Source organism: Cervus elaphus, chromosome X (genome assembly GCF_910594005.1).
Source record: "Cervus elaphus chromosome X, mCerEla1.1, whole genome shotgun sequence".
Lineage (NCBI taxonomy): Eukaryota > Metazoa > Chordata > Mammalia > Artiodactyla > Cervidae > Cervus > Cervus elaphus.
In genome coordinates, this window is record NC_057848.1 from 52,442,522 (window position 1) to 52,508,628 (window position 66,107).

Sequence of the window (66,107 nt, forward strand, 5' to 3'; positions counted from 1 at the left end):
TCATGCACCGCAGTGATGAGTAGCCCCTGCTAGCCACAACTAGAGAAATCTCACAGGCAGCAACAAAGACCCAAAGCAGCCAAAAATAAATTTAAAAAAAGTTTTTTAAAGAGTGTGATGACACAGTAACAAACAGATCAATGGAACAAAGCAGAGAGTCTAGTACAGTCCCAAGTATGTATGAGAATACAATACACACTAAAAAGGCGTTGCACATCAGTGAGGAAAGGTATACTAGTCAATGGGCTTCCCTGGTGGCTCAGACGGTAAAGAATCTGCCTGCCATTTGGGAGACCCAGGTTCGATCCCTGGGTCAGGAAGATCCTAGAGGAGGGCATGGCAACCCACTCCAGTATTCTTGCCTGGAGAATCCCATGGACAGAGGAACCTGTCAGGCTACAGTCTGTGGGGTCGCAAAGAGTCAGACATGACCGAAGTGACTGAGCACGCACACACATATACTAGTCAATAAATGATGTTGTGACAATTAGTTCTCAAACTGGGGGGAGGGGAAAGCCACAGTACTATTGGATTTGTACCTCTTACTGTTGCAGGAAGGGGGACCCCTTCCAGGGCCCGAAACTGGGCTCTTGTCTAACACTCGGAAATGAACTGTCCGAGGAGACATATGCTGACAAAGCAAGAGATTTTATTGGGAAAGGGCGCCCAGGTGGAGAGCAGGAGGGCATGGGAACCCAGGAGAACAGTTCTGTCACATGGCTGGCAGTCTCGGGTTTTACGGTGATGGGATTAGTTTCCAGGTTGTCCTTAGCCAATCATTCTGACTCAGAGTCCTTCTTGGTGGTGCACCCTTGTTCAGCCAAGATGGATGCCAGAGAAGGATTTTGGGAGGTGGTCAGACAGGTGGTGTCTCCTTTTGACCTTTCCCGAACTCTTCTGGTTGGTGGAGGCTTATTAATTCTCTGTTCCTTACCAGGACCTCCTGTCGTAAAACAACTCATGCAAATAGTTACTACGGTGCCTGACCAGGGTGGGTGGTTTCAATCAGTGTGCTTCCCCTAACAACTCCCCCCTGAGAGACTTCATACTCAAGATACTTCTTGGGAATTGGGACGGAGGTCTCTTTCTTCTGTAACTTCTTCCTGCTGTGCATGGGTGTAGGTCTGCCTAGCCGAGCAGAAGTCTCTCTCTACCTGATCTAAGTCAAGGTATTTTTTTTTTTTTTTTTTTTGCCTGAAACCAGAATTCACCCTTGTAATAATAGCAATTTAGTTTGAAACTGTTCGCTTCTCTCAGAGATGAAATAGAAAGGGGCCAAACGGGAGACCTAACAGGATGGTCATCACTGGTCCCCAGAAACAGGAAGCAACATTTGGGGTGAGGGCTACAGGGTTTGTGACTTTTTTTTTTTTATTGGTTGGTGGTGAAGCAACAGAGCTATGCTCCAGGAATCTTGTGTTTAGTCTGAAGTTACCATCCTCCACCTGGGAGGGGGCTCCAGTTCTGTAGAACTCAAAGACATTGTTATGCATATTTCTTTGAGTAGGAACCAGGACCCTGTCTCAGGGCTGTACCACCATTTGATTCTTCTGTTTCTGTATCCCCTCCCTTCCCTGATTAGCAATTGTTTGAATCCACGCTTTGAAACTCACGGAAGGTCAAGGAGGCTGAATGAAGCCTATATCCTACAGATAAGAAATGGAGAACACACAACAGATCTGTACTCCAGAGCCCCACAGAGTCCTGGTCAGTTTTAATTTAGGGAACAGGGCAGCTATGACTGTGATAACTTCCTGCCAAAATGGGGCATAGGACTGCCTCAGCTTGGAGAATAGACACTGAATTGGAAGTATTTCTGAGTTCCAAGTCCTAGATCTGAGCCTTGTATGATTAAAATATCAATCCCTTGGTCTGCCATTTTGTTGTAACAGGCCCAATTAGAAGTAGCTGGATGAGGGATAACTGGAATTTTAATAGACAAAATAAATCTCATTTCTTTTTAGAAGAATAGGCCTGAAACCCAGTCTGGACCTGGCACTTCGGGGAGACTTGTAGCCAGGTAGCCAGTTGCCTAGTTTTATAAAAAGTAAGGTTGCAGTTACTAACTTCCAGCAGACATTGTTTTGAGAATGGTGGCATCTAAGCCTGACACGACTCAGAAAACTCAAGTGTTTAGCAATACAACATCTAATCTGAAATTACAGCCATAGTATCACCTAGTTATTTCCCAGGATATCTGAACCATAGCTACTCTATTTTGACTTTTAATTGTAAAATTTTCCTTAATAGCCAAAGCAGATGTCACCATTAATGATGTCAGTGTTTTTCTAGGTATGAGAAGATGCAAGAATTGGAACTTGTCTTACTAGCCTCTTGGTCCAGGAAAATATTTCCTTTTGTTGATTCTTCCCATATCTAGAGTTACACTGTTACCATCATCGATCTCATATGGGACTATATATTATTCTATTAGAGGCCTCAGACACACATTTGGCTCAGACACACATTTGGCAGTGTAAGAAACAGCAATTTTGTAAAACAGGTGAAATACAAATAAGCATATTCACTGGTTCATTCAGTCCTTTGTTAACTTTTGTGAAGTCATCAGGTTTTTCATTAGAATACCAAGACATATCAAAATGTTAAGAACTCCATATAATTTCTAGGATATCTGTATTAGTAATTTTACCATACTTTATAACATGAGCGGATTTATTACTCATTTGATAATCTTTTTCATGTAATTTAACCAACCAAATAAACATAGTTGAATATCTCTCTTTGGGATGTATCAGGGGCCCTCTGAAGCACCCCAAAGTTAGCTAGAGGTCAAAGGAACTTCAAAAGAATTTGATTTAGGAAGTTTTATCAAAAAGATCAATTAAAAGCATTTAGAACATTTGGTCAGATTTAGTCAATGTTGATGGGTGTATTGAGCGACTGAACTGAACTGAACTGAACTGAACTGAACTGATGGGTGTATCATTTAGCTTGTTGATATGTCACAATGGGTGTAAATACCAAGGTTCAAGGTCTAGTGAAAGTCAGCTCCACCATCTTGGACCTAGTTGGCTCTAACCAGTTTCAGTTTTCTTATGGCTGTCATTCCTAACAAAATCCATTTATCTAACTAATTGTAATCCAATTTTAGAAAATCCTGATCAGCATAACTCTTTTTAGTACTTTTTCATACTCCCCCTTTTTTTTTTTTACTGAAAACACACTTCCTACTTTCCTTTAGCAACCAAGAACTAACTTTTATATTAGCATTTTATAGATTGGTGAGCATAAATACCAGTGATAATTTCTAAAACCTTTGCTTTCTTAGAACATTTTAGGATGGCACCAAACATTATTCATTTATAGTCCCAAATGTCTTCAGTTTCTCTGTAGAAGAAAATTAGTGTTTAGTAGTAAATGTTTCAAAATCTTGTTTTATTTGGAAATGACCTAACTATTCAATAGACTTCCAACACTTAGCACACTTAGCACAACCCTTAGAAATTCAAGTTACACCAATCTGGAGAGACTATTTTAGACAGATATTCCTAAAGAATAATTATTCTTAATAGAGTTTATATAAAAGCCCATATCTGATTTACAATTTTTTAGAAGTTTCTTCACTTGAGGTAATTTCCTTGTTGACAAACTTGTAACAGATATAATATTTAACTTATATTAAACCTAGGTACAATGAAAATATTTTACTTAATGTTAATTATTCTAAGACATGTCTATATTAGATAGGTCAGCAAACAAACATTAATATCAGATATTTAATACTGAATATTTCCCAGTTCACATGAACCTGGAATTTATTGTTTAATTTAGAATTATTTGATTTGTAAGCACTTACCTTTCTTAAAGCCAATTAAACATAGCTCATTTACAAATTAACCTCAAAAATATTACCCAGAGACAAAAACATACCAAGACATATTTAGACAGACACAGTGCAAGATCTAGCTTCATTTTGTAAGTTTAGTCATGAATTAGATATTACAATATAAAATTTACTAGTTTATTTAAAAAGTTGAAATAAATACAAAATTTAAAGGCTTTTCCCCCTTTTCCCTCAGTCTCAGGAGTTAGAGATGGTCTAGATAAGTGTTCCTGAGAGCCCTGGTCTCAAGGCACAGGGAAAGAAAATCAAGTTTTAACAAAACGGCGGCAGGTCTAAACCAAATGGTGGCCAAACAAAGCAAAATGGCCATGAAAAATCACAACACAGAACACAAAGTTAAAACACACACATATAAACCTGGCAGTCCTCATCAGACACTCCCTTAAATACAAGAATACAGTCTCTCAGAAAACCTCGTATAGAGACACAGAACTTCAGATTCAAGAACTAACAGAGCAAAGGAAAATATCTCAGGTCTTCAAAGATTTCAAAGGGAGGAAAGGAAGCCAGGTTGAAAGAAGGGGGAGGAGGCGGGAGAGAGGGGCAAAGGGGTGGCCTTACAGACTTCTCCTGCCACCTGTAGATACCCAGGCATTACGGAACTTTACCCTGGGCCTCCAGAGAAGGGAGGACTGGAAGTCAGTCCTACCAGAAATCAGACCAGAATTCGAGTTCTCTGCCAAGAGGAGGTGGTCAGTCTCCAATCCTCCTCTCACCAGAGTCGCCATTTGTTGCAGGAAGGGGGACCCCTTCCAGGGCCCGAAACCGGGCTCTTGTGTAACACTTGGAAATGAACTGTCCGAGGAGACATATGCTGACAAAGCAAGAGATTTTATTGGGAAAGGGCACCCGGGTGGAGAACAGTAGGGTAAGGGAACCCAGGAGAACAGTTCTGTCACATGGCTGGCAGTCTCGGGTTTTACGGTGATGGGATTCGTTTCCAGGTTGTCCTTAGTCAATTATTCTGACTCAGAGTCCTTCTTGGTGGTGCACCCTTGTTCAGCCAAGATGGATGCCAGAGAGAAGGATTTTGGGAGGTGGTCAGACAGGTGGTGTCTCCTTTTGACCTTTCCCGAACTCTTCTGGTTGGTGGAGGCTTATTAGTTCCCTGTTCCTTACCAGGACCTCCTGTCGTAAAACAACTCATGCAAATGGTTACTATGGCGCCTGGCCAGGGTGGGTGGTTTCAATCAGTGTGCTTCCCCTAACATTACCATATCCAAACATAAATTCCAGATGAAATAATGAGCTATAAGCACACATGCACTCATAAAAAATAATCTAAAACTCTGAAGAAAATATGAGATAACATTTCCTTTTCAAGTAAGTCACAAATTCTAGAAATTATAAAATAATCTCTTGATAGATTTTTTTGATTACATAAAAAATCTAAGTCTTTTAAATAAAAAACAGACAAAGCTAAAAGGAAGAAAATATTTGTGGTTTATAAATATTTGTCATATGTCAAACCGATAATGGAAAAATATGCAAAGTATATAAAGATCTCTTTTTTAGCCATGTCATGCAGCATGTGAGATCTTAGTTCCCTCACCAGACACTGAACCTATGCCCCCTGCAGTGGAAGCTTGGAGTCTTAACCACTGAACCACCAGGTAAGTCTCAAAGATTTTTTTTTTTAATCAATAAGAAAAAGACAAACCACCCAATAGGAAAATGAGCCAAGGCTTTCCTTGGTACTCAGAATGAAAAAAGTAAAGGGCAAATAAAAGCATATAAAGCATATAAAATATAATTAACCTTTACTAGCAATCAGGTAAGCATAAACAAAAGAATGTGAGGCCAATTTTCACCCATCAAACTGACAAAATTTTAAAACATTGATGAGGGACTTCCCTGGCAGCGTAACTGTAAGGGTTAATTTTGAATTCACCCTGGATCTGCTTCTGTAACTGTAAGTAACCCTTATTTTGCCACTTTTGTTATTATAGGCATACATAATGACCTGCCTCAGGGAGATAAGCTAAACCCACCCACCTGTGAAGGGCTGTGACATTCTTGAATTCTTTGTGTGACAAATGGCACTGCGCCCCTCTTCTGCTGTTTACTGGCATGGCCCAGAAATTCACATTTGGGGAGGCCTGAATCGCAGATAGATGTGGCATCTTTGTTTGTTGATATGATAGAAGATACTCCATTCACACCACCCGTGAAATGGCTGTAAGGAAGTGAAAGTAACACATCCTCCTGCCTGAGGCTTGCCATTCTAGATTTTATTTGAAGGATATCTCCTAGAGGATTAAATGGTCTTTTTACTTTGTTTCCTCACCTCCCCCCATCTCTGATTCATAAAAGAACTTGGCATCCAGGCCCCAACAAGATGGTTCTTTTGAGACGGTGGCTTTCCAAATAAAGTTGTATTCCTTGCCTCAAGCCCTGGTCTCTCAGATTTATTGGCCTATCCTGCAGTGAGCAGAGAGTGTGGATTCTGGTAACGGCAGCCCAATGGTTAAGACTTCACTTTCCAATGCAGGGGGTGTGGGTTTGATCCCTGGTTGGGAAGCTAAGATTCTGCATGACTTGGTGCCAAAAAAACCAAAATATAAAACAGAAGCAATATTGTAACAAATTCAAAAAAGTCTTTAAAAATGGTTCACATCAAAATAAAAAATAAAACATTGGTGAGATCCAGTGTTGATGAGATTGTAGAAACAGTTATTTTCATACCCTGTTGGTAGGAGTGTGAACTGGTACAGCTGTTCTTGGAAGGCAATTTGGCAGAATCTATTAAAGTGAAAAATGTACACTTTTCTACTTCTAGATATGGGAACAAGAAAGGGAGCTAAGGCAGGACAAGTAAAAGGATTGCCAGGAAGCATCGAGAGACCTGCTGAGGTTGGACACCATGCGTTTGGAGTGGCTCCAACCAATAGAGTTGTGATATTTTTTCCTGTGGAGAAGACACATGGTTCAAAAGCCCTGGGGTTCACTCAGTCATTAAATATTTGAGTGCCCACTAAGTGCTAGGCAGTGTTCTGGGCTCTGGGATACAGCAGTGAACAAAATAAGCAGGGTCCCTGCTCTCCTGGAGCTTGCATACTAGTGAGAGAGATGAACAAAAATAAACAGATACAAAGTACAATGTCAGGTAAACGCTCTGAAGATAAAGCAGAATAAGGGAATACAGAATGACAGAGGTACTGTTTAGATAATGAGATTAGGGAAAGCCTCTCTGCAGAGATGACATGTGAACGGAAGTTTGAATGAAGTAGAGTGAGCCATGTTGATATTTGAAAAAAGAGCATGCCTATTAGTGGAACAGTGTATGCAAAGGCCCTGCAATAGAAGCACACTTTGCTTGAGCATGGAGATTGGCAGGATGGATGTGGTGGAAGGAGGAAGGGACAGGAAAGTTAAATGTGCTGGTAAAAAGGTTGGAGTGATGGGTTACATCATTTGAACCTAAGGAGGGAAGAGAGACCAGGGGATGCTGGTAAATGGAGAGGAAGAGCATAGGGTAAGTGACAGGAAGTTTTGGTGAAGTTGAAAAGCAGGTGTAATAGAAGTGAGGGAGGGAGGACTATTGCCAGAAGGGTAAGAGGATGTGGTCACAAAATGGGAGGTCAGAGTTCATATCAGAGGATGGCGATCCCAAGAAATGATGACGCCAGATGGGGGTCTTGGATGCCAGATGCCTTGGATGGGGGGTGGGGGTTGAAGAGGAATGGAGGAGAAAGAGCTCTGAACTTTAAAAACTAGGACATGAAGTGGATCATGGACAGGAACCTTGATGTCACCCATAGTAAAGGCAGACATGTGGGGGAAAGGCAGCCAGGAGCTGGTTGCCATGGTTTTGAGCCCACTCTTTGCTGGGCTCTGTCTTGGATGACTTGGTGCATACAGTGGTTTATAAAAGCAAGATTTTGCCCTCAGGGATGGTGACCTAGGAAGACAGAGTCGAGAAAGCAAAGGGTCAATGCAAGCTTTTAATATAGAAGCTCAAATGAAATGCTTTGGGAGCCTCCACAATGGAGGGATCAATTTGAGATAGGGGTCAGGACTGCTGGGCAAGGTGACCTTTGAACTAGACTCTGATGGTTGGAGAGAATGTGGGCAAAAAGAGATGGGTGATGGGACATATCAGGGAGGAAGGCCTTGACTGCTCAGCTGGAGAGACTGACTTCTATCCTGAGGACAGCGGGAGCCATAGAGGAATTTCAGATGGGGGTGACAGTAAGGTCTAATGGAGGAAGCAGGGGCTTTGAAGCCCCCAAATCCAGATTTGAGTCCCAGTTCTGCCACTGATCTGCTTGGACCTGGGCCACACCACTATTTTTCTCCAGCCTGCCTCCTCTTCTGCAGGTAAGGACCACCCTGTCTCACAAGATGGTGGACTCACATGATGGAAGAGTGGAAAAGGGCTGGGAAGCAGCAGACATGGGCTCCACTCACATGGCAAGGGGGGCTGGTCTCTCACCTCAGAGGTGACATCAGCAGTTAGATCCGAAGTCCCCTCCCACCTGCAGAACCGCAGGAACACAGGTCCCCTTTCAGGCTTCATCCTCAATATCTTGGGACATCCCCAGCATGCTGTTTCACAATGCTCCAAGTGCGCACCCTTGGGTCTCTGACTTTCTGGCTGCCACAGGCTGCTCCAGGCCATGGTGCCACCTGTCTGTAATCTCTTGGGCTGTTGTTTATGTCAGCACCACCAATCTGCCCCTGACCCCCATGACCACTGCCTGCGGGGCTGTTTCCACACCTCTCCTGCCAAAGCTCACCCCACTGGTACTGTGAGAGGCTGCCAGGGTGCTCTCCGCAGCTCTGGCTCTCCTTTGCTCTCGGGCCATCCTTGGATTCCACTCTTCCAGAGAGTCCCACAGCAGGACTGCTTGCCACCCTGGTGCTAGACCTCCTGGCATGCTAGTCACTTTACATGCATTTTTCTGTCTCACACATGAGATGGGCTGTGGTAGTGATCAGGACAGTGACTCAGGGCATCTATTTTCACCCAGTGGGAGAAGATGCAATTTATGAAGGTACATTCTGATGATGTCAGGCCATCCTGGGTGCCCAGATCAGGCGGATCCAGGTCAAAAGGCAGAGTGGCAAGCCTAAGGTGGGATCAGGGTGCCAAAAAAGAGATATGGACAGGAAGGACCCTGAAGAACACCTTCTCCCATTTCAGAATTTGGCCTTTCAGCTGGACTCGGACGACTTGGCTGCCTGCGCTGTCACGGCCAGACTCCAGTGAGCAACGGATCATCTGAACAGCACTGATACAGTCTTGGCCATTCACCCTCTCCACCCTGAATCACTCTTTTCCACATCAGGTCTATTGCCAATGTGGGTTCAAGTCCCCAAACTGATGAGTAAAGACATTGCTTTTGAGATAAGGGAGGAGCTGAGGGTGAAGGTAGATGAGGTCATCTTTACCACCAGGGCCAAGACAGGGACCGTGGGGACAAAATCAGAGGGCTGAGTCCTGTGTGCAGCCCTGGGACCATCCCAGGGCAGAGTCCAGAAGATGGGGGAAGGATGTCTGGTCAGGTTATTTTTTTCCAGCTGATCTTTGCTAAAACATTAACTGCCATTTCAGCAGTACTAGACGCCAGGGGCAGAGAGCACCAGGTACAGATGAGAATGGTTTGAGTTCTAGTTATGCATTTGGTTTAACAAACACTTAGACAGCATTTACTCCTTGTGGCAATGCACATTCTGAGAGCTTCACAGTCATGAATGCATGTTGTCCACATCATATCCCTAGGAAGATACTACAATTATTACCCATTTCACAGGTGATGAAACTGTGGGCTCAGAGAAGTGGCATCATTTGCCCAAGACCATGAGGCTAGTGGTAAAGCCTTCCCTGGTGGGGAAGAATTCACTTGTGGTGCAAGAGACACAGGTTTGATCCCTGGGTTGGGAAGATCACCTAGAGAAGGAAATGGCAAACCACTCTAGTTTTCTTGACTTGGAAATCCCAAGGACAGAGGAGCCAGGTGGGCTACAGTCCTCGGGGTCACAAGAGTCAGGCACGACTTAGTGACTAAACCTCTATGAGGCTAGTAGGTGACAGAGCTGGGATGGAAGCCCTGGCAGTCTGGCTCCTAGGCCATTGATCCAGGCAGGGCTGTTTGTCCTAGAAGACTGTCTTTAGGGCCCCTCCCCTGCGTGACCCATGAAGTCTACCTGCTTGCAGTGAGGATGGCAAATACAGTGCACAGGAGAGGGAAAGGCCTCTGAGGGGGCATTTCCCCAGTCCTTTGGTCTTCGGCATAACCTCAGCGCCAGTCCTGGTCTGTCCTCTGAGGCCCTGGGCTCTGCCTCTACTTTTATTCCTGGAGATGGACTTTCCTGAACTCCCTCACTCATTTAGACTCCCTTCCTTCAACGAGTCCCAAACTCCTCTTTCTGGGTGTTCCCTCTTCAATGTCATCCCCTGATCCCTCCAAACAGGACTTCGTTCCCTCAGGTGCAGATGGCACTAGCAGCTGAATGGATGCCACCATCCCGGTCATCCCAAGAGAAGGGAATCTTCCCCTTGGCCAGTGGCTGCTGCCACTTCTGCAGAAGGGGCTTTCCTGAGGTGATTCAGCCCTCAGTTCAGGAAAGTCAATCTCCGGCCATAACTAACTTTCCTGAGGGTGCTGTGGTGCTTTGCAGGCACTAGGGAGAGAGGACACTGGCTTTTTCTGAGTCAGGCCAGCTCAGAAGAGGCGGAAGGATAAACATGCATCTCCATCTCGAAGCAAAAGTGGGGCCGTAGCCAGAGCCCGGGTGGGGGAGCTAATGGGAAACAGCTTGCAGGAGGGAGGGGGACAGAATTCGGGAATGGCCGGGGCTGGCTGCTGAAGAGGGGGTTGGGAGAAGCAGGCTGATTGAGACCAGCTGCTGCTCCTCTGTCTCAGATCTTTGGACTCTGCCCGGGGCGGGCTCATACCCTATTCTGGATGACTGGGAGCCAGCAGAGGCTGCCTGGGGCAGTTGAGTCTTCTTGATCCAGCCCGACTCCTGGAATCCTCAGAAACGAAAGACCAGAGGAAGACTCTCCATCTACCAGCTGGACACCTCCTCCCCATTGCCAGCCCCCACCCTCTGGCTGCTGCTGCCCCGGAAAGGCCTAGAGGAAGAGGCCAAGGAAACAGCCTTGTCCACTCTCCCTTGACCCTGCATTCACCCAGCACCAGCATCTGAAGACCCCATGGCCCGGGCTCGCTGGGGTGGCCACCCCTGGCTTGTCCTCCTCTGTGGTATGTGCATCCTGGCCTCCCCACTCTGGGCTCAGAAAGGGTTGGCATGAAGGCTGGGCCCAGGTTGTCTCTCTTTTCTTGATTCCTCTCTCTGTCGAGCAAGAGGAACCCCAGGACAGTCCTGGGGACCCTCAAGACCCATCTCAAGTCTGGTTTGGCCCCTTTTCCATTCCCACCTGTTAAAGAAAAAATGATTCTGGCACTTGTTAAAAGAGTAAGGAAGATTTTATTCAAAACTATTGCAATAATACTATCGGACTTATAGTCCAACTACTGGGCTTCCCTGGTGGCTCAGACAGTAAAGCATCTGCCTACAATGTGGGAGACCTGGGTTCAATCCCTGGATCGGGAAGATCTCCTGGAGAAAGAAATGGTAACCAACTCCAGTATTCTTGCCTGGAAAATCCCATGGACAGAGGAACCTGGTAGGTTACAGTCCATGGGGTCGCAAAGAGTAGGACACGACTGAGCAACTTCACTTTCACTTTATTGCAATAAGCTAAGATTTAGTCACTCAGCCATGTCCAGCTCTTTGCGACCCTAGCAAGAATACTCGAGTGGGTAGCCGTTTCCTTCTCCAGGGCGTCTTCCCAACCAAGGGGTGGAACCTGGGTCTCCTGCATTGCAGGCGGATTCTTTACTGTCTGAGCTACCAGGGAAGCCCTAAATTGTTAATCACTCAGTCCTATCTGACTCTTTGCGACCCCATGGACTGTAGCCCGCCAGGCTCCTCTGTCCGTGGAATTCTCCCAGCAAGAATACTGCAGTGGGTTGCCATTTTCTTCTCCAGGGGATCTCCCTGACCCAGGGATCAAACCCAAGTCTCCTGAATCGCAGGCAGTTTCTTTACCCACCGAGCTAGCAAGGAAACCCTCTACTGCAATAGGGGCACTGCAATAGGGGAGAAAGGGCTCAACTCTGAAAACAGTAAAGATGGATGAGAACTTCTTGAGCAGAGTGAGGGGTTCAGATGGATGAGAACTTCTTGAGTAGAGTGAGGGGGGTCAGTGGATGATGTAAAACTACCAAGAGGAGACATCAAGGGTGAAGCGATTTTTACTAAATTGACTTCATAGGATTCTTGCTGAAGGCGGGGTGATCAGATATCAGGGGTGGGAGATGAGGAATTTGATCAGATTTCAAAGCTGATAAGATACAAAAGGTGAGTGATTCTCTCTAAAGTGACTTACCAGGACTCTTGCTAAGGCTGGGCATGCAGGCTCAGTAAGGACAGGATGGAGGTGGAACTCCAGGCCTAATGGAGAAGAGGGCTTGGAGGAGCCTGACTACAGTTTGTTCTTTGTCACCATTATGGTGTCCTGTTTGTTCTCTTTGTTCATAGCCAAGTGCCCACCTCAACATCCTCCACACCCACTCCACACTGACCTTAGGGAGGCCCCCTTCCCTTTGCTCTGTGGCAGCAGGTCCCTGCTCATTCATTCAGTACCCAGCTCCTGACACCTCCCCAGTGCCAGGCCCTGTGCCAGGGACCACAGGCGGCAGAGCTGGCCCTTGTGAGCCACAGCCCAGGCCTCAGAGAACAGTAATTGGGGTATCTGGAGGGACACGGGTTGGCTGTGTCTTGCTTCTTATGTAGGTGTTTTAGCCCCACCATTTTGCCAGATCTGTTCCTGTGGAAACAAGTATTCACTTTCGAAATCAACAGGGTGGGTCTCATCTCCCCCTTGAGTTTATGTGACTGAGAGAGACAGCCAGGCGTGGCATTGACAGTGTTAGAACCCAGCTGTGCTCCTTCCATCTGTGGCTCAACCCCCTCAGAAAGGATTCCCCCAAAACATGGGCTGGAGGGAAGGCCTATCAGAGACCACACCAAATTTGTGGCAGAGTCTCAAGTAAGTAAGTAAGGAAGTGTCAGTCGCTCAGTCATGCCCGACTCTTTGCAACCCGTGGACTACAGCCCACCAGGCTCCTCTGGCCATGAACTTTTCCACGCAAGGATACTGGAGTGGGTTGCTATTTCCTTCTCCAGGGGAATCTTCCCAACCCAGGGATCGAAACTGGGTCTCCTGCACTGCCGGCAGATTCTTTACCAGCTAAGCTACAAGGGAAGCCCGTGGCAGAGCCTCAAATGGAAACTAAGTCTCCATACGTTCTGTCCCTTGTGGGACACCAGCCTTCCATGGTTGGCTCTTTTGTACTCAGATGGCCCAGGTTCAACTCCCTGCTCTGCCACAGACTCACTGTGGCAAAACTTGGGTGAGTAACTAAATGTATCTGGGCTTTGACTTCCTCCTCTGTAGAAAGCAGACAATAATACCCAACTCACAGGGTTGTTGCAAGTATCAGATGATATATAGAGCTGGCCAAAAAGTTCGTTCAGATTTCTCTGTTACTGCAGATGAGGCCATAATCTAATACTATATAGGTAAGTAGCAGAGTTCAGGGTCTAGCACACAGTAGGAGCTCTTTAAATGCTAACCCACCTTACCCCACCAGGGGACGATGTCAGCCTGGGATTGCTTGTCTTCTGTGGCCTGGAATGAGCCACAGTGATTTGGAGTGTAAGAAATGGTATAAGTGGGCCTTGAATTTAAGTAAACCCAATATATATATAATTAGATTTATAGAAGGGTAAAACGAAGGTGGGGTGATTATTTAGCGAGATCCTCTAGAGCATTTAAGGGAAAATCTGATTACAAAAATTTAATTTACACACAACTTTTCCAGTTCGGTAGACCCTGAAAAGACCCAATTAGATTAGAAGGGAAAAATTGATTTAATGAGCACTAAAACCCATCCAAAAGTGGCAATCACTTGTCGATGAAACAGGTTTCTTTGATTGTGACCCAGGGTGCCATGCAATTCAGCCTGATTTCCTATGAAATGTGATTATTTTTATCCTCAAGTAGAGTTGGACAGCATCTCAGTGCTACCAAGGATGGCGGCTCTGCCGGGGTTCGGAGGGGGTTGGGGGAACATGTCCCCGTGCTGTTTAGGACCTATCTGGTCTCCGAGTGACCCTGGATTTTTCTCCGGTTTCTAGCTTATGCCTGGGGCCACCCAAAGTCACTGGACCAGAGAGACGATGTGAGAAACTGTTCCATCAGCCCTCCGGTGAGGCCCTCCCTTCGCCCCGCCCCACCGCTCCCACCTTCCTGCCCATCCCCCACGGGCCCAGCTGCTAGCCTCGCCCTCTGCCAGCCTTCCTGGCGATTTCCGGACCCGGGGGCCACAGTTTCTGATTAACCTCCCGCGGGGCGGGCTGCACATTCTCAGGTGTCTGACATCCGCCCCCATCCCGCCCTCTCAGCCATTCCCACGGCAGGTTATCTCCTTCCCTCCAGGCCCGGGCCTGGGCAGCCCCTGGGAGCGGGAGGGCGGTGGGAGGAGGGGCGGTAAGGAGGCGGGAGGCCCCTAGCTAGCCATTAGCTGAGGCTAGGCAGAGGCCAGGAGGAGGATGGGAGGAAAGAAAACAACAGTTCTGGAGGAACCGGGAGGAGGGCGGAAGACTGAGGGCTAGAAGAGCCAGCGGAAGGTCAAGAAAGGGAGGCCTCGGGTGTGAAGACTGGCCCAGCACATTGGAGCTGAAGGGTCGTCAGCTCCTACCTGGAGACCAGAGCGATTCTTTCCACAGCTAGTTGAGATTGTGAAAGAGCGGCCCAGGCAGGAGCAGCCCAGTCGGCGAGGGCTTGCGGGCCTGCCAACAGGTCACTACAGTCTCAAGACACATGAGACACATGTGCGTGCCGTGCCCACTGTATGTGACCCCTGGGGCAGGCAGGTCGGTGGGCACTTTTATATTACAACCAACACAGATGTGTCCTTGAGTAGAAGGCAAAACCAAACAAAAAACCCACACTTTTTATTTTTAAGATCAAATAACCTTTAACAAGGTAGGGCTGCCAGCTGAAATACAGGACAGCCCAATTACATCTGATTTGCTGATAGTGAATCATGTTTTTAATATAAATATGCCCAAATAGTACATGGGACTTCCTTATACTAAAACATGATTCATTGTTGACCTGAAATTCAAATGTGACTTGGTGAACATCCTGTATGTTTATTTGCTAAACTGGTATCCAAAGAGGGGCCATTCCCTGGCCTGGCCCAATGCCAGGGCTCAGACCCCTACAGTTCTTACCCGCCCCTCCCCACCTCAGGTCTCATTACTGTCACAGAAAGTCCCTCTCCAAACTCGTAAACACCTCCATCTACACTTGACCCAGGCACTTTAATCTAGAATAATCCATAACATCCGCTGCTGCCCCTTCTCTGTCCAGGCTGGCCCAGCCTATGCACCCCCAACCCCTACCTAAAGGGAGGCTGGAGGCCCCTGCATTTTCTCAAAGCAATGTGTGTGTGTCTGTGTGTCTGTGTGTCTGTGTGTGTGTGTCTTGGTGTCTTCCTGTCACCTGTCAGTACCTTCCAGTTACTGCGGTCAATACCACAGCGCGGCTCACAGCCCTCCGCCAGCAGATGTACACCCAGAATCTCTCTGCCTACATCGTCCCCGACACGGATGCCCACATGGTGAGGGATGGCTCTTCCCCCCAACCCCCACCCTCTCTGCTACCCAGGCCACAAACAGGACTGTTGAGACTCAGAAGATGGAAGACAGAGAAAGGGTTTGACAGGCAAAGGAAAGGAAGTGGGGAACCTGGACACGGGTGTTTTAGGGCAACTGAAAGAATGTATTCCTTTACATAGAACAGAAGACATTGCCCAATTTCCTTGACCTCAGGCCATGAAACTATAAACAACTTCAGAACAATTTTGATCAGTTCCTAGATGGTGGATCCAGAATGAATGTTTAGGATACCCCTGCCTTAGGAGGTTAGAATATAGCCTGGAAATTGAATTAGAGGAACCCTGAGCTGCCTTCTGGCTCAGCCCTTCCCATCAGCTGGTGGATGGAGTGCTGAAATGATCTCACGTCCAAGACTATGTGGTACAGGCTGGAAGAGGGGGAGTAGTCAGGGAAGATGCTGGTCTGAACCAGAGCTGCCCACCCATCCCACTCTTGCCCACCCTGGCTCAGCCTCCACCTCATTCACCCTGCCAGCACCTACCCAGTTGGAAGAGAAGGCATTTTTAGTGTCAATACCATTACTTGAATTAGTTTCCCCACCTGCTGAAAAGGGCTAAGAAGCTTGGGTAAGGATCTGAACTTCTCAGAGCCTCAGTTTTCTCTACTGCAAAACGGGAATAATGAGATCTGTCTCCAAGAATTATGGGGACCAAAATACAATAATGTGTAAAGCTCTCTGCAGAAGTTATTTATGATATACCCATTCTACTGTGCTAGACTGGGGAGGGGGACGACTGGAGGGGAGAACCCAGTAAAACAAAAAGGCATGATCCCAGCTGTAGAGAATTTGCATCCTGGCTGGGGAGACAAAACTTCTTGGCAAAACAATCCAGTGCAGGACTGTGGGGTTTCAATGCCAAGAAATATAGTTGTTCAAAGGAAGGAAAGATCCTGAGAGCTGGGGGAGTTCCAGAGGGCTTCCTGGAAGAGGTGTCCAGTGTGCTCAGGCTTGTAGGACTGATTGATTCTGACTAGACAGAAACAACTGGGATGTGGTTGGGGGCCTTCCAGGTGGGGTGTGACTCCATGAAGGAGACTAATGACAGTGTTGTTGATTTCCTAGAGCGAGTACATTGGTGAATATGACCAGAGGCGTGTGTGGATTACAGGCTTTACAGGGTCTGCAGGTAACAGTTATTACCTGCCCCTCATTGCTTCTGTTGGGAGACCAAGAGTGGTCAGAGAGGCCCTAAAGTGACTAATTCTTAGCAGCCAGGACCCCAGGACTTAGTGTCCAGAGGCCCCTGCTACTCTCTCTGTCTCCCCTCGATTACTCCTAAAAGGGTCACCAGAGCACATCTTAAAGCCGACCAGCCACACTTCTGCATGAGGCAAATGGTCCTCTTGACTTCTTTCCTGTGCTCACAGCCTCGGCCACAGCCAGGCCCAGCCTCACACTCCCTGGGCTCCATTTCTGGGTCAGTTGCTACCTCTATATCTAGCCACTGACTTCTTTCACCCTATGGCTCATTTGGGGACAAGGTTTTACTTTGCTGGGCCCTTTATGGACAGCATCACCTCACGTGGTCCAATGAGATACAAACATAGAGACCCTTTCTGGGGTACCGGTTTTGGAATGGGCCTCTAACCCTGATCCTGACTCCTTGAGTGAAACCTAAGCTTCCCTTGCTGATGCTTAAACATCCCTCCCCCGGGCTTCTAACTGCCTGGCTTGCCTATCACTGGCCCTTCTTCTGTTTGCCAAAGTCACCAGGTTTGGCTTCTCTGCCTGTCCTCAGCAAAGCCCGTGGGTTAGTGTCCACATCAGCCTTCCCCCCCAACACTCTCTTTAACATATCCTGCCTCACTTCCTTCCAGGGGAGGAGAGAGACTCTTTCCAGAGGCCCCTTGTGACACTGCACCACATCACGCATGAGCTAACTAAAGCCATGCTCTGCACTGTCACCCTCCCCTCCAAGAGTCTCTGTTCTGCCCCAGGAGTCGCAGTGGTGACCATGGGGAAAGCCTCTCTCTGGACCGACAGCCGCTATTGGACGCAGGCTGAGCGGCAAATGGACTGCAACTGGGAGCTTCATAAGGAAGGTAAGAGACTCCGCTGGGGAAGGTACAGGTGAGGGGGTGCCTGCAAGGCCATTCTGGGCTGCTGTGAGGAGCTCAGGAAATTTGGAGCCATCCCTAACCTTTGAGATGGATATCATGGAGGACAGACCTGACAGGACTGTCACAGACAGAAGCCCGGCTGCAGGGCTGTGGTAACCTCAATGTCCCTTCTTGTCTTTCAGTTGGCACCACTCCCGTTGTTACCTGGCTCCTCACCGAGATTCCTGTCGGAGCACGTGTGGGCGTTGACCCCTTCCTCTTCTCCATCGGTAGGTTCTTCCCTCAGTTCCCGTGTGTGTCCACACCAGTGAGGGAGTCTCAGGCCCTCGGGATGTAAAGAAACACATCCTGGCAGAAGGAGGTGCAGGGGGACTCTAAAAATAGAGTGTTTGAACTTGTGGTTGCAGAGTATTTTGCAACAAGGCTGTATTCCAGGATTGTGTAATGAAAATACATTTAAAAGAATAAATAGAGTTTTTTAAAAGTCAGGAGGGCAGAGACCCAAACTAGAAGACTCAGGGAATTGTTAAGACCTAATCAACAAGTAGGCTAAGATGGTCTTCAACCTAGAACCATCCTCTGTACCCTGGAACTCTACTGATCAGAGCATTAGAATCACTTGAGAGCCCTCTTCTGGAAGGCAGCTTGGAAGGGTTGGAGGAGATGGAAGGGTTTCTGAGTAAAGAAGCACAGTCCTTGGGACTTCTCTGGTAATTCAGTGGTTAAGACTCTGCACTTCCACTGCAAGGGGCATGGGTTCAATCCCTGGTCTGGGAACTAAGATCCCGCGTGCTGTGTGGCATGGCCAAAAAATAAATAAAAAGAAGCAGCAACACAGTCCCCTCTTCTCCCCTCTAGGAACATGGCTCCTTGAGCCCTGGTGCCCCCACCACTGGCCAGCCTGCCCCCAGCGGTGGCATCCTCATGTATATGTACTGGAAGGCTCCCACTTCAGACCTGGCTTCTCTGCCAGCCTTTCCAGTGGCCTGAACCTCACCATTCCTTTGGGCTGTGGCATGCAGACAGGACCGAAAAGAGGGCCCCACAGCCATTGACACTTAAAAAGATGAGCTTAATAAATAAATTTAAAAAAAAAAAGATGAGCTTAGCCAGCTGACTGTGGGCAGCATTGTGGTGGGCTCAGGGCAACTGAGCTTTGAAAAGTGAAGGAAGAAGGTGAGAGGGCAGAGCTCAGAAGGTTCAGACTTCTTGGACAGGCTCTGGCAGCCAGGCTGCAGGAGTGGAATGAGAGACAGAGGGGACAAGAGCTAACTTTGCCCTAGTCACAATTTTTCCTCAAGTCTGAACTCCTTCCTGTCTCTGTAGACTCCTGGGAGAGTTATGACGTGGCCCTACAAGACTATGACAGAGAGCTGGTGTCCATCACTGTCAACCTTGTGGACCTGGTGTGGGGGTCAGAGAGGCCTCCAGTGCCAAATGAGCCCATTTATGCCCTGCAGGAGGCATTCACAGGTAATTTCCTACGCTGGTCCTCTTTCCCAGCTTGAAGCAGCCCCAACCCGCAGTGCTGCTCGTTTGGCTGAAAAATTCATCCTAAGAGGTTCCAAAGCAGTGGTTTCATGTGCACCTTTAATGCAGGTTTCTAGGCCCCCTCTCCTCAGAGAATCTGAATCAGAGGGTCCTCAGACCATACTTAGAAAATGCTGGAATAAAGCAAGAGGGAACAGGAAGGGAGGAAACAAGGGAGTCAGAGAATGATGAAAAAATCCCTACCCCTTTATAGAGAGAAAAAACATGAGTTGCTTCTCTGGTACTGAAGACTGCTTTGTATTGAATCATTCAGAGCTTGACTTCTGGCCCTCCTGTGATGAGGATTTCAGATGTAAGATGGCTGGGGTCAGATGGGCTGGTATGGACAAAGGAAGCATAAACTAAACTCAAGGTCAGTCTGTGGCACAGATTAAGATTCAAGTTTTGGCCAAACCACAAAGGAAAGTTAACTGATCCCCTAAAGTTCTAACATCAAAAATCTTGACCCCACTGACACTATCTAAATATGTCATAAGAGAACAGTATGCTGTATGATTCTTGTAAGTAGTAACTAAGCTCCTGACCGGACCCAGGCTACTGATTATGAATCAGTATCTTGACCGCCACCACTCCCTACCTTCTTAGGAATTCTGATACAAGCCCTTGACTTGGATTCCTGGGAACATTGGGCAATCTGAGAGGCCCATTTCCATACACAGGTCTACGTACACTTCTTGTTTGGAAAGGAATCTGGAAAACAGGAGAGAAATTTCAAAATAGTGGGTCTGATGAAACAAGTCACAATTGGGTCCAATTTTCTTTATCCATTCTGATGTAACTTGCAGAATCTTTCTGCTGCTTGACACAGTTTTTAAAGAAACTTGCTATCCAAGACGGTTCCATCATAAATAAAACTCATCCTATTCAAATAAAGAAGGCTGCAGTTCCATCAGAAAGAGGAGGGGATAAAGAGGGAAAACCTTCCAGGGGCTGGGAAAGAATTCACATGGGTTTTATCACTTCCCACAAGTGAAAGGAAACCGAGCCATTGCAGGCTGCTAGTCTTCAAGGAAAGGCCATGTGGAGCCAGAATTGGGCCTGGAAGCCCAAGAACAGAGTCGTTCTAAGCTTATAAGAGAGACTTTCTCTCCAGTCACTCACAGGTTTTAAAGGGGATGAAGTAAAGAACATGAAAAGTAGTTACTCAAAGATACCTCTGTGTATTGAGCCATTGAAGTTGGCTTTCATTTGTCCTCTCAAAAATGTATCACATCCATGAACCTTGAAAACGTCATTCTAAGTGAAAGAAGCCAGCGAAGGCCCCATGTTGTATGATTGCATCTGTGTAAAATATCCAGCATAGGCAAGTCCATGGAGACAGAAAGCAGATCAGTGGTTGCTGGAGCTGGGGGGAGAAATGAATGAGGGGGACAGCTGGAGGGCAGGGTTTCCTTTTGGGATGATAAGAATGTCCTGGAATTAGTGGTGGTGGTTGCACAATCTCGTGAATGTTCTTAAAGGCACTGAGTTGTGCACTTTAAAATGGTTAAAATGATACATTTTATGGTATGTGTATTTCACCACAGTAAAATAGAATCAACCTTAAAAAAAAAGTATTAAACCCAAAGCTTTGGTTCTTGTTGAATAGTTTTACCTGTTTGCATAAAGATTTTTTAAATTGAATTATGTTATTTATGCTAATCTCCAAGCCCAGCTAGAACCCTTCATGCTTATGATCTTCCGCCAGCAAATTCCTGGCCCTACAGAGGGGCAGACTCTTTAGAGGGATTGCAGGGAGTAAGAAAAGAAGATGAAAATCGAAGTCCTAGAACCAGTATACAAGCATCTCCAAAAGGACAGCTCTGTGACACAAAGTTTAAGGACAAGGTCATCCAATGTCTGTACCAGTAAGAGTGCAGGCCATGTAGTCAGACAGACCTGGGGTCAAGTCTCAGTTCCACCCCTTGCCAGCTATGAAAACCATAGATAAATCACTTTACCTCTCTAAAGCCTCAATTTCCTTATCTGTAAAATGGGCCAAGTAAGGATTAAAACAATGTACACAGAATGTTTAGCTCAGACCCAAGTGGCTCTAGTAAGTGCTGGGGTTACTGCAGAGAAGAGGACTAAACATAGCCGAGCCCTATCCATTTGCCCTTCACCTCAGGCTGCTCTGCTGATCTCTCTTCTGCATGCCTATTTATTACTCAGAAAGTTATACCAGACTTTCTATACAGCAAGACACCATTCTACATACATTACAGATCTTAGTTAATTCGACTCTCACAACAACTCTATTGAGGTAGACACTATTATTATAATCCACCTCCACTTTACAGATGTGCAAAATAGGGCACAGAGCAGTTAAGTAATTTCCCCAAGGTCACCCAGCAAGTAATCACAGAGCTGGAATTTGAACCCAAACAGTCTGGATCAAGAGCCCCATGTCCTTACTGACTACACAAGTAAGAGTCTGGTTAAAGAAAGGGTTCTATTGCTTTTTAAAGGAATGGAAAACTATTGCCCTAAGGGAGCCCTCTCAGGAACAGAATGGCAAAGAGAAGGTAGGTCACTCATGCTTTCTTTGGGCTCTTTCATTTCCAGGGAGCACCTGGCAAGAGAAAGTAGCTGGCATCCGTAGCCAGATGCAGAAGCATCCTGAGGCCCCAACTGCCGTCCTTCTGTCCGCACTGGATGAGACAGCCTGTGAGTATAGATCTGTGGGTGCAGGGAGGGCCTGGCTTCCCCTGGAACCCCCAAGCTTTCTGGGCCCTGCAGCAATGACCGTGTACCTGTGGATTCTGAGAGCTCCTTGGCCTCGGCCCACAGGAACTGAGGTGAGGGCAGTAGCTCATGCCTACCCAGTAAGGAAACCAGGAAGCCCCATGTGATCTGGGGCCAGCCTGCGGGCCATTGGAGGACCAGGCGACCAAAGCAATAGAGGTTTCTGTCTCATGAAGGGGAGGAGGCCCAGCAAACACCTCTTACCGCCTGGCCATGAGTCCAGGGCGCTCACACGCCCAGCTTTAGCACCCCGTGCAGCCCTACTCTGTCCCAGCATGGCTCACCCGACCCCAGCTCTGGGCTGGAAGCCCACTGACACCCGGCGCAGACTACTGGCTGGGTATCTGCTTTTCCTGGGAGAAAGAGTCCCTAGAGCTCATTAGTGCTTCAAAGACCTGCCCCTCTCCAGAAAGACTGAGAAACATTCAGGGGTAGGGGATGCGGGTAGGCATGCTGCTGGGGATCTTTGGGGGCCAAAGCAAGCAAGAGGGCAAAAGGCGCCATTTGTAATTGCCTCAGGCAGGTCAGCTTCAAGTAGGCCCCATCCATTCTCTTCCCCAGGGCTCTTCAACCTGCGTGGCAGTGACATCCCTTATAATCCCTTCTTCTATTCCTACACACTGCTCACCGACTCCTCCATCAGGTAGGACTTGTCTTTGGCTTGTGGTCATTGACTTCCTCCAACTCCTCACAGCCCCGACCTGCAGCCTTCCCAGAAGTGGGGTGCCTGCCCCCGCAGGACCCTCTAGGAAGCCTCTGATCACCTTTTCCTGACCCCCTTGATCTCTGTTCCCACATACTCCAAATCCACTCTGCACAGTTGCCTGGTGCGGGCCACCTGTGACCTCCAGGAACACAGGGCCTCTGGTCTTTTGCATTGTCCTTAGAGAATTCTGGACCCTCCTGGTCTTCCCTATCCACCCAGGTTATTTGCAAACAAGAGTCGCTTTAGCTCTGAGACCTTGCAGTACCTGAACTCTGGCTGCACGGGTCCCCTATGTGTGCAAGTCGAAGACTACGGCCAAGTCCGTGACAGTGTCCAGGCTTACACCTCAGGAGACGTGAAGGTCTGGATCGGGACCAGCTATACCTCATATGGGCTCTATGAAGTGATACCCAAGGTGGGTTTGCCAGGCCCCGGCTCATGCCAGGCACCATCCCCCCACCCCCACCAAGAGCCCCGATAAGTCTCAATCTAACAGGGAAGGGGGGACAGCCCCTTGGCCATTCTGGCAGTTGGTCAGTCAGGAGTGGTGCAGTGAGTCCCCTTGTAGGTCACCCTGGAAAGAGACAGGAGAGGCAGCAGCAGGACATTGTCCACAGAGAGCCCAGACATTGTCACAGAGGCTGGGGGAGCAGAGGCTCTGAGGTCACCAAACGAGAGGCGGAGAACCAACTGTGCCAGGACCTTGGATGAGTGACTTCGTCAGTCTAGGCCTCTGCTTCCTCATCTGTAAAGTGGCACTAAGAGTCACAACCTCAAAAGAGTTGCTCTGAGGAGCTTAAAAGGAGACTGTGCATATAAAGCCCAGTGCCTGCAGCAGCGCAGGCTCTCAGTAAGTGGCAGCTGTCAGGATATGAGATGTGCAGGAAATAGACTGTCCGAACAGCCCACAACTGGCAAGGGCCAGGCTCGCATCCATCTCAGAGCACTGTGGGGATCCAAGACCAGGGAGGGAGGAGGAAGCAAGGGAGGGAGGGAGAGAGGGAAGGTTAGGCTGGCCAGAGAAGACTAGGAAAGCCCTGCATGGTCAGAAAGCACACACAGGAAGGGCACTGCCACTCCAGGAAACGGCAACTCTCATCTCAGCCAGGATTTCCTGCCAATCCTTTTCAAACCCCACCGTGCCCTAGACTGGGCTCCCAGACCATCTCCTCTCTGCTCCTCACAGGAGAAGCTTCTAGCAGACACCTACTCTACAGTGATGGTGACCAAGGCGGTGAAAAACAGCAAGGAGCAAACCCTCCTCAGGGCCAGTCATGTAAGTCCGTGGGCAGGCAGACACACAGGCCTCTGGGGAGCTCCCAGTCTGATGGGTTAGAAAGGAGACCATGCGGGAGAAGCCTCAAGAAGGCCCTTGGTGAAACACAGAAGTGGACACCAAACTCCTGGACACCCATTTATGCTCCACCCCCTCACTCACAGCTTGATTCAGTGGTTTAGAACCTGAGCCCCGGACTACAGTGTCTGAGTTCAAATCCTAGTTCCTCTAGCCACCTCCTAGCTGTGTGACCTTAGGTAAGTCACTTCACCTCTCTGGGCCTCAGTTACCTCCTCTGTAAAATGAGGATCATAGCTGTAACCTGCAGCAGAGGATTGTTATGATAATTAAAGATATATATATCTACATTATATAGTATAAATAATAGATAATATGTTTAAATATATTAATTGTAATACATAATATAAATATATACAATATGTACATGCTTAATCACTCAGTTGTGTCTGACTGTTTGTGACCCCTTGAACTGTAGCCCACTAGGCAAGAATACTGGAATAGGTTGTCATTTCCTCCTCCAGGGGATCTTCCCAACCCAGAGATTGAACCTGCATCTCTTGCATCTCCTGCATTGGCAGGCAGGTTCTTTACCACTGCACCACCTCAGAAACCCTAAATATATACAGTATACATATATGCATTTATATACAGTTATGTATATGTGCAAAATATACCTATAAATATATAATAATTATGTAAATATATGATACTTATAATTATAGAGTTCTATGTGTATAAATACAGTTATGTACTTATATATATTAAATATGTAGATAGCTTTTAGTACCGCCACGTGGCACATCCCAAGTCTTAAATGTGTTAGCTATTATAATTTCTTCACCCTGGGGAGAGGATGGCTTGCCCCTTTGGATATTCCTGTTAAAATTGGGATATGCTGCCTCATTTTTTAAAACTTTTCTTGTGGAAAATGTTAAGCATGTACAAAAGTAGAGGAAATAGCTTAGTGATCCCGTCACTATCATCCAGCTTCAATAATCATCAACTCAAGGCCAATCTCATTTCCTCTACAACCCCACAGTCATTACCTCCACTCCCCATCCTCTGCTGCTGGATGATTTTAAAGCAAGTGCCATCTATCACAGTGTTTCTTCTAGCAACATTTCAGTATCTCTGACAAGACAAGAACTCTTTTCAAAACATGACCATACTCTGATCATGTATATAGACGTGAATAAGAATCCCATAATAGTATCACATAGCCAGTTAGACCCTCACATTTTTAAAGCTCAGCTCCCAGAGCAGTCACCCCATCATCTCCTGCATCCTGGAGCCCCAGCTGAGACCGTTCCTCGGTCTGCCTTTCTGCTTGCCCTGCTCCAGGTGCGGGATGCTGTGGCTGTGATCCGCTACTTGGTCTGGCTGGAGAAGAATGTGCCCCAAGGCACCGTGGATGAGTTCTCAGGGGCAGAACAACTGGAGAAGTTCCGAGGGTGAATGACCACAGCCATCCTTTTCAGCTGACTGTCTAAGTGTGGGAGTGGGGGCAGGGAGGGGAGCCTGGTCTCCTTACTTACTGGGGAAGGAAGACCCTCCTTGTATTTGAGGGCTCTCTGGAATAAGAAGTGACAGGTTCTTGAGTGGTCAGGAAGCTGGGCAGGGGTATTGGATGACATTCCCCAACTCTGCTGAGAGCTGGACACCTAGAAGGGCCACAACCCAACAGCGCCCCCTAGTGTCTGCTTCAGGCACGGGCCTTTCTGAGGGGAGGCCAGCTCAGGCCTGTAGGACCTTGGATCACTTGAGAATATCAGACTGAGGAGGGAGGTTTCCTGAGGGCATACTTAGCCCAAAATGCTGCTCCTGGGCTGGGGGAGTTTTCAGATACAGGGAGTTAGGTTTCTTCACTCTTGCTTTACTAGGAACTCACTTTGGGACACAAAGCCTTGGTTTCCCCATCTGTAAAATGAAGGTGGAGGAGGAATAATTGGTGTCTGCAGTCTCTCCTTCTCTGACCTTGAGTGGTCTATAAGTGACAGGTCAGGGCTTAGAAAAGGACAGGAGGTGGGACTGGGAAAGCCAAATGGAGCCTTGCCAAGGTAGAGGCAAACATGACTTTTCACTTGCCTTTGCTAGCTCTCCTGGGCCCAGCCTAGTCCCTGAGCCCATTCATTGACCATTCCTGCCTTGTCCTTTCTAGAGAGGAAGATTTCTTCTCCGGATCCAGTTTTGAAACCATCTCTGCAAGTGGCCTGAATGCCGCCCTGGCCCACTACAGGTACTTCAGGAGGAAGAATTTTCTGGGGCCCTGTGGAGGACTTGAGTCCACATTTAAGCTTTGAGGTCTTTAGCACTGTGGGAGCTGGGGGTGGGGAATAGAGCCCAGTCAGGTGTGGGGAGTCTCCTTTGAATTAAAAGACTTGAGTAATTTCACTGCCCAGGAGGCTAGGACTTTATGAGCACTTAGGGCAGAAGGATCTGGAAGGCAGATGGTGGGACTGCTGCTGGATGTTTTTCCTTTGCTTCCTGTGAGTTATTTAATTCTTAAAGCTCACAAACACGTGGGGAAGAAGGGCCATTCACTCTCCCTGAACCAACCAAGGTGGGCCCCAGATATAGGCTGGGCAGATGTTTGGCTCCATTGAAGACAAACACCTGCAGCCAGCCTGGTGAGACTGGGCAAGGGGAGTGGTCAAGCTCACCAGATGCCTCAGGCTGGCAAGGGCAAAACTGGGAGAGGGCAAAGACCCTCCAGTGGTTGGCCTAGCGTATCCCAGACTTCCTTCTCCTGGTGGCCCCAAGCCTTCAGCTGCCTTGGTCCAGCCCCCTCTCCCTACTAAGAGGAGCAGGGTAGGAACTCCTCAGCTCTACCAACTGCTGCTCTCCAGCCGCACCCTTGAGTTCCCTCCCTTCCTGTGCCCTGGCTTCTTGGGGCCCTCTGCTCCCAGAGGCAGCAGGAAGTTAGAGAAAGCTCTAGACTGAGCATCTGGGTCCAGGCCCAGTTCCCTCATGGCTTTCCCGAGGGGCCTCCTGATGTAAAAGATGGCTGGACTGGGTGCTTGCTAAGGCCCTCTCATCTCCCACATTCAGGGCTCTTTCCTTTCTCCCTCCCTGGGGACCAGGACCTGGCCTGGGGAGATGTAGGATACACAGATGTGCACTGAAGACATTAGCAGCAGAAGCTCATTAGTCTTCCAGGGCCCTTTGGGAGATGATGACGTCCCCAAAGGAGTTAGTTAAAAAGCCGACCCACAGGGAGGAAGGGGTTCCTCTGCTTTCACTCAGGACCCCTCCCTACCTGGCTCAGTTGTTAGGCTGTTCCTTCCTCAGCATCTCTCCCCTTCCCAGCCCCACCAAAGAGCTGCACCGCAAGCTGTCCTCTGACGAGATGTACCTGCTGGATTCTGGGGGACAATACTGGTATGTATTCCACCTCATCCCCGCCCTGGCCCGGCTGTGTCAGCTCAGACAAGAACCAGCCAAAGGTTTCCCTTCTTGGGCGTGGATCCTGCATCTGAGAAAGGAGAGGCCTGGATTGAATTGCCTAAGTAGCCTGCCCATTTTCACACGTGGAAATCCCTGCCCAGTGGGCAACCAACAGAGGCCAGAGGTGGGGCTGCCCACAGATGCCACCCTGTAAGAATCAGGAAAAGACTCCCCTTGTGCAAGTAAAAGGTATTTTTAAGCCTGAACATTATTACACAGTCCGAACTGCCCTGCTTGACTGTGCAAACAGTATGCCCGTATTCTCACCCGAATACCCTGGACACAACCTGCATGCCGTGACAGCACAGTGCCTACCCCCACCCTGCCCCTCACTGCATGCTTGGTGAGGTGACTGCATCATGTGGAGTGGGAGCAGGATCGGACCTTCAGGAGAAGTAGGCAGGTGAGTGACGCAGCATCAGAGGACAACCAGCAGCACAGTTGGGACAAGGCACTCCCATCAGCATGGGATATGTTTGTGAGTAGACGTGTGTGTGTTCTGAGTATGTGCATGACCACAGATAGGGTTATGTGGGAGCGCACTGTCGCCTGCTCCAGGACTCCACAATCTGCGTGTCCATCTATGTGCTCTCACTGAAATTAGTATATACCCATTTGGTGAGTGGCATTTTTTTAAGATGTGTTACTTTTGTACAGTGCACAACCTGAACACCTAGACATGATAGCCATGCGTACTAAGTCGATGCAGTCATGTCTGACTCTTTGCGACCACATGGACTGTAGCCCACCAGGCTCCTCTGTCCATGGGATTCTGCAGGCAAGAATACTGGCATGGGCTGCCATATTCTCCTCCAGAGGATCTTCCTGACCCAGGGGTCGAACTCGCGTCTCTTATGTCTCCTGCATTGACAGATGGGTTCTCTAACACTAACACCACCTGGGAAGCCCCTTTACGGAATACTGGAGTGGGTTGCCATGCCCTCCTCCAGGGGATCTTCCCAACTCAGGAATCGAACCCAGGTCTCCTGCATGGCAGGCAGATTCTTTTCCAGCTGAGCTACCAGGGAAGCCCACGATAGCCATGAGAATAGGCTAAGCCCATTCCTTCCAAATGTATGACCAATCATTCACATGGGAGCTGAGTTGAAATAGGCTGGAAGATTTTCCCTTCTCATCTAGGAAGCAGTTGGACTCTGGGAAACTTGGGGGAAAGGAAGGGATGTGCTGAACTGATGCAGGAGCCAGGAATCGTTTCCCATCCTCTATCCTGTGGTGAAGGTGCTAATGACAAAGGCCCTTCACTGGGAGCCAGCCTGGCAGGCGCTCAGCCTAGCAGCCTTTGCAGTCACCAGTATGGCGCAGTGCAGACTTGAGATGGCTGATGTGCAAAGGGGAAGTGAATTCTCGGCGTGTTGCTGGATCTGGGCGTTCTCGAGCTGGGTGAGGCCAGGGAAACGGTCACCTCACTTCCTCTTCTCTCCTTCTGAAGAAGTCAGCCACATCCTGTGACCTGCTCCCGAGCTGGAGTCCCAAAGGCCCTGGGACCATTCCCCACTTCCCCGGGGGTGGGGGGTGGCCACAGGGGCCATTCTGGGGTAACGACTGCAGGTGGTGGTTGGCAGTCAGACTGTTTGCCTTCTGGCAGCTTCGGTTCACTGAGCAAATCCCTGGGGCAGATTAATGTTTACAATGGAGAGAACTGTATAAAGCCACTGCTTGAGCCAAGCCTGGCCTCCCCGAGGCCAGTGCGGGAGAGGGCCTCATGGCCTTAGTTGCCTCTCCTGTGAAATGGGGATAATGAGGTTTGTTCTGCATCCCTCATTCTGTAAATAGTAAATAAGTGTATGAATGTGTAAGAGTGTTATGATCTCTCAGTTTCCTCATCTGTAAGAGTGGGACAATCCCTTCCTGCCTCACAGGAAGCCTGGAGGGAGCCTTTCTTTTAGAGCCAGACTGGCCCAAGGAAACTTTTGGTCAAATTGGGTGGGATTGGAGTGGAGGGTGTATGTGGGGACTCAGGATTCCTGACAACTTTGCAGAGCTCCTTCAGGCGCACATGCTGAGGATGGGAACTGCATCATGGCTGCCATCTTCTTCCCTTGGCCTTCTTCCCCACCCCCATCCCAGTCCTGCCACTCAGACACCAGTGGTGAACACTCCAGAAGAACATGGCCACCATCCCTACCCCAAAGTGTTCACCCGAGCTGGACCTGATGATTGCCCTTCTCCACAGGGACGGGACAACAGACATCACCAGGACAGTCCACTGGGGTACCCCCTCAGCTTTCCAAAAGGTAGGCATCAGACCAGATTTCCCTGCCCACACTCACCTAAGGGACACCCAAGCAACTACTCCTGCAAGAGCTGTTTGATCATACAGAGGCTGAAACCGAAGCCCAGGGAGGTTAAGTAGTTCACCACAGGTCACACAGCAAATTAGTACCAGGAAACCCAGTGCCCCGGACTACTTCCCCAGAGATACTTCAGGTCCCCAGCAGGGCCTCAGTCCAAGCTTATCATCATCCCATTTCAGAAACTCAATGAATATTTATTTAGTGCAGTCTATGAGCCGAGCCCTGTGCTGAGCAGAAAGGAGGAAGACAGGCATTCCATTCCAGGGTGAAAAATCTGGCACCAGCACAGTCTCAGAGGTGGAAAGGGACTTCACTGTTCAGGAAGTGATGAGGGCTGGTCCCCTGGGGGTAGGTGTGGGGACACGGTCTGTGCACCTCTGGGACCACATTCGTGCATTCAGCAGGTAGACTGTGGCTCAGACATTGTACCTGAAACAGAGAGACAGAGAAAACAAACATTGGTCAGGCCTCCAGGAGCTCAGTTTAGTGGGTAGATCCACTGCCCCAGGCTGTCATGCTCAAGATGACAAGCCCTGTGTGTGTGGGAGTGTGTGTGTATGTGTGTGGTGAAGGGGACTCACCACATCACCACCGGGAGTGACTGGGAGAAGACGCCTCCCTCCCTCTTTCCACAAGGTAACAGCCCCAACAGAGCAAGACTGACCTGCCCATTATCAGGCCTCAACTTAACCATAAGGCTGTAAGAAAACTCAAGGGTGATCATGATAAGGGCAGTGAGGGCCGCTGACCTCTATTTGACCCATTTACTTTGTTGAGAGCACCCTACATGCACGAGTCTACCCGCTCCTCCCAATGACCTTCTGAGCTGGTACTATGATCATCCCGTTACAGACCACGAAACTGAGGCACGGAGAAGCTCAAAACACTTGATCAAGGTCAAGTTTGTGAGTGGCCATGTTAGGATTCTAGCCCAGGGAGTTTGCCTTCCAAACCCTTACTGTCGCAGCCTCAGCTCACCCCCCACCTAGACCAGCCAAAGGGAACCACGTGGACCAAGACCCAGCTTTGGGCAGGCACCCCTCAGCCTCCTCTGGCCATCTTCCAGAACCCGTGTTCCCACACACAAGCACACATGGGCCCCCCCCATATCCCCCCACCCTCACCTGGGCCCACATATGAGTTTCTAGCCACTTGGGCTTCGTGCACATTTTGTCGCCTTCTCTCCATCAGGAGGCATACACCCGTGTGTTGATAGGAAATATCGACCTGTCCAGACTCGTCTTCCCAGCTGCTACCTCAGGTGGGTTTTGGAAACCAGGCTTGACCCAGAGCCTCAGGCCCTGATTCCACTGCAGCCAGACCCTGGGAGGCCACTGGGGCAGGGGTTATGTCATACCCCCCTTCACTGTATAGATCCAATCCAGCCCAGAGAGAGAAAGCCACTTGCCCGAGGTCACACAGAGGGTTCGTGGGAGAGTCAGGCCTTGAGCTCAGAGGAAGGGGCGGTCACTGTGCTACAGCAGTCATGGGAAGATCCAGGAGGAAGCGGGTGTCTTGACACATGGGGAGGTCCAGGTAATGGGTACAATGTAGAATAGACTGGATACAGGGCATGCCTACCTGCCTCTCAGGCCCCTCTCCTAATGCACCATCCTGGTGGTTAGTCTGGGAAAAGTTAGCCAGAAGGGGCAAAGCCAATACTATGGCGTCAAGCCAATTGACTGGAGGTCGTCTCTCTTCCAGGGCGAATGGTGGAGGCCTTTGCCCGAAAAGCCTTGTGGGATGTTGGGCTCAATTATGGTCACGGGACAGGCCACGGCATTGGCAACTTCCTATGTGTGCACGAGTGTACGTATCTCTTTGGCACTCCCCTGCAGTCCCGCCTCTTATGAGAGAGGTGGAGTATTTCACAGGTATGGAAAGGACTAGGACCCATGGAGGGGCAGTGACCCAGGCCGGGGGACCCAGCTGGTGGGAAGTTGGTGCTCCACAGGGTAAATAAGAAATGCTGGCAGTTGGCCACTCCAACTGGCATCTAGGACAGCACCAGAAAGAAGAGAGGCAGGTCAAGACACAGTGGCTGACTGGCCTAGACCCCAGAGAAATAAAATCCAGAGCCAACCTGGTCCATACCAGTCACTGGTAGACGAGGATGTGGTGGATGCATGCTGCTGGGGGTACCCAGTTACCTGCTCTTCCCCAGAACCTGCTAGATGCCATGGAACCTGCTAGATGCCATGCTGGTGAGTGCAGGAGAGCTGACACTGGCCTTGCCTCTCCCTCTCTCCCTTCCCAGGGCCAGTCGGATTCCAGTCCAACAACATTGCCATGGCCAAGGGCATGTTCACTTCCATTGGTATGGTTCTTGGGCTCCTCCACGACTTCATTCTAGCAAATGCCAGCCTTCAGGGAGCACAACCCCGCACAGGCCCGCCCAGACTCCACTGCTGTACTCCCTCACCCACCTCCCCAGTCCCAAATAAGCTGTCCCACCATAACACCAAGCCCCTTCTAACATCTAACAAGTGGTGGGACTGCCACTCCTCATTCAGTTCAGGAAACCTGGGCTTGGGTCTTCCCCCTACTTAAAGTCACCAGCATCTCTTCTGTCTCCCAGAACCTGGCTACTATCTGGATGGAGAATTTGGGATCCGTCTGGAAGATGTGGCCCTTGTGGTAGAAGCAAAGACCAAGGTAAAGACAGGCTGGAGGGGTGGACAGCGTGGCAGGGACTTTGGGCTGCATCGGGGGTGAGGAAGGTCAAAGGAGAACTCAATGTATGGGCATGAATTTCTTTAGAGTCTTCCTTAGCACCAGAATAATTCCATAAATCAATTTTTCAAACCTGTTAGCACATTAGAATATTTGAATCATCTGGAGTTTTTTTTCAAGCCAATGCCCAGGTCTCATTCTGAGCCAAATGAATCAGTAGCCCTGCCCTAAATCATTGGTTCTTCATGCACATAATAAGTACCAGGGGAGCTTGTTAGGTATAAAGATTCTGTATAATAACAACCAAGAAGATAAAATACCTAGATATAAACTTTAAAAGACTTACGTGCAGAAAATCTCTACTGAGGGACATAAAAAAAGATTTAAGTAAATGGTGCTCTCTGGAAATAAGCCTCAATATTATGAAGATGTCATTTCCCCCTAAATTAATCTATAAATTCAAGACAACCGCAATTTCAACGTTAACTGGATGCTTTTGTAACTTCACAAAATGATAGTAAAGTTTATTTGTAAAGATAAACATACAAAGATAGCTCAGTAGCTAGGATAATTCTGGAAAAGAACAATAAGGGAAACTAGCTCTTGCAGATACTAGCCCACACTACAAAGCTGCCGTCACTAAAACAGTAAGACACTAGAGATGGGAAAGACAGATGGAACAGTGAGACTGAATAGTTAGTCCAGAAATAGACCCTCTAATTTCCACAAACAAGATGGGAATTTAGTTTACTATAAAGCTGTTGCCTCAAAACAGTCAAGAAGAGAGATCGTTTGATCACTGGGCAAGGGAGACAAATGGCTAATCATTTGGTTGGGGGAATTAAACTGAAGAACCTCCTTGTTACACTAAAAAAAAAATTGCAAGTGGATCAGGGTTTAAAGGTGAAACCATAAAAGATCTAGAAGAAAACCTATATGAATTCATTTATAATCCCAGGGCAGAAAGGGGCCTTTATAACCCCGACTCAGTTAAACAAAGAACGTCTATATGGGAACAATGCCAAAATGAAGTCAAAAGATGTATGACAAGTTTAGCACGTATATCTGAAAAAAGGGGGATGTCCTTCTTTTACAAGCTTTTAAAAATAAGACCAGGCTTCCCTTGTGGCTCAGCTGGTAAAGAATCCACCTGCAATGCAGGAGGATTGGGTTCAATCCCTGGATTGGGAAAATCCCCTGGAAAAGGGAAATGCTACCCACTCCAGTATTCTGTCCTGGAGAATTCCATGGACTATATAGTCCATATACAGGGACTATACCCACTGTATAGTCCATGGGGTCACAAAGAGTTGGACACGACTGAGTGACTTAAAAAAAATTAGTAAGACCAAAATAAGGAAGACAGAAAAAATGGTTAAAAGACATAAAGAGGCAATTAACTAAAATCAACACAAATGGTCCATAAATTCGAAAGGATGCTCACCTTTATTGTTAAAAAGATACAAATCAAAGTGACAATGGAATACCACCTGATTGACAAAAGCAAAAGACTTTGATGATACCCAGTGCTTGTGAGTTTGTGGTGAAAAGGACACTCTCATATGTGTCTTGGGTAGTTACAAATAGCTACAACCTTTCAGGAAGGCAGTTTGATAATATTTATCAAAATTTATACTAAAAATGCCTGTACTTTTTGTCTCAGCCTTCCCACTGCCAGATATGTACCTTCTGGGTATAGTCCCAAAATGTCACTTTTGTATAAAGATATTTATATGATGATGTTGATTGTAGCATTCACAGTAATAGTTTAAAAAATGGAAACAGCCCAAATATCCATCATTGGCTAAATAAATTATCATCCACATGCTATGGGCCCTTGAAAAGAAGGAGGTAGATGTTCCTATGCTAATACGGAGCACTCTCCTAAGTTTACTGTGGGGAGGACAGAGTGGGGGAAGGTGCAGGAAAGTGTATAGTAGCATCCATTATGCTTGAAGTTTTTTAGAATACACGTGTATATATATTATATATGCCAAAAATGTTTTCAGGAAAGAAACCGGGCAAGGAGGACTCTTTCCATTTTTATTGAGTATCTTTTTGTAGTTTGAATTTTCTAAGCACATACAAGCAAGAGCTCTCTGGGCTATTTCTTCTTCTTTATGTTTGTCTCCATAGATACATCAATTGATAGAAACAGATACGGATAGACAGATAGAGAGACGTAGAGATGGAAATTCGATCTCTACATCTGAGAAACATAGGCCGAAGTCTAAACTTCAGGAATCATGAGGGAAGCACCAAAGGCAGGTGGCGAAGTGGTGGACACAGGGGTGGCCAAGGGGGCACTGTGGGGGCTCAGTCTTGACAAGGCCAGTTCCCCGTGCCCTGGGCTTCTGGGTGGAGTGTTCTCTCTCTCCATCTAGCCTTGCTCACTTCCTGCTTTCCTCCTTTATTGGTGGGTCCCCCAGTACCCAGGGACCTACCTGACCTTTGAAGTGGTATCCTTGGTACCCTACGACCGGAACCTCATTGATGTCAGCCTGCTGTCCCCTGAGCAGGTGAGCGGGCACCCCTCTGCGCTGTCTATCTCCAGCCCTCGAGCCACTGACTGCCTTCTCCCTGGCCCTGGCCCTCTCTCACCTCTGATCCCTTACCCTAAGACCCTCTGCCCCTTCCCTCACTTTGGGAGGGTCCACACCAGTGGCACCTGTAGACTCACACTGGGGCATCCCTCCCCTGCTCACCTGAGGATGGCTGGGGACCTGGGCCGAAGTGGGACTCGGTGTCACCGAGCTCCCACACCTTGGCCTGGGAGGCCCTCACCCCTCCTATGTCTTGCAGCTCCAGTACCTGAACCGCTACTACCAAATCATCCGTGAGAAGGTGGGCCCGGAGCTGCAGCGGCGCCAGCTTCAGGAGGAGTTCTCCTGGCTACAGCGGCACACAGAGCCCCTGACCGCCAGGGCGGTGCCCACCGCCTCCTTGGCCCCTCTGGTGACTGTCTCTGTTCTCACTATCCTAGGCTGGAGTGTCTAGTGTCTGAGACTCCCCGCCTGACCCTCTCACTCAACTCCCCTCACCCCACAACACCCATGCCCCAAGAGCCCCCGCTGGCCCATTGCCTGGAAACCACTGCCCTCAGCCTCCTTCTCCAGAACCAAGCCCTAGGGGTGTGCGGCTTCTTGGTCACTGTCAGCACCTCCCCCCAGCCCCTCTCTGCCCTACACTCCCACCCTCAGGCTGGGACATTTCACCCTCAGCTCCCAACCCCTAGCCCCTGGATACAAGAGCCAGGTGGTCCCCTTTCCTCCTGTGAGTCCAGCAGACCAGCCACTGACTTGGCAGAGCCTGTTACCCACCTTTTTCCCAGCTTCAAAAGATCAATACAAGACAGCACCCTACCTCCCAGGAGCTCCAAGGCCCTGTGAGAGCCCCACTCTGTCACACCTGCTGGATACAGCCTGACCTACACTGGCTCCTGACTTGTCGGTATTCCCGCACCCTTGAGGCTGCCACTGGCCTCCCGCCCTGGCCCTGACCCTACAGTGGCCTCCTGGCTGCAGTCCACAGGCTGAAGGAACAATTGCTGCCTCCAGGCTGCTGTGCCCCTGGAGGGAGAGGAAGGGATGGCAGCCGAATCCTTTGGCTGTGTTACTGCCACTCCGGGGTCAGACAGACCAGCCCCCCTACCCACCCATGTGTAAGCACATCACTCCTAAACCCTGGGTGGGCTCCATGCCTACTGACAGCATAGGGAGTTAAGCCATAGGAATCTACCAGGGGATAGGAGGGGACTCTGGAATGTGGCCCTACTCGAAGTTGGTAACAACCTGAGCAACTCTACACAATCACTACCCTGGACTTCCCAGCATGTGGATCACCCAGTGAGCTTTCCAGCACAGCCACTGGGACCATGCTGAAAAATCCTCCAGCATCCTTGGATGGTCATTAGCCTGTGTAAGTGAAATCTGGTCTCCCCATTTTACAGATAGGAGAACTGAGTTCCAGATGGGGTAAGACCTGCCCAAGGACACACTGTGTTTGGTGGGAATATGGTGGGACCAGAATGGGTCAGCAGTCCGATCTTTTGCCCCTTGGTACCATGCAGAATGCCATAGCCTACCTGCCAGCCCTTTCCAGGTTCGCCGAACCAGCGGCTGGGGCAGGGGGGACGATAGGGAAGGGCTGTCCCTGGCCAAATGAACCGTTAGCCACCTGGGCTCACATCCTGCTAAAGGCTTGAAACAGCCTGGCAATGAAGCCTGCCTCTGGGTTTTGCATTGTCTGCTGTGCAGCCAGGGACTGCTGTTACCTGTGGCTTTTGTGGTGGGGGAGGAAGGGGAGGAGGTGAGGTGGGGGCGGGGACGTGAGGCTCCCAGAAGCTCAGTTGGGGACCACATGTGCTTGAGAAGGTGCAAGTGAGCATGCGTGCGTGTACGTGGATTCGCATGCATGCCACGCCCAGCCAACCACCTCCTGTGGTAAAGGTTGTAGCTTTGTTGACAGAACCAGGGGAGCCCCATGCTGGGGGACTTGTCAAAGGTGGTCCTGGAAATTTGGGGCCAGTGCCAAGGGAGCACAGTCAGGGGAGGAGAAAAGGAGAACTCTGGGGCAGAGTGCTGAGCAAGGGCACCCGGCTGAGGAGTCCCCTGGGTGGGACCACCAAGCCTAGCTTGCCAAGTGTGAGGGTGACCTGTGACAGTTATCACCACCAGTGCTTGCACCCAAAGGCCCCAGCTCTGAGCCATCCTCACTGAGAGCCTGTAGCACCCCATGGTGGGCCCCTGTTTTCTGAGTCATTTGCTCCCTCACAAGCTCACCCCACAAAGACAGGTAGTCATAATAAAATGAGTCGCCATCATGGTCATCAAACCTACCATCCACTGAGTGCTCACCATGTTTTTTACATTTTTTTCAATTTTATTGTGCTAAGAACATTAAAAGTGAGATCTACTCTTAAATTTTTAAGTGTACCATACATTATCACATTTTCCCATTTCATCCCCACAACCTCTGAGAAGGTACTTCTATTGTTTCCATTTTACAAGTGAGAGACCGGAAGCTAGGTTCATAGAGATTAACCAAGTTGTCAAGGTCACTTGTCAAGGAAATGAAAAGAGCAGGATTTAAACCAAGCAAAGTTCTCCAGGACCCATTCCCTTAAAAAGGGGAAAAAGTTCTGGTTCTCACTGTTTGACAGATGAGAAAACAGGTTCAACCACGATCACATGGCTGGTGAGTTGGGACTTAGCTCACATTCTTCACACCATCCTGCTTCCCCAGGGCCTGCCCGCCCTGGCCTTTACCTTTGACCCCTGACACTTGCTCCTGGGGTTCCTGGGCAGCAGAGGGGCCCGAGTCCCTGGCCAAGACCCCCTCTTGTACAAGGCTTTCACCCTAGGCAGCTCACACCCCTTTCCTCCCTTTCGTGCAAGACCCAGGGCTTTGCCTCATCTCCCCACAACTTAACTGCCTGTTCCAATCCACCATTTTGGGGTTGAGAACCCTGGCCCCAGGATCCTGGCTGCAGAGGGGGCTACAGCCCCTCACCACCTCCCTTCCTGGGCCTCGGATGCCCAGCCCACAGAGCATCCTGCTTCAAGGGCTTCCCTCTGGATCAGGCAGGGAGACGTTCAGGGCTCACAGCAGGGCTAACACAGGGCGCTTGAGATATCATTAGGAACCAAAGATAAATAAATGCCCCCTTGGGCTCTGGTCCTTGGTTTTTATACTGGAGGATAGAGCTTACCAAACCCCTCCTCACCTGCCAATCGCCACTGTGGAGCGGGCCATGTGGAAAACTCCCTTTTCCTAGGAGTTAGGATTCTAGAGTTCTTGTACCAGTTGTGTGGCCTTGCTCAAGTCACCGCACCACTCTGGTCTTCAGTTATCCCTGCTGTAAACTCCCTGGCCCACCTTACTCATGAGGTTATGATGAGAGGCCCATGAGATCCGGATGTGACAGTGCCCTGTAAGCCAGGAAGCCTCACAGATGAAAACACCATCATCTGCTCACCTTTGGAGGGAGGTAAGGAAAAGGTTTGGGCTCAACTTTTACATATAAATTGTCAAAACTAGACAGGCTTTTGAACAAGTCTCTGTTTTCCCAGCTATGCTCCCTGGAGCCCAGGGCTCCTCAGAAATGCCACAGGGCAAAGCAGAGTGCCAATTCACCTGAAACGGATGCTATGTTGTCAATCAACTATACTTCAATTAAAAAGAAAAAAGCAGCCGAAGGGGCTTCCCATAGAGTTGTATTGGAAGCAACTGCAGGGCCACATTCTGACTGACTGATCTGTGCAGTTGCCTGAGGCCTTGTGCTTAGAAAGGCCCCACACCTGATGTGATATTCTGATGTCATCATCTTGAAATCTTTTAAGATTTTTTTTTTAACAAGGGGATGGTTGGATGGCATCACAGACTCAATGGACATGACTCCGAGCTAACTCTGGGAAGAGAGTGAAGGACAGGGAAGCCTGGCATGCTGCAGTCCACGAGGTCAGGTCACAAAGCGTCAGACTCAACTTAGCAACTGAATAACCCAGCCTTTCACTTTGCACGAGGCCCCACAAATGCCATAGCCAGTCCTGACTAATAGCTCCAGGACCAAATAAACAAAAAGCAGGGTTGACCCTTTCAGTATCCAGATGGGGAAACTGCAACAGCAGCCCAGAAAAAAGAAGGGACTTGCCCAAGGTGACACTGTTCTTTGGGGTAGGAGCTCAGATGAAGCCCCCAGTACTCCAGCTCTGAGCTAGCTCCCCTCCGACTCCCAAGGTGGGCCTCAGTTACTCCCCTCCTGGTGCTAATGAGCAAACTGAGGTGCACAGAGACCTCTTTGAGGTCACACAGCTGTAACGGCTGTGGTGATGATGGGATTGACCTCCATTTTTGACCCTTTATATCCTTTCTGGAATACAAAAGAACGTGGGTTAGATGACATACCTGCATATGTAAACAGAGACTCTAAACGGTTCATTTTCAAAATTATGACTTAGTCCTCTCTCACTTGCCTGCCAGCTGCTCCAGCTGTTCATGGGCTAGAACCACAGAAGAGGCGGGGCTAGCCACCCTTCACCCCGCTAAACCACGTCAGCAGTGAACGTTACCAACTCTCTGGGTACTTCCTCATTCAGTGATTGGACCCTCTTGGTGCCAAAAAATAGAAATATGAAAGATTCAATAACAACCGTTTCCTCTCTGTCCATCTTGTCCCTCAAGGTTCTCTCAGCGGGGAGTGGGAGGCACTCCCCAGCCCCGCCCCGCCCAGCCAACCCTTGCCCCGACGCCGGCCCATCTCTTCACTTCCTAGTTTCTTTGTGAAACAGGAACTGAGCAAGCAGTTCAAGTGAGGTAGGCTGGTGGTTGAGAAAGCCCCAGTGGTCCATGGCAAGACCCTGAAGCTGAAAGGCTGATTTCCCTCCCATTGGTCCTGAGTAGTCCTAGGACTTCTTGCTTGTCACGCCTCCTGTGTTCTAGAATGCTTGGGCTGAAGGACCCTGCCCTTGACAAGGTGGAGACACGCAGGATATGGGCTACCAGGTCACGAAGCAGAGATTTTAGCTGGGGTCCAGATAAGATGTAGGAGTAGGTGCCAAGGCTGGAGGAGAAACTCTGGGTGGAGCCTGGAGGGAACTGAGGTGGAGTCACCCAGCAGGGACCAAGGTTTCCAAGCAGTGGACACTGGGCCAAGAGCACTTTCTCTATAAGTGTTGTCTGAGTAATGCTGGTTATACTTATACACACACATACAGGCATAAACACACACACACACACACCACACTCCTCCCCTCCAACCCCCATGCAAGGCCCACATTATCATTGTCATTCTCTTCATTAGAGCTCATGGCCCAAAGTCACTTGCCCAAGGTCATAGAGCCCAGCCTCTTCCTCTGATGGTAATTGCCACAGCTGCCTGCAGGTGTTTTTTTGTTTTTAAACCCAGACCTTATCACGAGTTCAGAGATTCAGAGATGACTGTCTTTCCCTCCCATCAGCCCCTGCTGCCAGGGGCTCCCCGGCCTTCCCAGAGCTGCAAGCTCCCCATGTGCTGTCTATGTGTGCGGGGATGGTGGCTTCCTGCCCAGGCTCCTGGCTCTCTTCTGCCCTCCTCTCACTTGCACTTCTGCTCTCCTTGCCCCTGACCCCACCTAAAATGACCACCATGAAGTGTGACAACATCTCTGACTTCCAAGATGGACTTTACCTTGGAAATGCCCAGGTATTTCCAAGGAACTGCGTGGTCTCTGCTTGAATGTTTCTAGAGACAGGAAGATCACTATTTACCAGGGCTGAGCTAGTACCATCTGAATATCAAAAAATGTCTTCCATGAAATGAACCCAAATCTTCCATTTATCTCTTCCCCATCATTCCTGGCCACCTAGAATACTGCCCTTTCATCTATACAACAGCTGTTTGAAGTTGATTGCTTCCCCATCCCAACCCTCTAAGCCAGGTATTGCAGATGTGAATACTCCCTAGGTTGACAAGGATGCCCCTGTAGATCGCCTGCATTTAATCAACCCTAACTCTCCAGCTGTTGTGTATATGATGCCCCTCCCAGATGCCCTCTGCATCCTCTTCACCCCCCTTTGTTTCAAGGTGGCCCTGTGGTACCCCAACCAGGATAGGGTGACAATTCTCTCACCTTCTTGTTCAGAAACTCTATATCAGAGGCACTTGAACCTAGTGGTTAGTAGCACGGACCTTGAACCCAGACCAAGCCTGTGTTTAAGTCAGCTCCATTACTTCCTAGCTGTGTTGGCGTACACAGTTTGCTGAACCCCTCTGAGTCTTGGCTTCTTCCCTGGAAATGAGGATAACAGCAGTGGCTGCTTTATAGGGTTGTTGTAGAGCCCACTGCCTGCCACATAGTGTTCTTATTTTCAACTGGATGCATGTGGGTGTCAGGGAGAGGTGAGAATCAGAATCATTTGGGAAGTTTTCCAAATTTAGATATCGCTTATCTAAACTCTTACTCTCTCACAGCAGGATTGTACCCATTTGCAGAGTGACGGATGCGTTCATACATGTCTGGGTCGCACCAGCCACAATATTCCAACCATGATCATCTAGCAAATTAGAATCTCTTGGGATGAGGTGCAAGTGGGGGGCTGTTCTTTGTGAATGCAGTCTACAATGACCTTAGTGTCTATGGGAGCCCTGGATCTGCCCTATGAAGATCTCACTATTTGTAGAATACTCCCCCTACCCCACAACACACACACACACACACACACACAATACTCCTGCCCCACCTATTATACTATACATATCTTTGCTATAATAACCCCAATTTAAACTGCTTACCCTGGTTGGGGATGGCGGGGCCTGTGGTGGCATTAAATGTTTTGGAAGTGCCTCCTGTCGTGCTTGGCAAAGAACAGTGCTGGGCAGATGTAAGCGGGCCGCCCCTACCTGGGATGGAAGCTCCCAGGTGCAAGGGACCCTGAGAGCTACTATCGCACATCTCCTCAGAATGCCTGGCACAAAGCTCTGGGCAGAGAGCTCCATCCTGGGTCCTGTTTGCCAGCCCATTATCAAGGTGGAGGTGGCCTTGTTCCCTGAACTACTGACCTGGATCGCTTTTTCAACTGACGGCTTTGTGTACCTGGAACAGAAACTATAAAATACAAATGTGTTGCCCGGAAGGCAACACCTATTAAAAACGTGTTTAGGGCCCATTAGCCAGCTGGGGCCTGACCTAATGGGACCGGGGCCAGGGCAGTCTGCTGGGACTAACGTTCCGAGAAGGCAAGTGCGGAGGAGGGAGCCCAGGACCCCCTGAGTGGACACAGCGGACCAGAAGAGAGAGATCTGAAAAGAAGCCAGAGGGAAAGGGCTGAAAACCCCTCTCCCTTCTGTGCCGGGGGCGGGTCGCCCCGCTGTACTTCTCTCGAGGTCCTTTCACCCCCTCCCCCACTCCTCTGCCTTCTCCGGGCCTCGATGAGGCGGTCGCGGCGCCCAGCGCCGGGCTGAGGTGGCTGCCTTTGAAGACTCTGCGGTTAGTGTGTGAGCTCGGCTCGCGGCCCGGGCTGAGCAAACAGGAAGCCTGCACATCCTGCGCGGGCCCGGGACGCGCGCTCGCGGCGCGGGCCGGGAAGGTTGGGCCAGCGGCTCCTCCCCGGCTGCTCCGCTCCGGCCGCCCGAGCCCCAGGTGCCCCAAGCCCCGCAGCCGCGGGTCCCGCGTCCGGCGCCCCCGATCGCCGTCCCCCAAGGCCCGCCGAGTCCCCCACACTGCGCACCGCGGCTCGGCAGTTCCCGCGGCCCGGGGTCGGCCTGGGAGGGACTTTAGGGCTGGAAAGCGCAGGCCCCGGGGAGGGTAGGCGAAGGAGTGCGAGCTGGGGGTGCTGGTCTTTTTGCGAGTCTACCGGGAAGGCTGAGTAGGAGGGAGCCAAAGAAGTATGCTTTCAGCTTGGGGGGGGAAGGACCTAGGCTTTCCTGAGCTCACCCCCACCGATGGATGGTGGGAGGGCATAGGGCAGGCTGGAGAGTAGGGGGAGGAAGTCAACAGAACATCTTGGGAACAACCTCGGATTTCACAAGTGCCCCGTAATGGAAAGCTTTAAAAGGGGCACATCTTTCCCCCCAAGGATTCCCCTTCTGAAAATGTATCCTAAGGAAAAAATAAATAAATATTTCCTTTAAGGATGTACGATGAAGAGTCAAAATATCAAGCCAACATAAATTCATCTGTAGAGGCCTGGTGAAATATTCGTGGTGCATTATGCCTGGGTTTCCCGGCGGCCATTACAAATCACCTCTAGCAGAACGTGCATAGCACCAGAAAAATCTTGATACTGTGGTCAGCTTGACAAGCAGATACCAATGCATTGTGTGAAGTGGGACTTGAACTTTTGAAAATTTAAAAACAACTTTATTTAGGTATAATTGAACTACAACAAGTTGCACTTTTGAAAAGTATACAGTTTGTTGAGTTTTTACATTTGTATACAAGGATGAACCATCTCCACGACCAAGAATGTGAACTATCCATCACCCCCCAAAGCATCCTTGGGTCCTTCCTGATCTCTCCCTTCTTCCCCAACCTCCCAAACCACTAATCTGCTTTCTATGCAAATTGTACTGCAGAGAGAGAGAGAGAAAACAGAAAAGGATATTTGAACTTTGTTCTTTTTGTTTATCCTTCTTTTCTAAATTGTATATGATGCATATGAATCGCTTTTGTGATAAGATTTTCATTAACATTATTAAAATGTCTGCCACCAAAGACCCACAAAGTGAACATTCTAAACTTAGCACATAGACGTTCGAGAAATGCCTGCCAAAAGGGACGTTTGTTGGTGGTGTGGACTGACTTGCAATTGCTTTTTTTTTTTCGTGATGATGACTTGGTGGTGATAAATATAAGTGGTGATGGCCAAGGGATGTTGACTCTGGGTGTGACTGCTCTGGTGAGGATGGCTGGAGGTGTGCCGGTGGTGGTGGGGATGACAGCTGCAGGGTGATGATGAGGGAGGGTATGTGGCTCTAGGAGTTACGGTTGTAGGGGTGAGGGCATCACTGGGCACGACTGGCTCTAGTGATAGTGTCTGGAAGGGTGGTAGCTAAGAGGATGATAGCTGCATGGGTGACAGTGGCAGTCGGGAGGCAGATACAGACAGATGACCCAGGTATGTTGACGGCAGGGATGAGAGCCCAGAGGTGTTGGCTGCAGGAAAGTGGTCATGGTAGTAGAGGTGATGGTCGTATGGGGAAGAGTGTCATGGGGATGACTGGTTGTAATGTCTGTAAGGGTAATAGCTGAAAGGATAACGGTTGTGATAGTCACAGAGGCAGTGATGATAACTGTAGGGGTAATGGCTGTGGTTGTTCTAGCAATAATGGCTGTAGATGTACTGACGGCAGTGGGGATGACTTCAGGGCTGATCTGTAAGGTGATGGCTGTAGATAGGAGTGATGACTCTAGGGTGATGGTAGAGGTTGTGATCGCAGTGATGATCTTGGTGATACAAGGTGACTGGGAGCATTGGCCCAACACCAGCAGAGAGATGGTCCCACTTCCAGTATCTGGATTCTGGCCAGTGAGATAAAAGGCTTGAGTAGGCTGTATAACATCAGGTTGATTGGCCGAAGGACTGGCAAGGATTGCCATGAGATGGCAGGGTAGGGACTTTTCTCTGCTTGTTCAACCCAAAAGCCGTCTGCATCAGAATCTCTGGAGACTGAAGCTGGGACTTCCTTCCTCCCCAGGGGCCGGCAGGGGCTGCGATTGCTGTAAGAGTAGGTCACGTGACGGGGCTTCCTGTATGCCGCTGCCGCCGGGTGTCCATGGCCCGCACCCCCAAGCTGCCAGTGCGGCAGTCAGAGTGGCAGCCACAGGCTCAGTCCATGCCGTGCCCCCTGGACGGTACTGGCGAGGCTGAGCAAGAGGCCTCCGCGTCTCGACACCTAGGAGAGCAGGCACGGAGTATCACCAGGATAGAGGACCATGTTGCGCCGTAAGCCCTCCAACGCCAGCGAGAAGGAGCCTACTCAGAAGAAAAAGGTGAGGAGCATCTTTGGGAATTGTTGCTTCCTTCCCTCTGCTCTCTCAGCCCATCCTCTCCAGAACCCACAGAAGTGGGAAGAGCCAAAGACCTTCTGTTGAGTCTGTAGGTGAGGACCATTTTCCCAAGGGCATGGGACTAGTAACAGAAATCCAGGAGAGACTTCCCAAATTGTAGAGAAACAGATTTATAGAATACACTCTCGGAAGCCTTGAGTTGCAGGATTCAACCCTACCATGGTAAGAGACTTAAAATTGGGGACTAGAATCCTAGACTAGAATTTAAGAATTACAGAATACAATTCTCAAGTTGAAGCCTAAGACTGTATTTAGCATAGTCTCTCCCCTACAGCAGTCCCTCGCGAGCCTGCCTCTCAGGAGCCATCTCACTCACAGGGCTCCGCTGGGCTGCCCAGCCAGGAGCCATGATGCTCCCAGAGCCCTCGCCCTTTGGGCCTAGCCTGAGCTTGGCCATCTTCATTCAGCTTTGTTGTAGCTCCTGGGGGCCCATAGGAGAGGGGGCCACCTGAAGATGCAGCCCAGATTTCCAGATTCAGGGAAAGGGCCTCCAAACCTGCAGTGGGTTGCAGGGGGCATGCAGGTTCTTCCAAGCCGGGGAGAAATTATTTGTGAAGAATGAGAAATGAAGCTGCTGAGATGAGGCGTGGGAGTGAGGACTGAGGGGGAAAAATTCTGTGGGCGGGGAGTGGGCATATTTTAAAGGCCAGGAAGAAAAGCAGCTGCTCATCTTCCTGGAGTTTTGAGGCCAGCCTAGAAGATTCCTTGAAGGCTCTGCCACATTTAGGTTTCTTTAGTTGAATTTGAGGATTTCTAGACTTCAATCTTGGACTCAATTGTCAGATTCTCCCCAACTATCAGCAGGTACATCCCACACACCCAGCAGGATCCTAAGACCATCCCAACTAGGCCTGAAGCAGGTCGGAGAGGCTCGGCATAGCCACAGGCCAAGGTCTAGGGCCTCCAGGCCTCCATGGTGCCCTGCTGCTTTCCCCTGGAGCCTAGCCCAGGTGCTCCGTGGGGGAGCCCCTTTGTCAGAGGAGCGGCTCCCAGGCAGAGACCGAACCAGCTGAGAAGCCGAGCCTCAGGGCACTGGGGTGTATATCCTGCTCCCCCTCAAGTCCTGGGGTGGCTGCCACTTCCGGCTGTATTCTCCCCCACCCCAGCCGCTTCGCTGAGGTTGCAGTGGAGGTGGGTGGGTGGGAAAGAGAGTCACGACTCTTCACACAGGCTCTGTCACCCCTGTCCAAGCCCTACACGCCGCCAGCCCTGGCAGACTAACCTGGCAGACTTGCCATTGGCTGACCCTCCTCAGCGAGTGGGTCCACTTCCCCTTGCTTTTGGGCTGATGGGGGTGGGAAACAGAGACCGCCCGAGACACTGCTGGGCCTCAAACCACAGGGGAGCTGAGTGGAGAAAAGAGTCTGAGAAAGAGCTGACACTTCCACACAGGCAGCCTGTGCCGCCTCAGGTGGAGGTGCCTGGAGGCTCACAGGAGCCAGAAGTCCCGTTTTTCCTCCCCACTTCCATCATCCAGATTCTGGGTTTGGTGGGTTTCTGGGATTTCCCACAGGCCTCTCCCAGGAGAGTCCAGGCTGTCACAGCCCTCTGAGGGCCATGTCCCCTAGGGCAACATCGGCCTGGCAAACACCGCCTCAGCCCAGCAGAGCCTGGGCCAGCCCCAAGAGCCACTCTCCCAGCCGCATCCCCTGGAAGCACTCTTAGACAAGCCAGCTTTCCAGAAGGTGGGCACAGCAGCTTCCCCAGGCCAGGAGGCAGCGGCATAGCTCCAGCTCTGTGACTTGGGCACGTCCCTGCCGCTCAGAAGCCAAGGCGACGTGGTGGAGGGAATAGCGCAAAGGCTAGTGTGGAGAAAGTGAAGGATGTGCTGGGGACCTTGATAAAGAGGGATAGGTCCTGACCTCCCCACCTCAGGAGGTTGAATGGATCACCTGTACATACAGTACATGCGAGTACAACAGTACATGCGAGTGTGCTATCACATGTGTGCCTGTGCACACGAAGGGGTGCACGCTGAAGCCGTGGGTGGGGGCAGAGAGCCCACTGCCAAAAACAAGCCTCTGCCCCAGCCCTGAAGTGGAGAAAACAAGACCTCGTAGCTCACCAGATGCTGGGCGCTATGCTGTACACTCATCTCTTAGCTCGTTGGCTCTTCACAACAGCCTTGTGAGGTGGGGGCCAGTGTTGTTTTTACTTTGCGGCCAAGGTGCAGAGAGGTGAAGTGACTTACTCAAGGACATACAGCTAGGAAGCTGGGAGTGAAGCAGGGAGTGAAGCCAAGATCTGTCAGTGTCCAGAGTCTTAACCCCTTCTCCCTCTACTCTTGTCTCCCTACTGATCTCAAAAGCACTGGAGAAGTCTGATGAGCATAAAAGACTCAACCTATCAGCAGAAGGGCTCTGCAGGGCGGGCCCAGATGGCTATGGACTGAGTGACCTTCCAAGGAGCCCCGAGCAGAGTCAGGAACAAATCTTCCAGGGTAGTGGGGTCAGGATGTATGTGTCATGAAGGACTGAGGAGATGCCCAGGTTGAGGGAGGAGGGAGGTTGGGGGAGGCAATACCCACTGGCTGTCTTTTGGAGACTCTTGCCTCCATCAAAGCATCTCTTTGCACTCTCTCTGATCTGTTGGAATGTAGGCAGTGGAAAGGAGTTTGACCTAGGACCTGCCTCCCCTAAGGATAGTCCTACCCCATCGCACACCTACTCTTCACTACATCCCAGACCTGCCACCAGGGAAAATGGAGAGGAATCAAGGCTCCCAACTGAGGGGTCACTTGTCCACTCCTTCCAGTCTCTCCCTGCCTCTCTCTTCCGCAATCCTGGCACATTACTTTTGCTGGCTTCCTTCCTACAGCACACCTTGGTGTGCCACCTCCCACCCCTGCCACTAGCATGCACTTCATATGTCCCATGGCTCCTCATTGCCCACAGGCTAACACCATGGCTGGCAAGGGCCTTCCGTGGCCTTTTCTGCTCCACCATTCACCCCATGCACTGGCGTACCCAACATTCCATCATCACTCTTGACCAAACCCTTCCCAGCTGCACCTGGAGCAATCCTGGATCCCCAGGACAGCCCATCTTAAACATGCCTCCTGGAGCCCTTCTCCCTCCATGCTCCCACCTACTCTCCTCGTAGCTTCTTCCAAATCCCACCTGCAATCGTCATTACCCTTAATCCACTTCTGTATGAGGGGGCAACTTCATGAGCTCTGAGCACAGAAACAAGCAGAAACTTCCAGACTCGCAGACATGGGTTTTACACTGGCCTCCACCTACTGTGTCACTCCATCTAGGATGCTTCATTTCTCCCAGTCTCAGTGTCCCCAGCTGGAAAGAGTGGGTGTAAGACGGGGCTGCAGGGAGGCTGAAGTGAGTGGACACACACACAGTGCTTGGCAAGGCACCAGGCATAGGGGAGGTGCTCGACCTCTCGTTACTGGATCCCACACATGCACAGGCCAGTGTCCAGAGCCCAGAGGGTGCTCAGTATGTGACCGGTACGCTGAAGGAGCAGAGAGCATAGCAGCAGAGACACCTGGGATGGGGTTGGGGGGATACTGGAAAGCTGCGCTTGCTTAGAAAGCTGGGAAGAAGATGCCAGGCCCAGCAGGGTGAGGCTCTGAGGGGGCGATGGGGGAAGCTTCCTGCAGGGGGGCGGCACCTTTAAAACTAGATTTGAAAATCCTTTTTATTGAAGTATAATATCCATACAAAGAAGTGTGTACATCACAAACGTAACACTCGACGAATTTCTGTAAAGTGAACATCACCATGTAGGCAGCCCCTGGATCACACGGAACACTTCCAGCACTCCAGAAGTTTCCCTCATGCCCCTGCCAGTCACTGCATGCCCCCTTTCCCCCAAAGGTAACCAACCACTCTCCTGACTTCCAACTGCATGGATTAGTTTTGAACTTTCTGTACAGGGAACCATATAGTGTACCCTGGTGGCAGGTCCCTTCTGCCCAACAGTGTAGCTCTGAGCGTCACCATATTGCTGGGGAGAGTTGCACGAAGTTCATTGCCGTGTGCTATCCCCTGCTACAGTTCACAGGTCCTCCCTACAGCTGATGAGCGTTTGAGCTGTTTCCAGTTAAACTGGGTTTTGAAGGATGGGAAAAGCTACGGTTGATTGTAGGGAAGGTGAGGGGTAGGAGCCGTGAGGAGCTGCCGTGTCCCATGCTCACCCCTCTCCGCCTCACAACAACCCAGTGAGATGGGTGCTGTGATCTTCATTTCACCCAGGAGGAAACAGAAGCCCAGAGAAGTTGAGAAATTCACCCAGCTTTACACAGCTGCTCCATGGCAGAAGCAAGATGTGAACTCTTGCCAGCTGACGCCAAATAAAGAGACTGAGGTTTGGGGAAGATAAAGAAACTTACCGAAGGTCACACTCAGCAACGTGTGACGCCCAAACAGTAGTTCTTTCCGAGAGGCCCACATACTCCCCTTAGACATGAAAATGGGGCTTACAAAAAAAAAAAAGAAAGAAAGAAAATGGGGCTTACAGTGTACGGTACCACCTCCTGCCCAGGACCCCCAGGAAGGCCTCATTCTAAAGGGAGGCCAGGCAGAAGATCCAAAAGGGCTCAAGGATTTCCACTCATACCTGGGTAGGAGATCACTTCAAACTCACTGAAAGGCATTCAGGATATTTGGGGCGCTCCTGAGTTTAGAGGTAGTCCCCTGAAGAATTTTTCTAGTCCTTTCTGTGTACCCAGGCCAGGGTTGAGGAGCAGCCGGCCAGGCACACGTTCCAGCGCGGTCCCCATGGGCCTTTTAGATTGTTTTTTCCCATTTCGAGCTAAAGCTGGGACAGAGGTCCCAGGAGCCAAAAGCCGCCCTCCCAGCCACCCCCAAACCCCGACGACGGCAGATTAATGACAGGAAAAGGAAAGAACTGCAATTAGAGGGCAGCCTGGCGGTCAGCTTACTCTTCTTCAACAAAGCCCACTTCCGGCCCCACGCCTTCCCTGCTGCGGGCTTTCCAGGCTCACTGGTCCCTGGGGCTTCAGGGGCGACTCTCAGCCTCCTGGTCTGCAGACCAGACTCGGGCTTGGTGAAGGGAAAGCCACAATAGGCCTGATCGGCCTAAATATAGGCGCCCAGCCTACCCTCCTTGGGCCCAGGCCAGCCTGGTGCCCACCCTCTCTCTGTTCCCTCTTTTCCAGGCAATAAGAGGAGGAAGTTATCCAGGCAGCTGCATCCTAGCTATACAAGAGGGGGGAAATGAATGGAAGGTGGAGGAGAGAAGGGGAGAATGAGGGAGAAAAAGAGGAAAGAATAGTGGGTAGGGAAAACCAGGGAAGGAAGATGGAGGAGATGCATGGGAATAGGAGCGGTCACCCCACCGCCATGCCCTGTACCACTCAGTCCCCTTTCCTAGCTCCCCAGCATCACATGCAAGGGGCTTTCTCCCTAAGGGTGCAGGCACCTCACCCAGGAGGCCTTCATGGTGGTGGTATCTGCTTGACCTGACCGCTGACTTGGTTTCTGGTCTGCTAGCTTGCTGTGACCTCTTGGAAGATGTGACCGCAGCTTCTGATTACCGACTTGCTCTTGGTCAAGGCCAAGGGAACTGAAGTGTTCCACTGTAGTCCCTGGAAGCGGGGGACAGATTGTGTGTATGGGGGGGTGTGATACTGCCCCTGCCCTGGGGGATTGTCACTGGACCCCCCTTTCGTAGGAAAGAGGATGTGAAACTTTCAACTTTGTGCAGGTTTGGGGCTTCGGTTCCTCAAGCCCTTATCTCTGGTGTCTGCAGCCGACCCCACTCTATCTGTCTGGCCATCTGTGAACCCTGGTTCCTGTGTGCACCTCTGGTCTTGACTGTTGATCTTGATTCGGGTTCAGCCTCCCCTTCTTGTGTCTCAAGTCGGCTCTCCTTACCTGGCCCCACTTTCTCCTGCTATCTCACCATGTGCATGCATGTGCAGTTAAGAAAGCTCATTTCCTGAAAACAGGCTTATCAGCGCTGTTGACTGAAAAAAAATGCATAACCTAAAAGTTGAGAATTATGGTTTATTGAGTGGACTTTCTGAGGACTTGGGGGGGTGTTGGGGAATGGGGGGAGCCTCTCAGTTCCGAAGGACTGCTCCCAAGAGGTAAGGGAGGAGCCAGAATACAAAGGAGTTTTGTAACAAAGATCAGGTAGTCAGAATATCAAAAGACTACTGTTAGTTAAAGGAAACTAGACAACCCAAGTAAATAAATTTAGCACTTCTCTGTGTTATGGGAAGATGCAAGAGTCTGTGCTTATTGAAATCATTCCCTTGCTATGCAAAGATAAGGGCCAGTATTGTGTTCTTTCCCATCCTGTGTCCCCTCAGGGAGCATCATCAGTGGTGGCCGAAGGGGCTAAGGGCCTGGCAGCCGGCAGCCAATCTCCATCCTGGTGCCTTCAGGCTCACCATGGGGTGACTGATGGTTGGATGACCACTGCATCCTTTGTTTGCTGATGCAGGGGAGATGGGCGACAGTTTACATTCACAGCACAAACAATAGGTTGAGCCTTGGACAGAGGAGCCTGGTGGGCTACAGTCCATAGGGGTCCCATGGGGGTCACAATGAATCGGACAGGACTTAGTGACTAAACAACAAATCTGAACACTGGCAAGTGCGTAGATTAGCCAGCTCATTAGCAGCTGAGATTAAAAGCAGAGATGAAGACAGAAAATGGCAGCGTTCTTTTACTATGTTAGAAACAATCATTGGTGTCCCAAACCTTCTCTCATTCAGTCTGTACCATGGCTTTCTAGAACTCGTAATGCCAAGTCTTACTGGCCCTTGGATGGGACACCGATGTGTCACGGCCCTCTTTCTTCTTGGGACACTGATGTGTCAGGCTGGAGGCCCCAGTGTGTTTCCCACGATCAGTCACAGGAAACCACGCCTGGGGAAGAGAGAGCCTGGAGGCCGGGCTGCGGGGTTTTGGAGGGTTTGCTCTACTATATGAATAGAGGTGATGCTGTTGTACATGAGGAGGTAGGTCTCCAGTAGTAGACACGCATTTCCTCAGACACATTTAGTCTTTTACTACAGGGTTGTGGGGACCAGAATGAAGGTACTGGTAGAACAGTGGGCTCAGCCTGTGGACCGGGTTGAGGCTCCTGAGGTGAGGAGCCTGCTTCAGGGGCCCACTCACTGCTGACGAGCAGGATGAGGACTTGCAGCGTCACCTCCTCAGCGCTGGGCCCAGCCCTGGGTTACACGCGCTGTGTTGGGAGCAAGAACAGCTCTGTGCTCCTTACAGATCACAATTGTAATGCAACACAATTTAACTCCTGGCAACACCTCTGCTTCTCCCAGCTCTCCCTTCAGCGCTCCAGCAGCTTCAAAGATTTTGCCAAATCCAAACCCAGCTCCCCTGTGGTGAGCGAGAAGGAATTTAATCTGGATGATAATGTGAGTTTCAGAGCCTCCTTGGGGGATCTGGCTGCGGGCCCTGGGTTGGGGAGTGGAGGGGAGGAAGGGAGGAAGGGAGGAAAGGGAAAGAGGATTTTAGGATTGTGGAGGCAAAGTCTTTTTAAATACAATGGGCCTACCTCCGCACCCACCAAAATTCTGGGCCCTAAAGCTTCACCTGCATTCTTTTCATTTGCAAATTGACAATTTAAATATGAATAAATAGGGCCAAGGATAGGTCTGGGGCTAAAATAAGGATGGGGACCTCTCCTTCCCACCCCTCCAGGGTCTACCTGGACCCCAGGGCCTCCTTCTGCTCCCAAGTCATGGACCCAGACATGGCCACCTGGGTTCCCAAATCTCCACATTTCTTGTCACAGATTCCAGAAGATGAGTCAGGTGTGCCAACCCCAGAGGATGCCGAGAAGAGCGGCAAGAAGCTGGGGAAAAAGTGGAGGGCAGTGATTTCCCGAACCATGAACAGGAAGACGGGCAAGAAGATGGTGAAGGCCCTGTCAGAGGAGATGGTGAGGCCTGGGACCCAGGGACACCGCGGGTAGGGGGGGCCACAAGGACAAGCAGCGGTCTAGTAGGGGGTGAGCATGGCTGTCAGGAGAGCCGCTCCCTGGGCACACTGCCTGGCCCCATACAAGCAGGAAGGTCACCATGGGAAGGGAGCTCCCCCAGTCAAGCAGGAAGGCATGGTCCTGAGGGAGCAGGAGTGGGGTCTGAGGAGGGATGAAGGTCTGGGAAACAAAGCTTCCTCGGGAGACAGGCCTGAGGAGATGAGTTAGTGTGGGGCATACTCATCCACCACGAAGTTTTACTTGAAACGAGCCACTGGGATTGGGAAGGCTTGATTCAAAGAAGCTCGAAGAAAGAAAATTGAGAAGGCTGGCCTTGGGGAGGGGGTTTGGGGTAGAATACATTTATGTATAGCTGAGTCACTTTGCTGTCCACCTCAAACGATCACAACATTGTTAATTGGCTATATTCCAACACAAAATAAAAAGACTTAAAAAAAAAAAAAAAAAGGCTGGCCTTGGCCCAGGGAGGGAAGGCAAGACAGACAGCTGTGGGGCAGGCACATCCAAGTAGCTGAGGTCACACCAGGCGTCTGCTTTGCTCCTGGCTCTCGGAGGAGACACCCCGGCAGCAGTGTGCTGGAGTTAGCTCCCGCTCGCGGACTCCTGCCAGCTCAAGACAGCAGTTGCTCAAAGTTTCAGTAATTTCATGAGCCAGGTGTGAGATACAAGTGAGCCAGGTGTGAGATACAAGCATTATTGAAAATTAATTTATACCAACTTAGAATTAAATCAATTATTTTAAGAAGAAATAGAGTAAAGTCAGTTTTCAAAATTCACTTCCTAACTCTTGTCCTACCTTTCACTGTGCTCTGTGCCCTTATCCCAGTGGCTGGTGGGTGCAAATAGCCAATGCTGCTGCTCATGCTGGCTTCCCTGGTGGCGCAGTGGTAAAGATTCTGTCTGCCAATGCAGGAGTCATAGGAGATGCGGGTTCGATCCCTGGGTCAGGAAGAACCCCTGGAGAAGGGCATGGCAACCCACTCCAGTATTCTTGCCTTGGCTATCCCGTGGACAGAGGAGCCTGGTAGGTTACAGTCCATGGGGTCACAAAGAGTTTCACATGACTGAGAATGCATGCACGCGGCTCATTTAGGGCCCACCACGGCGGTAGATCTGTTGGCCACTGTGGGAAGTATTTGCAACACAGAAGCTGGCAACCCCTACAACTCAGGGCTTTTATTCCCACTCAGTCACTAGTGAAAGAGTTATAACTGCACTGAGGACTGGGGAGGTCCAAGAGCTGTGGAGTCAGGCTGACTGGGCTGTGAGTTCCTGCATGGCCTTGGGAACGTTCCTCCATGACTTCTCACCTGTCAGCTTGGGAGGACCAAGCACCTGTCCTCGAGTGAGGATGACCTGAAATCCTCTGTGTCGCACACAGGAACATAGTTAAAAGTAGTGAGTCTCTTCAGCACTGTGACCTGCCTGGCTATGCGCTAGTAATACCTCTGAGTTCAGACTCCAGCACCGAGACTTTTTCTGTGTGTACATGGGCACTTCAGGCTGACACGGCACATTCACATGGCACCAAGGGAGCCTTATTCCATGGGCAGAGCAAGCACTCTCAATCCCACTTCACAGAAGAGGAAACTAGGGCCCAGAGGGTGCCCTGCAGCCTTGCAAGAGGCATGGTTGGGGTGGCAGCCAGACCCCAGCTCTCCCGGGAGCCCCAGCTCACTTCCTCTGCACTGGGGGTGGCCCCATGGGCACCACAACTGAGGCTACTCAGGGCTTCCTGCCTCTCCTCCCCTCCAGGGAGATACTCTGGAGGAGGGCTCAGCATCCCCGACGTCTCCAGACTGCAGCCTGGACAGCCCCGGCCCTGAGAAGATGGCGCTGGCTTTTTCTGAGCAGGAGGAGCGGGAGCTCCCAGCTCTCAGCCGCCAGGCATCCACAGGTGAGTGTGGGAGGTGGGGGCACACTTGCTGACCCTGGAGTAAAGGACAGGGTGAACACCATACAGGTGACTGTCTGGGAGGGAGTAGTTAGAGAAATGAATCTTTCCTGTTAATCTGCTGGGACCTTTCCCAGTCTCTTAAAATTAAATCTTCCTAACAATCTCATGTGGAGAAGGCAATGGCACCCCACTCCAATACTCTTGCCTGGAAAATCCCATGGACGAAGGAGCCCAGTAGGCTGCAGTCCATGGGGTCGCTAAGAGTCGGACACAACTGAGCGACTTCATTTTCACTTTTCACTTTCATGCATTGGAGAAGGCAATGGCAACCCATTCCAGTGTTCTTGCCTGGAGAATCCTAGGGACAGGGGAGCCTGGTAGGCTGCTGTCTATGGGGTCGCACAGAGTCGGACACGACTGAAGCGACTTAGCAGCAGCAGCAATGATCTCATGGGGCAGTACTATTATTATCCCCACTTCGTTGATGTGAAAACTGAGGCTCAGGCAAGTTAAGTGACTTGCCCAAGGTGACCCAGTCTTGAATTTAGTTCTGACCTCCAGGAGCCTCCACCAACTGGAAGAACCTTATTGCCCTCTTGGTCTAGGCCTCCTCCACCTTCCAAGGGGAGCTAGAGGCTATGGGCTCCCTGGGCCTCTGACATCCCAGGCCGGGGGTCAGGGTATTGGCTCTCCTGCTGTGAAGACTCCACCTTCTGGACACGAGCCCTTGGTTTGCTGGGCCAGGGGCTCCACTTGGCATCTTCTAGATGTCCCTGGAGCTGGACAGGAGCTTTCAGCAGCCCTGCCTGGACAAGGTTCTGCAGGCTGTGGGCTGCAGACCTACAGAGGCACTGCCTTTCTCACCCTTATGATTAGTTCCAAGTTCTCTGATGTTTCTCTTGCTCCAAAGACACCTCCTTACCCCCACTAAAAGTCACTTCTGCCATTCATCCTGCCCTTCTCAGAAAGAATCTGAGTTTCCATGTGATGATGTAGCTAGACACCGAGTCTTACTAAGTAGACAAAGAAAAAATGTTGGTGCACGCAGTGGCTTCTTGGTGGGAGGTGACTTCCAGGAACCCTGGAGTGGGAGTCGGGAAGCCTAGAGTCTAATAGACCCAGGGCTGCCAATTATAAGGTGAGACACCTTGGGCAGTTCACTTAGCCTGTCTGGTCTCAGTTTTCCTCATCTGCTCATTGGGCTGTTGGAAGAGTTGGTTTCTAGAGACCGTCCCAATTTGCCCAGTCTTTGATCCTCTTATGGTCAACTATTTTCCTGCCTGGGGCCCCTGAAGCTATGCTCGTTAGGGTGGCGGAGAGGTTGGCTCAGAATCACTTCTGCAGTGTGAGACTTCTTGGAGCTCAGTTTTCTTCCCTTGGGATTTCTAGCCAGACCCCCTGGAAGGTACCAGCTGGGCACTGCCCCAGCTGTCCTAGGGACAAAGATGACCTTCTTCCCCACCCCATTTCCTGCAGGCAGTGAACTCTGCAGCCCCAGCTCAGGTCCTGGAAACCTTGGGGAGGAATCGACTGCACCGCAGTACACGGGCCCCTTCTGTGGCCGGGCACGAGTGCACACCGACTTCACTCCCAGCCCCTATGACCGTGACTCTTTGAAACTGCAGGTAGGTTAGCATTCAGGCCTCTGCTGAGCCTGACAGGCTGTACCCATACAGGAGGCTGCAATGAGCCAGGGTAAGGTGGTGTCAGCAAGAGGTCAAGGGGCCTCCTCATCCTCCATCCGTTCTACTCTCCTTTCCTCCCACAGAAAGGAGACGTGATCCAGATCATTGAAAAGCCGCCCGTGGGCACATGGCTGGGTCTGCTCAACGGCAGGCTGGGCTCTTTCAAGTTCATCTACGTGGATGTGCTGCCCGAGGAGGCTGTGGGACCTGCCCGCCCCAGCCGCCGACAGAGCAAGGGCAAGAGGCCCAAGCCCAAGACTCTGCATGAGCTGCTGGAGCGCATCGGCCTTGAGGTTTGAATGGGGGCCTGTGCGCATGTCTAGGAGCAAGGGATGGGGGCCAGGGCAAGTCAGTTCCAGTTGGAGAGATGGGTTCTCGGTGGGGGTGGCTGGTAAGTGACCTGCCTCTGCCCACAGGAGCACACATCCACCCTGCTGCTCAACGGCTACCAGACGCTGGAGGATTTCAAAGAGCTACGGGAAACACACCTCAATGAGCTGAACATCATGGACCCGCAGCATCGGGCCAAGCTGCTCACGGCTGCCGAGCTGCTGCTGGACTACGACAGTGAGTGGGCTTAGGAGTGGGGGGTGGGGGGTGGGGGGCGGGGAGGCCTGTCCCAGTCCTGCCCTGGTGCCCCTCTGCAGTGGGCAGGCACTTTCTACACTTGAATTCCCATCTCTGGGCAGAGCTTATGAGGAGAAGGGGTTTTAGGAACAGTTGAGTTTTCTCAACCTCTACAACATCCTGTGAGATCAAAGGGAGAGACTTGGGGCCAGAAGAGGTGAGGCACAGACTCCAGGCCTCAGCGTCGGGTAATGATGGGGCCAGGATGCAAGAGCAGGCTTCCTGGCTACTAGCTCAGTGCTTAAAACGTTTGCACTCCTGGACAGGAGAGCTGGCCTGGACAGTACTCGGGGCAGGGGGAGGGTGGTGGTTGGCCCCCAAAGGGAGAGACAGCCTCCAGTGGGCTTCCCAGGGTCTCTACCCACAAGGGACCCCTGGGATTTCTGAAGCCCCCTCGCCACTAAAGCCTGAGCAACCCCCCCAAATTCCTCTTCCTCCCTGGCCTCTGGCAGCTGGCAGCGAGGAGGCAGAAGAGGGCATGGAGAGTGGCCAGGAGCCAGCGGTGAGCACAGTGGCAGAGCCCAAGGTGGACATCCCACGCGACTCTGGCTGCTTCGAGGGCTCCGAGAGTGGGCGTGATGAGGCAGAGCTGGCGGGCACCGAGGAGCAACTGCATGGCCTCTCCCTGTCTGGGGCCCCTTGAGGCCGGAGCGGGGATGGACCTGGCCTCCCGTGGTGGCCCTAGGCCGGAGGACTGGCACTGATCCCTGCCCTGCTCCCCCAGGGGCCCCTAGGGCAGCAGAGGCTGGTCGGGCCTTACAGATGCAACTGGAGTGCATGACAGGCCACACGAGCCTGGCCGCCTCCCTCCACCAGCTACTGACAGCACAGCTCTTCCAGCTGTGGCCAAGGCAAGGAGGGGGGGACCAAGAGGCCACAAAGGCCTCCAAACTCTCCTTGCCTCCACATCATTTTCCTTTGTTGTGATGATCCTGAAAAGGGGGCCAAGCCAGTGGTTCAGGTCCAATCTCAACACCCTGGGAAAGGTGACCATTGCAAAGGACTCTTAACTGATCACAGATGAATCCAGATTCTCAAAGGTTTGAAGAAAGCCACATGTATCTTTCCTACTTTCCTTCACCTTAATTTTCTTACAGGTTTAGCCACTAAATCATTGTGCCACTTGAACCGAGTGCTTTCTTCAGTCTCGGTCTAGGATGGGTCAGGATGAGAATGTATAGTTTCTGAGGGCCTTGCTAATCTGACATTCTGTGATGGTTAAATGTCTGCTGTCCTGTTACTATGGCCCAGGACACCAGTGGGGTTTACTAAGAGGGCTGGAGGGGCTTTGGGCTCCCAAATGAAATGGCTCCAGCTCATCCGTTCCATACCTTCCCATATAACTCAAGCCAAGCTGCAACTGCCCCAGCTTAAGTCAATGCCCACACCCCAATAAGCACCCTCCCAGGCCCTCAAATGACACTTCCCCAAGGCTGAGCCAGACCTGGCTTCCAAGGACAGACTGGCCCCTCAGAGGTCCGGGCCCAGATTTGGCCTCTCACTTGGGTCCTTACAAGCAAAGAAAGCACAAAGCTTAATATTGTGGAGTCTGCTACTCCACCTTTACTCTGCTAAAGGTTTTGATGGACCTTGAGCTCCAGAAGGGAGAGAGTGTCTGTTGGTAGGGGGCCTCCCTTGACCCCAGTACCAAGTTTGTGCCCAGAATTCCCAGAGTAACTTTCCCAGGGCCCAGCTGGCCTGAGAGCAAACACCATGTCTTGAACTGTATGCAAAGCAGACACACTTGGACCCAGAACCAGAAACTCTGGTAGAAGCCATCTTGGGGGGATGGTTTCAGTGTAAATATGAGGGAGGTGGGAGGGGGGTGCTTCCAAGGTGCCTCAGTGGTAAAGAATCTGCCTACCAATGCAGGAGACACGGGTTTTGGTCCCTGGGTTGGGAAGATCCCCTGGAGAAGGAAATGGCAACCCACTCCAGTATTCTTGCCTGGAAAAGTCCATGGACAGAGGAGTCTGGCGGGCTGAAGTCCATGGGATTACATGACTGAGCATGTGTGCACAAGGGTGGAGGGAAATGGGTTGGTAGCAATAAAGTGGTAGAACTAAATTACTGTCTCCTGCTGTCTTTCCTATGGAGGAGGTGGGAAGGTAAGGGGCAGGGTGTCGGGGGATGGAACAGATCAGTCTCTTTCAAAGCTGGACTCAGCAGAATTTCCTTCACTGTCAGGGCCATCTGTCCCTGCCCCAAAGATGCTCATGCCCTTGATCCTGCTGATGGCTAACCAACCCTCCTCAGAGCCCAGGCTCCTGTGGCCACCAGCCTTGCTCAGGTCTGAGGGTGGGGGGCAATAGCTCTCCTTCCTAGAACTATTCATTCCCCACCCCCAGTGACTGAGGAGTCTGTCCTGGGGGCTGTCCAGGGTCCAAGAGGGGGAGACTGGCAGTCAGCATGGCCTTTTCTCCAAGGTCACCTCTTCTCGGGTCCTACCATGTACCCACTGAAGCTCCACTGTCCCCTGGGAGGTGGACTGGAGAATAGGACCCTTGGCTTTGCTTCTCCAAATTTAACTGCTTTAGGGATGGCAAACTGGAATGTGAGCTCCCATCAGAGTGAGGATGAGGCCACTCTGCTTCCATGCTTTGTTCCCAGCCACATTCATCCAACTACTGTGAGTGGCTGGGCAGCCCAAATGGCCTCACCGCCCGAGGGGTACTGAATAGTTGCTGTCATTTCGAAAGCAACACGGGCTTTGCATGCATCCTCATGCTATCCCCTCCCTCTGAGGGGATATCTTCCATCATCTTCCCAATTTACAGAGGAAACAGGTTGAGTGGGAAACCCAACAAGCTTTCAAAGCCTCACCAGCCCTCCAGAGGGCAGTCTATCCTCTGTGATGTGCCTCTGACATCCTTTGACCCAGCCATTCCCTTCCTAGGATTCCAAAGAGCCACATGAGTGCCACAGATATATGGACAAAGATATTCATGACAGCTTCATGTAAAAAATTGGAAACAATGCAAATGGGGAATTAGTTAGATATATTATGGTTCATTCATTACATCATTAAACACAGTGTTGTAGAAAAATATTTAATGACACAGGAAAAATCTTTGTGATTTTTTATTGTTTAACTTGAAATGCTAAAATTATACAAATAACGTACAAACGTTCTTGTAAAAGAAGTCTGTGCAATATCATGGGGGGAAAGTGAGTAATAAACCTTATTTATAGAGTGATTCCATTTTTATTTATGAAAAGGAAATACACACAAGAATAAAGACCAGAAAAATCTGCACCAAATGGTTAACCAGTGGTGATCTTGTGAGGAGGGTGGGTGGGATTAGGGGAGTGAGCAAGAGAGTATTCACCTAATACATTCTTGTCTTATTTGAATTTCAAAACAATGATTTTTGTATCTATAAAAAAGGACCAACATTTTAAATTTTGAAAACAATGGAACTAACAGGCCTAAGCCTCCAATTTAGGGTAGCAGCAAGTCGTTGCCCTGTTGCCTTTCTTTGCAGGCTTTTGGAAAGATGGGGAGTGGGGGTGAATAAGACCCAAAGTACTTAAAATCCACATACACCAAGGGGAGCCTATCAGAGGAGAGTCTTACAGTTTTCAAACCCCCTATTAACTCCCATCTGGGGAAAGGAAAACTTCAGAAAAAGAGGAATGACTGAGAACATGATGTTTTGAAATCTTGCCCCGCCCTGGAGTGGGGGATGGGAAGATGTCTCACAGCTACTGGGCTTCAGTTTGGTCTGTAAGCCGAATATAGGCTGAAAGTAGGTAGTTGTGCAAGGGCTCCAATGATCATCAGATTTAGGGAGCGGGCCGTGAAGAAGGGCAATGAGGAAATGTAGACTACAGGCCAGGGCCTGTGGGGGAGAAAGGCAGTGCACCTCTGTAGGTCTGCAGCCCACAACCTGCAGCCCCTTGTCCAGGCAGGGCTGCTGGAAGCTCCTGTCCAGCCCCAGGGACATCTAGAAGATGTCAAGTGGAGCCCCGGGCCCAGCAAACCAAGGGCTGGTGTCTAGGAGGCGGAGTCTTCACAGCTGGAGAGCAGATACCCCAGCCCAGGATGTCAAAGGCCAAGGGAACCATAGCCTCTAGCTCCCCTTGGAAGGTGGGGGAGGCCCAGGCCAAGAGGGCAATGGGGTTCTTCCAGCCAGAGGAGGCTCTTCTAGGGCAGAACGGAGAGTACTAGTAGTTAGCAGCTCTGGCCAACCTGACTTCAAGTCTTGGGTCTCTTACTCATTAGCTGGATCATCCTGGACAAATTGTTAAACCTCCTTGAACCTTACTTTCCACATCAGTACAGTGGGGATAATAGTACTAGCCCCCATGATGGGGCTGTTATATAGATTGAATGAAGTAGTGTATGCAAAATACTTGGCATAGTGTTGCACACAAAATTAATGCACAATGAATGATATCATGTCACCATCCTGTGACCTCCATTTCACTCCCTTTAAGGCCCATCTCTCCTTGGACCCCTAGTTAGTGCAGTGACCCAGAGCAAAGGCTTTGGAGTTACTTAAGTGTCTTCAAATCCTGGCTCCACCACTTACTAGCTAGTTACACAATTTGAGGTAATTACATACACATACATTTCTTTTCTATAAAATAAGAATAATGATCTATATTGTGATAAATATATCAAGTGAACATTTTATACACCTTAAACTCACACAATGCTACGTGTTAATTAAATCTCAAATTTAAAATAATTTAAAATAAATAAAAATTAAATTTAACAAAAAAGAAGTGAGCTAATAATACCTACCTCTTGGGGTTGGCAGAGAAAGAAATGAGATAGTGTATAAAGTTCCTGGCACATAGTGACAATAAATCGTGGAGTTTTAGTTTTTTTGTAACCATCAAGGTACTGAGCTCAAGAATGGGCACAAAGGCCATGCTGACATGTGCTTGTCTGCAGGCTAACTGCTGTAGCTCAGAGACAAGCTATCTCGAAGCTTCCAGAGGGTGCTAGCATTCAGGGTAGGGGGTTCCAGCTCTGGTGTGTGGAGAGGCTGGTGACAGGAGAAAGTCCACCTGGGAAGCCCGGGGCAACCCTTGCGGTGCCCAGCCCATAGGAAGATGATTAGCCCTGGGTACCAGCCTTACTTTAGGCAACTCCCTTGGACGTCCATGTGCTGCCAGAAAGAAGTGGATAAAAGCCAGATTCAAAAAGAAAGACCATCAAGTCCAGCCAGCTCCTCCTTAGTTGAGGATTAGAGGCTGAACAGCTAGGGGAAGCAGGCGGGGGTATCAGCACGTTCCTCCTAAACCATCTCCCCTGTCACTCGCCACCTCTCTTTCCCAAGGTAGGTCCTGATCAGCTACCCCCCACCCCCACAACAGCTCTTGCCTCCACAAATTCCCTCTTTTGTCCCTGCCCAGACCCTAGAGCAAGGTAGTCTGACACTGGCCCCAGCTGCTGTTTCTGACTCTCACTCACAGGAACCCTGCCAAGGCTTTTCACAGAAGTGGAGGCCTCAGTGGAGCCATGGGAGACCACGGGCAATAAAACCAAGCTAACAGAGGTCTGTTAAGGGAAAAACGGGTCCTGATCACGGTAGTCTCAGTGAGGTTCACCGCCTTCCCACCAGCCTCCCAGGCAGGAAATTCAGGATGAGGTATGAGGTTTCCCAGCTGGGGAAAAGAAGTGGCTCTCCCACCCCGCCTTCACAATAAAGGCTACCTTCACTTCTCACACAACGTCAGCCACATTCTATGTTGCTTGGCCAACAAACAACACAATCAAGTGGGAAGGAACTGCCTCCCCTGTAGACCCAGCCGACACTCCTCCTCCAGGAAGGCCCTAAATAAACGCAATTCTATAGCACTTGATATGGAGACTTCACCTTTTCCTATAACTTCACAGTTACCAATATAGCATTTGTATACCACTGCCTCTGGGACCTGCCAGGGATAGCGTCAGAAAGGGCCCGGGGCAATGGCCCTCACAAAGGGACAGGCGATTTGACTGTGGGAACCCGACTAGGCAACTTCCTGACTTTCTGTGCTAAAGAAACCCCACCATCAGTTCAACCTAAGTGCAGGTGTCTGAAGAGAGATTTAAGAGATTTAAGTTTTAAAAAAAAAACCCAACAACTACCCCCAGACCAGCTCGACTATATATAGTCAGCCCTCTGTCTGCCTAAAATGGAGAGATCATTGGTAAAATTCATCCAAAATGGCAAAAAAAAAAATCCTAAAATCATTGCTGCTTCTCAACTCTCAAGAGAATGGGGTCAACAATGCAATCTCACTCAAAGTTAGCCCTAGAATGTGGTCAGTTTTCAATAAGTATTTATTGAATGTTAAATAAAGGAAAGGCTCATTTCAGTGACACTTGGAATTATTCAAACCGCTTTCTCTGTCTACACCTGCTCGACTGAGGGGTAGGGGGTTATGTTGGAAAACTCTCTGGACTGGGACTGAGGACATCTGGATTCTGGTTTACCAGTAACTGTCCGTGTAACCTTAGATAAGTCATGGTACTTTCGGCTGAGAGAGAGAGGGCACACAAAAGTGAGCACAAGCAATATGAACTACAATGATTGATTTGTGTTTTCCTTTCAGGAATGTCATGGACAGAGGCCAGGTTTTATGACAACCATGTCTCTAGTTGGGGCACAAAACTACCACCCACGCAGGCAAGTTGGAATGGTCAGATAGCTGAAGACAGGCAGTGGCTGGCAGAAAAGGTAGTCGTGGGGGGGCTTGAAGAAAGTGAAGAGACATAGAATGTTAGGGTGGTAAATCTATGCTGTATTCCAGAGTTGTAAAGACACTTTTAACTCAAGGCTCCGTTACTTCCTGGCCTATGGTGGAGGATGAGCTCCAAGCTTCCATTTATTAATGACAACCCAGTCCAGTACTCTTGCCTGGAGAACCCCATGGGCAGAGAAACCTGGTGGGCTACAGTTCAAAGAGTCACAAAAGAGTCGGACACGACTTAGTGACTAAACAACAAGAAAAACCCCTAATGGCAGAAGAAAGATAAACAAAGGACTTAGCCAATTCACAGAATAAAAATGGCAAGAAACATAAGGCAGAGGGGAGGTGCAGAAAATGTTTTACCTCATTATTAACGGAAGAAATAAGAATTAGGAAATGAAGGCATGGAGATACCAGTTAATAACTAGCTATCAGATGATCAAATGTTTAAATAAGGTGTGTTGAAGGAGGCTCTCTGATACAGAGGTGGTAGGACAAACTGGGTCAGCCTTTCTGTAAAGTAATTTGGCCATATTTATCAACAGCCATTGGAGGAGGAAATGGCAACTCACTCCAGTATTCTTGCCGGAAAAATCCCATGGACAGAGAACTCTGGCAGGCTACAGTTCATGGGGTCACAAAGAGTTGGACACAACTGAAGTGACTGAGCATAGCACACATCAAGAGCCATCAAACTCAGTTAATTCCACCTTTAGGAATTTATCCTAAAGAAATAATCACAGATATGCCCATATATAAGGAAGTTCATCATAGCAATATTTATAATAAGGAAAAATTGGAGATGCCTAAAAAATGTCTGATAATAGGGGAAAGATTATATATATATTATATTATGGAGTCATTAAGAAACATTTTCAAATAATTTATAATGGTATGAAAAATACTAAGTAAAAAAAGCTGGATTACAAAACTATATTGATAGTTGAATTCCAGTTATGTTCAAAAATATGTATGTATATATATATATAAATATGCACAAGAAAAAAGACCAGAAAGAAATAAACCAAAACATTAACAGTGATTAATATACTTGGTGATAACTTTATGAGTGATTTTTTTCAATCCTCTTACATTCCTGTGCTTTCAAAATTTCAACATGTGTTACTTTTAAAATTTAAAAAGCACATTAAAGGTATAAGGGGATGAGGGGCATTGTTGATTTTCTAAATTTTCCAAATATTTAGAGGTAGAAAGGGACCTTTGAGACAATCTAGTTCAGGGGTTTTCAACCCTCCCTTGGTATATATAATATTTTGTAATATACCCTTAGCCTGAAATGCATTTCATAGTTAATATAAACTGCTTATACACATAATTTCCAGAATAGCAATATAATACACTAACTATAGTATAAAGAAGAAACAAAAGGAAAGTCATTTAGAATCAGATAACTACACTTCAGATGCAAATGCCTGCATAAGACTATACTAAAAGATCTAATAGTCCAATGCTTCCACTATACATTCAGATTCACTGCAAATGCAAGTGCTACAAAGGAAGACTAAATATTGGAGATTTAAAAAACCATGAATGGCACTCCTGTTGGTGACCTGATTTTCAAAAGACACAACTCTTGGTAAATTTCTGAATAAAATAAAGGACCATCTTTACTCAATTTACACAATTGCTGCATTACTGGAAATTCAGTGTATAATATTAAAGCTGTAAAAATATGTTTTGTGTTTATTTGTGTAATGATTAGATAGTTGTACTAGGTTTTTCTACCTATACTGATGTCCTATAGGGCATCTGACGGTTTACAGAAGATTTCTAGTTCCCATTTCCCTTTCATATTTATCCAAAATATGAAATCCACAATGACTCCCTTTTTAGGGAGTAGGCCTTACATCCTTTAAAGCTAATGATATTTGCAGTTGTAGCCTTTGAAACTATTTCTAAAGCATATTGCCAAAGAACAGCAAGCAATTCCTAGAATGTGTTCTCAAAAGTGACACAAATGCTTTTTGAATCATTGGAAGCACTGGTCTTCTTTAGTAGCACCAAGGCACAAGAGAAAATTATTTAAAAAAAAAAACAACATTTACTGTGATCCCTTGGTGATTTTCCCTAGCCCAGCCCCAAGCTTCAGAGGTATAAAGTGAACTGAGCTGGAAGAAAAGGACTAACAGGGCCAGGCCTTGGGGAGAGGAAGGGGAGCTAGGTTGCTAGGTTACCGCTTGAGCCAATCCAAGTGGTCCCAGAGGGGCACCAGACACAGTACAGGTCCCTCTCTCTGCCCCACTAGGCTGAGGGCCCTCTAAAAGGGAGGGGGTCAAAAGGTGG

The 66,107-nt window shown here is 49.6% G+C and overlaps 2 protein-coding genes across 2 annotated transcripts; both read left to right on the forward strand.

Moving 5' to 3' along the window:
- The first annotated feature begins 10,744 nt into the window (after positions 1-10,744).
- XPNPEP2 (X-prolyl aminopeptidase 2) lies at positions 10,745-37,237 on the forward strand. Its single transcript, XM_043897354.1, has 21 exons — positions 10,745-11,076; positions 14,081-14,151; positions 15,460-15,570; positions 16,692-16,755; positions 17,567-17,671; positions 17,872-17,958; positions 19,016-19,162; positions 21,785-21,886; positions 22,526-22,607; positions 22,890-23,085; positions 23,857-23,946; positions 25,309-25,418; positions 26,126-26,203; positions 27,274-27,345; positions 29,606-29,666; positions 30,918-30,987; positions 31,431-31,535; positions 31,984-32,043; positions 32,305-32,381; positions 34,829-34,918; positions 35,202-37,237. The coding sequence occupies exons 1-21, from the start codon at positions 11,028-11,030 to the stop codon at positions 35,394-35,396; spliced, it is 2,022 nt and encodes a 673-aa protein (XP_043753289.1). The 5' UTR covers positions 10,745-11,027; the 3' UTR covers positions 35,397-37,237.
- Positions 37,238-44,583: 7,346 nt separating this feature from the next.
- SASH3 (SAM and SH3 domain containing 3) lies at positions 44,584-59,175 on the forward strand. The gene is made up of 8 exons (XM_043895807.1): positions 44,584-44,869; positions 52,222-52,317; positions 52,698-52,844; positions 54,660-54,801; positions 56,278-56,426; positions 56,570-56,779; positions 56,903-57,053; positions 57,566-59,175. Exons 1-8 carry the CDS (start codon positions 44,813-44,815, stop codon positions 57,754-57,756), a joined length of 1,143 nt encoding a protein of 380 aa, XP_043751742.1. The 5' UTR covers positions 44,584-44,812; the 3' UTR covers positions 57,757-59,175.
- Positions 59,176-66,107: the final 6,932 nt, after the last annotated feature.

Bases quoted from the DNA above. Each gene is read 5' to 3' on its own strand.
- SASH3 (XM_043895807.1), top strand. From the start codon at position 44,813: ATGTTGCGCCGTAAGCCCTCCAACGCCAGCGAGAAGGAGCCTACTCAG. The intron at 44,870-52,221 runs GTGAGGAGCATC...TGCTTCTCCCAG, and splicing joins AGCCTACTCAGAAGAAAAAG to CTCTCCCTTCAGCGCTCCAG. The intron at 54,802-56,277 runs GTGAGTGTGGGA...CATTTCCTGCAG, and splicing joins CAGCCGCCAGGCATCCACAG to GCAGTGAACTCTGCAGCCCC.
- XPNPEP2 (XM_043897354.1), top strand. From the start codon at position 11,028: ATGGCCCGGGCTCGCTGGGGTGGCCACCCCTGGCTTGTCCTCCTCTGT. The intron at 15,571-16,691 runs GTGAGGGATGGC...TTGATTTCCTAG, and splicing joins CCGACACGGATGCCCACATG to AGCGAGTACATTGGTGAATA. The intron at 25,419-26,125 runs GTGAATGACCAC...TGTCCTTTCTAG, and splicing joins CAACTGGAGAAGTTCCGAGG to AGAGGAAGATTTCTTCTCCG.